This window comes from Lygodium microphyllum, chromosome 18 (genome assembly GCF_053477565.2).
Source record: "Lygodium microphyllum isolate KBCC chromosome 18, Lygodium_microphyllum_v1.1.10, whole genome shotgun sequence".
NCBI classification, from domain to species: Eukaryota; Viridiplantae; Streptophyta; class Polypodiopsida; order Schizaeales; family Lygodiaceae; genus Lygodium; species Lygodium microphyllum.
The window spans coordinates 124,103,159-124,175,247 of NC_141152.1; the positions used below are offsets into that span (position 1 = coordinate 124,103,159).

General features: G+C 40.2%; 1 protein-coding gene across 1 annotated transcript; it reads right to left on the reverse strand.

The window, feature by feature from the left end:
• Window positions 1-12,256: 12,256 nt before the first annotated feature.
• LOC148021338 (uncharacterized) lies at window positions 12,257-33,936 on the reverse strand. Its single transcript, XM_087699215.1, has 5 exons — window positions 33,694-33,936; window positions 33,498-33,547; window positions 33,304-33,409; window positions 32,999-33,057; window positions 12,257-12,531 (listed from the first exon to the last, which is right to left on the reverse strand). The coding sequence occupies exons 1-5, from the start codon at window positions 33,793-33,795 to the stop codon at window positions 12,483-12,485; spliced, it is 366 nt and encodes a 121-aa protein (XP_087555341.1). The 5' UTR covers window positions 33,796-33,936; the 3' UTR covers window positions 12,257-12,482.
• Between the last annotated feature and the right edge of the window lie 38,153 nt (window positions 33,937-72,089).

The following is a 72,089-nucleotide window of genomic DNA, read 5'->3' on the forward strand; positions in this document are numbered from 1 at the left end:
AAAGCTAGATAGGGCTCTCAATCTTTTTTTACTTATGCTAAGTTCTATACACTTATTTATTCTTGATTTTTTTTTTCCTTTTTTCTCCCAATTGTAATCACTCATATGGTGCCACACTTGGGGTAGCATTTGATCAAGAAAGTATCCAAGTAGTTTGTTACCCAAAGGGACTTGAAAGGAACAAAGGCTAGATGGGTCAAAATCCTTCAAGAGTTTGATTGCATGCTATGCTATCACATAGCTATGTACAATATTGTAGCTCATGCTCTATGTAAAATGTCTAGAATTTTCTCTCTCTCATTTCAAGTATTGCATAATGATTTAATCAAGTCTCTATGAGGTAAATGTGAACATGACCAATCTTATGTAAGGGTGTGGAATGTAGTTAAAAGAAGGGACCCCTTAGCAATTTATACACAATATGTAAATTCCACACACAAGGATACTCTCTAAGTGATGAGCTCAATTAATGGAAAAAAATTTACCATCAATAATGGGTACTTGCTTCACATGAGTTGGATATATGTACCCAAGAACTGGACACACAACACCAAAATTCTTAAAGAGTGTCATGATGTCCTAGTGTAGGTCATCCATGGATTATATTTAGAAGATGAGTCAAGTAACTCAAATTTGGAGAAAATTAGTGAGAAAAGGCATAAGAAGAAGAGGAAAAGAAAGTCAAGTAAAAGCAAGAAGAAGAAATGAAAGGATAAGGGGTACGAAGAAGTTGGAGGAGAACAAGCTTAATAAGAAAATTAAGCAAAAGTTAAAGGAATTAGGTTTTCCCAAAACACAATCGAGGGAAAAATATTGTGAAATATGTCAAAGAAATGGGCATGAAACAAGAGGTTACTGGTACAACCCTAATGTCAAAATGGGACAAACTACTAGTGATGCAATCTAGAGTGAGAATAGCACATGTAGCTGTAGTAAATTAGGTGATTCCTGACATGGTACCTCAAAGATCATTTAGGAAGGAGGATTCCGATAAGATAGCCATGGAACAATTTTCAAGGACAACAATAGAATGCACAAATAGGAGTATGCCATTACTGTGGAGGTCAAGGACACTTTGTAGGATCCAATTATGAACTATGGGCAAGGCATAGGAGTGAGAGAGGGATACCAATAGCAAGGACCCATAATGAGGGAAGGCCTACAGGAGCACCCCACCAACAACATCCACCTACCCCACTAGCAGCAATCCTAGTTACCTGACCAAAATGAAAAAAGGTAGCAACCTAGAGATGCAATAGTAAATGAGTTGACATGGATGTCTCCAATAGTGGTGCTGCCACAAGTTTTGTGTCGACTATAGGAAATTAAATGCAACAACAATTTCAAAACCTTTCCCAATATCACTTACTAATCCCCTTCTTGATGATGTAGAAAGACATGAGATGTACAATTTTTTAGATGGGTTCTCTAGTTATGATCAGATTAGGATGCATCCAGATGACGAAGAATAAAATTACATTTTGCACTAAATGGGGAGCTTATGTCACTACTATGATCAACTTTGGCTTGAAGAATGGACCTTCAGAGTTTTAGGGTGCTGCTCACAAGACCTTTGATCCCTACTTAACAACCTTTATTATGAGAGTGTTCATCTATAACTTCTATGTTTTTGGTAGTAGGAATGAGCACTTGAAGCATTTAAGGCTATGTTTTGAGAGGTGAAGGAAATTTGGCATATCTTTAAACCCATTCAAGTCACTCTTTGCAATTAAGAGGGGAGTATTGTTGGGTCATATTTTGTTAGAAGAGGGAATGTATATTGGCCCAAGGAAGATATATGATGTGCAAACTTTAGTTAGGTTTGATTTCTGCTAGCTTAGTTGTTTGCGTGACTATTTGTTTTGTCATTTCATAATTGGATTTGTTGTGTTTGTTTAGCTTAGGATTTGTTTCTGTTATTGTGTTTGATTTGTTGAGTGTGAAACTTGATAGCCTTGGTCGAGCTTGGTATTTTTTTGGACAGGTTGGAGCTAAAGATTGCCAGTAGCTATTGAACATTGTGGAATAGGTATATTTTCTTACCGAGATTCTCACACATCAAAGGGATTATGGGTTCACGAGCACTTCACATTGCGCTTGTTGATACACTGCACTCGAGGTCGTCTCCTGAATTGTTCAAATACTTCCATGCCATGGGTTGGAATTATGCACATTTTGCACCATTGTTGAGCACTTGTACGGCATAAGGCCTGCTGTAGCTATATGTAGTAAATCTTAATTGCACGCACACATGAGAGAGGACTTGTCATTGAGCATGCACATTTCTTGCACGCACAATATTTGGGATAAGTCAAGTGGCATAGTAGGTATTTGAGGTATTCATCTCATATTTGTTCCCCCTTCACTATACCCATTAAGAAAGGCATGGATCACAAAAAGGCTTTTAGGGTACTTAAAACGGATATCTTTGTTGATGCCTCTGATGTTGTTGTTGGAGTAGTCCTAATGAAGGAGAAAGTACATGACTTGTTTAACCAATATACTATGCTAGCAGATACTCAATATTGGCAAAAAAGAATTATTTTGTTATGAAAAGAGAGGCATTAGGAATGTTATATTCCTTGCAAAAGTTCAAGAATTACCTTTTGGGTAATCATGATGTTTTCCATGTTGATAATCAAGCCCTATTATTCTTGATTAGCCAACCCCAATTCATAGGAAGGCTTGCAAGGTGGATTTTATTGCTACAAGAATTTGGCTATAAGGTGATGCATATTCTTGACAAAGAGCATGCAATGGTAGATTATTTGAGTAGGTTAGAGAATGATTATCTTGAAGCTAGAGTTCCCAATAACTTGCTAGACACTGAGTTATTTTAGGTGTAGGTCATGGATCCTATGTTTTATTATGTTCATTTGCCTCATTTCCTGGTTGAAGGAGTGGTGCCTACATTCGACTGGTGATCGAAAGGGAAAATTAGCTTTGAAGAGTAGGTCTTATCAAGTCAACTTGAATACCTTATATCAAATAAGAACATTTTGGTTTGCACAAATTATTATACAAAATGAGTTGAGGCCAAGATCTAAGAGATAATATAGCAATCAATGTTGCTAAGTTCACGTATTCAAACATTATGACTTGATTTGGTTATCCAATAGAGATTGTTAGTGACAGGGGGGAGCATTTCCTAAATGAAGTTATTCAAGAACTGATTGCTAAGCACATGATTCTGCATAAAAAGTTGATCACATACCAACCGTAAGCTTAATAGGAAAGCTGAGAGTTTCAATAGGATTTTACTCATGATCCTCTCACAAAGATTATTGAAGAGAAATAGAAAGACTCAGATACAAAGTTGGATTCTACACTTTGGTCATTCGTGACAACTTTAAGGTTACCATAGGACTAACTCGCTTTAGGTTAGCATATGGTTTAGAAGCTATTGTGCCTATGGAGTTCGTAGTATCTAGCCTAAGAATTGTGGTTTAGCACAAGTTGGATCCTGAAAAGTCAGTACAACACCACTTGGAACAATCATTGAAACTTGAAGAAGATAGGATTTTGGTAGCCTATATTTCACAAGTAACTCAATCAAGAAGACAAGCTTGGGTTAATAAACATGCAAATAAATGCATTTTCAAAAGAGGTGATTGGGTTGTGGTGTATAACTTCAAGTTGGGAAAATTTCTTGGTAAATTTAAATTGAGATATGCATGTCCTTTTAAAGTTTTTAATGACTTAGGCCATGAAATGTTTTTGCTGGAAGTAAAAGGCAATGTCCTGAAGCCTATTGTTAATGGATTTCATTTAAAACGAATGGTCCAACCATATTATTCCCCAATCAATTTCATTTTTCCAAGTTGGGGGCATACCCTTAGAGGGAATTTTAGTTTGTGTGAAGAGTCAAATAGACATGATGAAGATGCGACCCCCAATTTATAGAGTTGGACTCTCATTTGAACTTCAGTCCAAAAGGAGACATGGAGTTGTTGACTTTACATACTCCCTCTTCTCCTTCTTCATTGCAAGTTCGGCCAATTCTCTACCTAACATGACGCACACAAGGAGGTCGTCGGCTAGGAAGCTGGCGATGGCAAAACGCAATAGGTTAGACACAGAGAGGAGGATGAGATGGTTGATCGTTTGGTCGAGGATTAGCCATCATAGCTACGTGAAGAAGAGGCGATGCCCAAGAATGCCAACATCATGCCTATCAATGATAATCTAACAAGTTGGAAGTGCTCGAATGAGCAAATGTATGAAAAGTTTGGGGATCCCTATGGCCATAGCAATGTTTATGTGATGAAGCAATTAGCAAGAAAATGGGAAGATTCATAATATTTATTAAAATCGATAGCATTGCAAGAGATACATATGGTATCATCTCATTTGCCAAGAATGCATGTACACCGAATTGGTTTGGATTGCTTTTGAACAGACTAATGGCAGAGGCACAAGTGGCAAATGCTCGGACATTGTTCAAAATTCTAGAGCATGATGTTTGCTAGCAGGTTTATATGATTATATGAGGTCCCTTCATCCAAAGCTAACCATGGTGTATCTCCCAAGATGCATGGCATCTTGCTACTACGAGAATGGCAACTATTATTTCTAGGTCATATGATGTTGTGCAAAGTTCTTTTATGTCACTTGCTCAAGAATATTTGTCATATGAAAAATAGATTTTTGCCAATCAAGTCGTGGAGTTTGAAGAGCAATGTCAATCATTGAATATGAAGTTATAGAGTGCTTTGGATGAGAAGAGACTTAATGACAAGTATGTAGTTCAATTGTTGCAGCAAAAGGAAGGAGTTAAAGATGCTAGGAAAGAATATGTTCTAAAAGAGATATTAAAGGATGTGCAAGATGAGGTTTGGGATGTGGATCAGTATGGAGCAGTGCAGTTGCAAATGGTTTCAATGCATTGCTGGGCCATTGTGCCTTACGTACATTTTTATCTTTTGTAGCTATTACAATTGGTCTGACTTTTTGTTTTCTAGCTTTTACAACATATGCAACTATGTCAAAGTGTTATAAGCATCCTAGAGGGGCTTTGATTATAATTGCTTAGCATGGCTTGTCTTGAGATACAAGGCCACTAGCAATGTATAATAGTGTTATTTTAGTTAAAGTTTCTTTTGGTTCATAGCAACATCTTGTGTGTTTGAGTCTTGACTCGCCCAATCACCCACCAAGTTGTGCCAAGTGTTAAGGACTGAATCACATACCATAGTTCATGACATTAGTATGTGTGCACTTATATGATCATACATGGAACAACCCTTTACTTTCAGTAGAAGGATAGCTGTCCCATGTTCAAGACGATGTAGTCTATAATGTTCACGATGAGGTGTTTCCTTTATTGTTTGAGATGTATCTTGAACTATATGGTCACATGTCTAAACATTATTTGCTAATGTCTATTGTTTCTTGATACAGAACCATAAGAGTTGTAGTCATGAATATTCAAGGTGGGTCTTTGGTTTGAGTGTTGTTCTTGCAAAGCTACAAAACTTTTGCTTAAGTGTGCATCTAGAGCATTGAAGCACCATCTTTTCTTAAAGAAGAATAACCATTAAATTAAGTTAATTTCATGATTTTGGCCCTTCCAAACACCATTTAGCATCATTAGATACCAAATTTTCCATATTAGGATCACAACTAGGTACATTAGGCTTCATGAAATTGATTGTACGCTTATTGCATTCCCTTGCATGTAGTTTGCATAAGTCGAAATAGGCGATCAAGAAGGGTTAAAAACTTGCAATCTTTTGATTTTTTGACATATCTCTACATGCATAAGCCATTTAAACCATTAAAGCTTGTTAATTGCATTGTTTGATCATTACTCATCATTGTGTATACTTGGAAGCATGTGTTCTTCATTAGAAACCATTTTGGGCTTGATTATAGATACAAAAACACTTGAAATTATAGCATATAAATTTTTTTAAGTAGTTTTTTATTGTCGATTATAATTACTTGCATTTCATGTTTAGAGCTCTCAAACTTGACTATGACCTAGGTGAAGATAAGGCATTCGTTGCTTTCTTGCCATTCAAGAGGCATCGAAGAATGTTTCATACCAACCCCACAAGGTATTGTAACCTAAAATATCTTGAGGCTAATCATACTTGGCAAAAAGCACTTTCGAACACCTCCAGCTTGAAGATTGACTAGCTTGTTGCATGCACTAGTTTGTGATTGCTATTAGAGAACATAACTAGCCATTCTACCTATCATAGAGACTACCATAAACATAAAAAACAACCCCTAAGGAAATCAATCCTTGAAATAATGTGAGGGTGTCAAATTCTTGCTCATTTATATTAGACCTTGTTAACTTGGCTCTAGTTCCTCTACAACACCTTGCCTAGCTTGGTTGGTACATCGACCATATGTCTTTGAAGTAATATTTGCATACCTTTACTTCAACCCACAAAAGCAACATCACAATCATGATTGCCTCATGCATCCATGTGAAAACCGTAGACATATGTTCTTACACTCTATATGACACAAGCTCATTCAAAGCACTATCATCTTTTGACAAGAATATGTACAAGGGCTATGTGCATATCTACCATCGGAACCTCTCAATCTACATGCAAAATCAAGTGCTAGAGACCGAGCAAAAGATGCCTATCAATAGGCTGAAAATGGAGAGAAATGCAAGTTGGCCTGCAAGAATATGGCCCTGGAGCAATGAGAGTGCACAATAGAAGAGAAACACGAACACAAATAGAAATAAGGAGAGAGCAAAAGATGAAGGAAGAATACTGCACTAACTGAAGAAGAATGATGATACAAAAGGGGATGGACTGATCAGTCCCTGCACACAACCCACATCGTCAATGAGGGCACTAGATCAAGCTGATGATGATGATGGCTATTAGCAACTCGAGGGTAGCTATTCTTGCCCCTATCATTGTATCCCTCCTCAAGGTGAAACCACTTCATTCTCACTTAACACACCTTGGCGGACTAGAGTGTCACCACTAGACCCTACTAAGAGCAAAAGACACTCATCTCTTGCCTCATATTAGACCCTAGTGATAGTGCATGAATAGCTCTAGGGTGTACCTCAACCTCAAGGAGCAACTTTACTTGAATCCTAACCAAGAGGAATACTTGGCCAATGATACACATTGACTGCATTGCCTATCTAGAGGCATCCCCACCAACCTATCCTTCTTAAAAAGCACGAACTTTTGTTCCTACATACCCTTTGAGGTATAAGTAAAGTCCTTGAGGGCTTAAGAGCTAATGCCCATTAACCCCATAAAGCTGCAAGAAGTGCCACATCCCCTAGGCTACTAATACCTTAAAATGCCTCCATTTAACCCCTTGAGATACGTTTTTCTTACACATGCATCCTCTAGAATCATAAGGATCAAACTCAAGTCATCACTAAGCACCAAGGACACCACCTAGGAAAACAATAATATTAAAACAAAATCTGAGTCCAAGACCGTGGCCATCAAAGGACCCTACCCATACCCTTGAGTTATTGGGGTGAAATCCATTAAGTCTGCATTGTGTGCTACTATCAGAATCATTCAAGCATAACCAAAGTGTTCCAAGACCCTATATTGCTCTATAGAAAAAGAGTTGACACTTCATATTGCCACCAAAGAGATGGAGTTCAATGACACCTTAACTATAGAGGTTTGAGTTCAATGACACCTCAACTATAGAGGTACCCCCTTTTGACAGAAATAGCTAAAATTTTATTATTGCATCCACAATTAGACATATGGACAAAGTTTTTGGCTAGAAGAGAAGACCAAGAAAGCCATTTCACACTGCCTAACTTAGCACCCTAGCCAAAAGGAAAAGGAGACCATATTCTCTTAAGGTAACACTCTCAAGTTATTGTTGGTTGAACAACTCGATGTTGAACTTTAGTAGGCTTTTGACCCTTGTGAAGCTCATTCAAGCTCATATATAAGATGCAACACTTGAAGCCTTGCAAGGAATGTGTGGTAGAGAAACCCCAACTCTTGTAATATATCCATCCATTATAAGTGTGGCAAAAGAAATACTTTATGGAAACTTTGGAGAGTACCTTGTTGAAATTGGGCTCATTTCTCATCCCTAAGCCTTGCCAAGTGCTTAATAGGAGCATATTTTAATTTCTAGACCTTCAAGGAACCAACTAGAGCTAGGTAAAATCAATTCATCTTCTCTACATAACTCAAGGAAACTTACACAAACTTAAAAACCCCTTTGATTTTGACTAAACATTCCAACCTAGTGCCCAAATGTACTAAAATGCTCTTACATCTCAAAGAGGTAGACTTCTCTTGAACACAAAAGCATCTTCTAAGCTTGGCAAGAGTGCCATTGAATGCCTTGTATGCATCCTTAATGCCTCATGCCAACTTGACCACACCTAAAGGCTACCAATAGTACTAGACATCAAAAGAGCCTTAAGAGACACTCACCAAGTGTCCAAATTCCAATGAATAATTGTTCTTGAAAGAGAGTCATCTAAGTTTGACCAATGGATGTGACCTAGGTCAAAAGGCCAAGAATCTCAAGGCGCAACAAATTGTCTTGACCTTAAGTAACAACCCACCTACAATTAACTTAGAGGAAGAGCCACAAAAATTAAGCTGATCTTGTAAGAAGAACCAAAAAGGCCTATTGAGTTATTAAAGGCTAAGAGGAACACTTTGTACCACTAAGAAGAAAACTCTAATTCTGATTCCTAAGTACATAGATCTTAAGGATGTCTTCATCACAAGAGTGCTTACTCGAAAAGGCTCCCATCTTGCTAATACTTAGTTTTATAGAATGACTTGCAAATTAGGAAGGCCACTACAGGAATATAAATGAAAATATTAACAAGATACCTGAGCATCTCTAAAGCTAACTTTCAGATAACATGAGATCCTCTAGAGTACAAATTGAGGGGGAGACTAGTAGACCAAATAGTGGCTAACATAGAATTCAAGAAAGACACTAGAAGGAGCCTTACAGAATGTGATATAATGGACTCTCCAACAACAAATGCACAAGAGTGAGCTAAACAAAGATATAGAGAGCATCAAGAAGTTGATGAGTAGTGTTGGACATGTACGAGCTCCTATTGAGCCTTTATCAAATTTCATACTAAGGAAGCTACTAGATACCTCAACAAAAACTCAAAGTAGTGCCATTCTTACAATCAATTTGGTGCATGTCCTAGGATTAGGACAATGAACTAAAAACAACAAGAGCCCAATAGTTTCCTAGTAGCTTGAGAAATACAAGATGCATGATGACCCTACACATCTATTGAGCATTTTGAGCAAGTTCTTTAAGCTAATAACCTCAAGTTAAGTGAAAGACAACACAAGCCTTTGGCCTATTCCTATGTGAGAAAGTATAAACTTAATTCACAAGTCTACATGCAAAAAAGATGATGCTTCTAATACACTCCAAGACTTATTCATAATGTGATTTACCACTTCTAACTTGTATAATCAAAACTTAATTTTAGCAAAAAAGATTGTGTATACTAATTGACTACATTTAATTTGAAGCTTTATCCCAACATATTATTTGTTGCTTAAAATACACAATTATCCTCAAGGATTGACCAAGGTACTTACATGTCGCCTAGTATCTAAAATAGATTCTATGAATACCGTGTTATCATCTTTGAAATTACTTTTGCCTACTATGATTAAATCATTCCTTCACCCTAAGCCAGCCTTTAATCTTGCTCTACTCGTATATCTGCAAGCTCTTCTCATAACATCAACTCATTTTTACTTTTTTCAAGAACATTATATAGAGCATGAGTCTCACACTTAGTAGTCTTTCACCTCCCCTTAACTCCAACATATCAAATCATAGCAACCTTACATCTATCTTTTTTCTTCACTTTCATCATCACCTCATCAATTGCGTGCAAATCAAGAGCCACTTTCATTGCTCAATCATTCTATCACATGTTCACTTCATGCATGACATCAAACTAGGAAGCATGAGCAACACAATCATTGCAAGAAATTGATGAGCCCATGTAGTCATCATAAACACAATGGTCTCCACCACATGTTTTGCTAATTGATGTCTTTGGGCGCACCATCTTCAAAGTTTAACATGCTAAATCTCCCACACCAATCAACTCCAACAATCCTACCCACCTACTCCACACCACTCTCCTTAAAACCCTTATCTTGTCATTTTAGTTTATGCATTTGCTAGATAAACATACAATCCCCTAAGTTTAGTTCGTCAAGTGCGAATCTTTATGCCAAGACACCACTTCCTTTTTTCTCCTCTATTTGTCATTTTTCTCGTCTCTTGAAACTGCAAAAATTGAGGACTTGAACTTCAAAGTTTTTTCAATTTATATTGAAAAATATGATCAAAGACCAATTTATACTCCACACCATACCATGAATGCCCTATAATGATATATTGTATTTAATTGTTTTCATTTTCACCTCATTGCACACTAGCTAATATTTAAATCTTTCTATGTAGGAAGGCTTGGGAATATATACACCCTCATAAGTAATACAAGTTAACATCTAATCTTGCTTACACAAATCTTTGAAAAAGTCTTACACGATATTAGCCAATTTGTAAAAACTATAAATTTTACATCTTAATAACATATTTACAAACTATACAACCATCCATCCTACATATTTACATATGGATGCATACATGTGATCATATGCAACTACATACATGTACACATGCATTAGTACATGATCAAATGTGATAATATATGAATTGTGTAAAGTCACACAAGGCATTCCACTGTACACATCCCTACAACCCGCATATACACCTTTTCACATCTAACTCATGGAGGAAATCTTCAATAACTTGACCAAACATAATTATGTTCTCTAATGGACCATATTCCAAGATCCCTAACATGTGTACTACCATTTAGCTCTTGAAAATAGACTTAACTGGCCAAAAAGCCTATGTGCTTAGAATACTTTCTTTTGTCAAATAATTAGTTGATGGGCACCAACTGTGTGCTTTTTTAGCTTATTTATTTTGAAAATAGGTCTAAATGTCTCACATATGGGTGCCCAATTAGGGATCGACTATAGATTTCTTAAGATACACTAGAGAGTTGAATATTCAATGGTACAATGGTTACACCATGTCTCACGTCAACCTCCATTGAGTAGACCAAGATACAAGAACCCACTTGTATACATGCATGCAATATCGTTTCTTGATAAGTGGCTAGCTTGCACAAAAAGTCGAGCATGCATAACAAAGGGTAGCAAGTTCAATCCCTCATTTGAGCAAGCTTCAAGACAAGTTTATCCCTCAAGGATGTCTAGAACTACTAAGTTATCGCAAGCTTACCTCACAAGCATTCAATCATAGTTGTAAAAGGCCTCACAATTTCTCAAAAGATAAACTAAATAGAGGAGACTATTGAAAACAAGTGTGCACTAGTATGGCTAGACATTGCCCTTTCATTTGTGCCTTCTAAATATTTTCCTTGAGAAGAAGAGAATGTCTAAGCAAAAAAATGATATTACATTCTTCTCAATAACATAAGAAATAATGTTTGGATGACGACTCATCACGCAACCATGTCATCGTAAAAAGATATGCCCTAACAAGCAATGCTAACAAATAAAATAGCATGCCATATTCAATTGCATATCAAAGGAGACTTGTATGATTGCTAACTTATGTAGTTAATATACAAACGTACTTGTACCCTTGATCGCTAACTAGTGAGTTCAACATATATATATAACAAGAAATTGGAGCCTCATCTTCAAATTAGTCACTTCAAGCTAATTGAAATGCTTAAAATGTCTAGCCATGTGTGTTCACATGCCCATGTTAGTTATTGTGGCCGTTTCACAAAACCACAATGATCTATAATCGAAAGCACATGCATTTACACTTATGATGTGAAAATCTAAATACTATATATAAATGTGCACAAGTACCCTCACTAATCACCATGGAATCATGTTAAAATAGTTCTAGTACATTAACAAGTATATTAACACTTTACCAAAAATCTACTTGAACATATTTTTTAAAAACTCAAATCCAGCACAATATTAGGTTTATGCAGATCAAATATAGTTGTAGTGAATGCAATAATTCACAGAATGAAAGTAAGGAAGAGGTTGAAAATCTCAAGTCACCATATGCAACTAATCAACACCATGTCTGAAGGGTCAGCAACACTAGAAAACTTTTTAAGTTAAGTTCATAGGGAGATACTTTCACTACTTGAAAACAACAAATGTGCTGCTCCATATGCAAACACAGACAGCATCTAAGATATTCCATCCTCACATACACCCAAATAGCCACATCATGTAAGAAAGAAATATCCATTTGAGGTTCTGTTCTATGCATGTATCTATTATAAAACATGTGGAAACCCAAATGGGACAAAATTAAGTTGAATAGTTTCAAGCAGAAGACATCAATTTGAACAATTATAGAGTACTAATGTTTACGAGATAAGCGCATGAGAGTTCCCTCCATCAGAGGTGGATTCTTTCCAAGCCAAACATCTATCACTCATCTATTAAGTAGTTGCCTGTGATGCTTTCTCCAGCTGACTCCCTGCAACCCACAAAATTCAATAGATTTTCTTAAATTATCCAACTTTGCTTCTACTTAACCAATGCAAAAGACCTGTGACATGCAAACCCCATTTGAGTGCTACATTAACTAAAAACCCATTTGAGTGACTTCTTAACTTGAGATCTTTGAGACCTTGCACTGTTAATCTTCAGCATATCTGTCAGCCATAATAATTCTCCAATTTAGCCCCAACCAGCCATCCACTTAGACTTGGAAAACCAACTAAGAAGTTGGAACTGCACCGCCTATAACTGCAAACAGAGATTTTAACCCTTGTGCTCCATTGATTTTCTTAAAAATGGCTGTGGAGATTTTGAAGAATCAGGGACAGAGTCAACTGAGAGAGAAAACCATGAGGCTGGAAATCCTTTCAGAAGGGAGATGAACCTCAAGAGGGAAGATTTGAGGAAGAGTAAACTTAAATTCAGGAATGGATACACAATGTGCAGGAATAGTTTTGAAATCGTGAAGTGAGAGATTCATACTTTGCATTCGAAAAAGACTGCAATATGAAGAAGATCTAGACTTTCTAAAATTTGGGCATATGCTCTCTATGAGATTGCTGTCACTAGAATAAGAAATTAACTTAATGATTTAATTAAACTTCATAAAGATTTTCAATAGAAATGAACTTTAATTCTTGTAGCTCTAGTTTTTGCCATAGTGATCATTGCATAGGTAGTGAAGGATTCAACACTAGGCATGCTTGGAAAAGTATACAAGCTACGTGGTACAAGACTCAAGAGCAAGGAAAAAGTAACAAGGTGCAATGTGAAACTTTTTGCACCTTAGAATTAAGTTACATTGAAAGTTTCACCTAATAAACAGTTCACTTAGTGCACTAGAGTTATAAAGCAGACCTTGGGTTTATGTTGGCCTCCAAACAACTATAGGGTGTTCAAAATGCGAATGAACACTTCGGCCTGTCAAACCTTGCAAATTGCAGCCAACATTTGAACCTAATTTTGCAGAGTATTCACCTAGACAACTATCCTGCATGGTTCCCATGTAATCCATGATATTCCTCTCACAAATAGAGGGATTTCTGGTGACGAAACTATGAGAATGTTGCTTTCTTCATGACAAAGTTGCCCAAAAAGTAGGCTTGAGATCTCAAAGGAGAAAAAAGGATCTCAGCCGTAGTGTTGTAGTATATTGTTTTTCTGATATTTAGTCCAAAAACAACAACACACCTTGCTATAAGCAGAGTTACAATGCTACCCAATGGATTCTCCATGCCAAGAGGAAAGGAGAAGATTGGCTATTGTCCACACTCCATCCATACTATCAGCTCATATTCCATGGTTGAAACCTACAATTTTTGTAGCAAAAAATAAAAGAATGGCTCTCTCTAAACTCAAACTACTCAAATGAGAGAGAAGCCCCAAATAACTAAGATAAGCTGCTCCTTAATTAGGTCTCGTTTTTAATGAAAGGGCTAATTAACAACTTGTCATTAATCATAAGTGAGCTGCTCATTGGTGATGTGCTGGATTTAACCATCCCTTTTCATTCTTCCCATGGGGCACAGTCGATTGAAAGGCTGCACCTCATATCTATTCCCCAAAACACAAAAAAAACAAAAGATTCAATGTGGTTCCATCCACCCTTTCAAGCCCTGGTAGGCCACTAGGCAACCAACAAGCACCCTTTGTCCAATGCCTTGGCCTCTTTGGGGTGATCGTTTGGACTCCCTTGGTAAGATAACTATCATCTTTATAGTCTTGCTAGGCCACTACGCAACCAACATGCACCCTTTGTTCGATGCCTTAGTTGCTTTGGGGTGGGACGCCTTCGGGTAAAAAAGGCTTGAGGTTCTCTTCTAGTCCCTTTCCGGATCCAAATTTGGGCCTGAGAGAGGATGTTGAGCTAAAAATTCATTCCATATTGTTTAGCTCTTTAAAAAAGCCCCAAAACATGTACAATACCAAAAGTTTCATTACACGGGAAGCAATTCTAGAGAGTTTCTAAGTCCCACATGCGAAATCCTAATTTGGGAGGATCCTTCTACATCTATAAATAGGCAAGTTGCCTACCATTCACCCCCATTTCTTGTGTGCATGTTGCTCACCCTACCGTACAATTTTCAGCCATCAACCACCTACCATCTGTCGTCCAACCCCTGAGATTGCAACACGACCCTCTCTAACACTAAGCACCATGACTCTAGCTGTCACCTTGTCACCTGGACCTTACCGTCAGCTGCATTTGCAATCCTATTGCCATCGCCAACTATTTTTGTCACTCCAACACCTTTCTAGCCTTCGCATTTACACCTCCTATTGCTAGCCAACTAGTTGGTACTCCTCTTCAACACCTATTGCAATGCGTTTTGATGTCCAATAGGCCGCCTTCATCAATACAGCCCTCCTCAAGCTATCACCCTACTATTTACAGCTTCTATCCGCAATTTTCAGCTTCCAATTGATGTACACTATTGCGTTTACCATATTTCAGCCTCCATACTTGTATTTTGGTGACCAGCCTATTGTTCTTCATTATTCAGTACTCTTTCAACTCTGACTAGTGGTTACAACACTCAAGATCCATCTCTAATGGATGTCATCATTCACTACTTTGCCTTGAGCATTCTATACACTCTTACATTCATTTACTCCATTGATTCATTCACATCAAAGTTCTCTTCTCTCTTTGTTTTGTTTGTGTTTTTTTGCATTTTGAGTTTCGAGTTTGCATTTTGCATTAAGGTCTATGTTTATTTCATTACTATTTGACTTATTGTGTTTTAGTCGTGTTTATACATTCTGTGTTTTCTCAGTGTGCTAGAATTGCTTGGAAGGAACTTGATAGGATGTTTGGTACCCAAGCAAAGAATTTAAAAGTAAAATTACTCATGCAGTTTTATAAACTAGATATCAAAGACAGTGCTTCTATAACCACATAAATTAACAAGTTCAAGAGCCTAAAAACCCAACTTGCAACTCTTAAGAAGAATATTGATGGAGATGAAGCAATAGCCGTACTGCTTGCAAGTGTAAATAAGAATCCATATGAAAACCTTGTATCCACCCTAAGTAATGTTCCCAGTCTCTCACTCAAAGACATTGAGTACTCATTGCTTGATGGAGAAAGCAAATTTAAAAGCAAAGATGTAAAAGAAACCAGCTCAAGGGAAAATTTCCTATACACCAAAGGAGCTACTAGACCCAAAGGAAGAGATCGAGGATTCAACACCGACAACAAAAATCGGATGGCATATCATTATTGTAGTAAGACTGGCCATATTACCAGTGAATGTTTTCACAAGAAAAGAGCACAGCAGATGCAAAATGACCACCACCAAAGTCAATTCATGAATGAAGAAGAAGAAGAAGATGCTTCCGTTACCATCAACAACTCTGACAGATTGTTCTAAGGAATGTGTTCCCATAATGGATTTGCTTTGTGAAAACCTTTGCCAAAGATGTAAAGTCTTAAGCTTTAACTTAACTAGGCTGCCTATGAGGAAGAGATCGAGGATTCAACACCGACAACAAAAGTCGGATGACATGTCATTATTGTAGTAAGACTGGCCATATTGCCAGTGAATGTTTTCACAAGAAAATAGCACAGCAGATGCAGAATGACCACCACCAAAGTCAATTCATGAATGAAGAAGAAGAAGATGCTTCCGTTACCATCAACAACTCTGATAGATTGTTCTAAGGAATGTGTTCCCATAATGGATTTGCTTTGTAAAAACCCTTGCCAAAGATGTAAAGTCTCAAGCTTTAACTTGACTAGGCTGCCTATGAGCTAGTCTCCCGTGCCATGTTATCATGTAGGGGGGACAAAAGCCAGCAAATGTAGGGACTCATCATTTGAGGGGGGGTGCTGAGAAATAGACAAATGATGTATGCTCCAAGAAGAGCTGTATTGAATCCCATATGCACAGTGAGGAAAGTGGAACAACTAAACTTTTATAAAGCATTGTACTTGACTATCACTTTCATATGAAATGAATACAACATCGTGATGCTTGGTACTTGCACTTAGTATCTCTATCATTGTCAGTGTCCTACACAAGATTGTGTTTATGAGTCCAAGTTAATCTATCTTGGAACCTAATTCACTTGTGTAACAGTTGCTCTACATTGTTGTGTCAACCTGAATCTAGCCTTTATCTTCCATCCTCCATAACTCCTGCCATGCTCTAGATCCGCGGCCTTTTGGATTTATTGCTTGAGTTCTTTGTGTATATCTGCTAGGTGTTGAGCTTTATCTCGTGAGCTTTATCTTGAGCGGCAGGGTTCTTTACTTGATTGAAGAGATACACATCCATCCTTGGATGCTGGCCATAGTTTGCAAAGAAAGGAGTTTGCTTGATAGATGCATGGATACTATTATTATAAGCAAACTTTGCAAAGAACAAGAACTCAAACCAATCACTCTGATGGTAGTTGATGGTGCAACAGAGATATTGTTCCAAGACTTGATTTACCCGTTCTATTTGACCATCAGCCTAGATGATTGGCTATGGATAACTTAACTTGGGCTCCAAAGAGGTTGCAAAGGCTTTTTCCAAAACTAGATATGAATTGGGAACCCTGATCGTTGATGATGTTGTCTGGGAGTCCACGTAATCTGAAAATGTATCTAAGGAAGAGTCTAGCAATAGCTGCGTCTATGATGGTCTTGGTGGTAGGGATAAAAAGTGCTATTTTTATGAACCTATCTACCACAACAAGAATAGAGAGATATTTGTCTAATTTAGAAAAATCTATTATGAAATCCATGGACAGAAAAGACAAGGGTCGCACTAGAATGGACAAGGATTGCAGGAGGCCATGTGGTTTGTGACAAGGTACCTTGGCCATGTTGCAGGTATCACATGATTTTATATATTCCTTAACTTCTTTCCACATCTGGGGCCACTAAAAATCTCTTGAAATAAGCTCTAAGGTTTTATTAGCTCCAAAGTGTCCTGTTGCTAGGGTGTCATGGCGTTGTTGGAGTACCTAGAGTCTGGACTTTCCTAGAGGGATGTAAAGTAGATCCTTATAGTATAACAATCCATTAGTTTCCTGAAACTCACAAACTTCATTTCCTTTTCCCTCTTGATTTTTTCTCTTGACATTGTTGGCCAAATCATTATGCGGCAAGGCTTCATGGATTAATTGGATCATCAAGGTAGGGTCGTCTTGGTGTGACAACTGGAGATGGCTGCTAGCTAGAGGTACTCTAGCTTGAGTAGTATTTCTCGTTGTTGATCAAAAGTTTATTCTCCCTTCAGGTGCCAAGTAGGATCTTATTGATAAAGCATCTGATTGGCATTGTTGGCGTCCAGGGAGATAGGTGATGACAAAGTCAAACCTAGATAAGAAGTTACTCCAACAGGATTGCCTTCGATTGAGGATGCGGGTTGTCATAAAGTATTCTAGATTTTTGTGATTTGTATAGACGATAACTTTATGGATTACACCCTCTAGATGATGACGCCAAGTATCAAAGGCATCTACAATGGCAAGGAGTTCTTTGTCATGGATCTCATAGTTTATCTTTGGAGGAGAGGAGAACTTCCTTGACTGGAATGCCACTAGATGCATATGACCATCATCTTCATGTTGGGACTAGATGGCTCCTAAGGCATAGTCTAATGCATCGATCTCCAAGAAAAATGGCATGGTAGAATCAAGGTGGACTAGGATTGGGTCAATAGTGAAAGCAGTCTTTAGGGTCTAGAAGGCCTTCTCGGCTTCTAGGGTCCATGAGAACTTTGAGTTTCCTATGAATCTGGCGAGTGATGTGACTATCTTTAGCAAAGCCAAGGAAACATTGGACATTGCAAACACATGTGGGTATCTGCTAGTCAAGAATAGTCTCGATCTTCTTGGGGTCCATGAAGATTCCTCTTTGAGAGACATTGTACCCCAAGAATTCCACTTTTTTCTCATGGAAAAAACACACCTCCAATTTTGCATATAGTCCTTTTTCTCTGAGCTTTTCCAAAACTAATTTTACATGGTGCTCATGCTTGTTTGGATCTTTTGAGAATATCAAGATATCATCCAAGTATATAACTACAAAATCATCTAGATGCTCTTGGAAGATATCGTTCATCATATGTTGAAACAATATAGGAGCATTGGTGAGACCAAATGATATACAACATACTCAAAGTGACCATACCTTGTGCGGAAGGCTGTCTTCCATTCGTCTCCTTCTCTGATCCCTATAAGATTGTAAGCCCCTCAATCAATCTTTGTGAAAATCTTGGCTTTTCCAAGGCCTTCCAAGGGCTCTAGTATCAACAGCAAAGGGTATCGATTCTTGACTGTTATCTTGTTGTGTCCTCGATAATCTACACACATTCCAAGTGACCTGCCTTTCTTCTTCACAAACAAAATTGGGGCTCCAGCAAGAGACTTTGAGTGTCCAATGAATCCCTTGGCTAAGTTTTCATCAATATTCTTGCATAGTTTAACTATGTCGTCAAGAGATAGCCTGTAGATGGGTCCAAAAGGTGGTTGAGTCCCCTCATGGAGTTTTATAGCACAATCATATAATTAGTGTTTAGGCAAGAGATCTACATTCTTTTTTTCAAAGACATCTTGGAATTCTTGATACTAGCTTGATAGCTTGACTTACTCATCCTTACTAGATTCTTGAGCTAGTAATGATATATCATGTAGGTTTGTATGTGCATAAAGGCTTTGGCTCCTAGATATACAAACTTTCCTTGATTTTCATGACGTGTAATCTTTTGCTTAACCCAATCAATTTCTGGATTGTGTTTCTTTAGCCAAAGCATCCCAAGGATGATCATATTTGTGGGACTAGATATAACATTAAAGCATACATGAGATTTGTGATCACCAAGAATTGCCATGAGTGATCGAGTTTCCTTGGTAGTATCTCCAAATGCTAGAGGTCTTCCATCCACGACTTCAACTAGTGCAAGATTGGCCTTTTGGAGTACTGGAATCTAGTATCTATTCACACAAAGCCATAATCAATGAAACATACGAAGGCCCCAAAGTCAACTAGGACTTTGAAGGAAAAGGTCTTTCTCCACCGAATCATATAGACTGTGACAAAGAAAGTTTCCATGGGTGTGACCGGGATCAAGAGACCCTTTCTTATATCAAGGTCCGGTTGTACAGTCTTGGCTACAACCGATCATCCTCGTTTTCTTGCTCGAGGATGGTTGCAATAACTCTTGGAATCCTTGCCCTCTTATTTGGGCAATTTAGGGCAATGTATCCAGGGTTTTCACAATATAGACATAGATGATATTATCTATTTGCATCAGTTCGAGCTTGGTTTCTTCTCTGATTGCATCTTTGATTAGGACTGGGTTCCATTGGCAAGGCCTTAATTTCTCACTTTTCTTGCTTCCTCTCGAACAATCTATTATCACATTGGATGGCTTGCATGATATAATCATTGAGTGTTTCTGCCTCAGGCATAGTGAACACGAGGTCCTTGATGTCATTTCAAAGACCCCATCTAAATTGGCTGATCGAATACTCCTCGTGCCAAGTGAAGTCACAAATTAATTGCCTAAACTCAAATGCATAAGCAAAGGCATGGCGGTTACCTTGTCGTAGCTTCCGAAGTCTTGTTTCTACTACTCGACCAGTGTTCGCATCTCCAAATGTAAAAGTGAGCTCGCAAAGAAACACCTCATAGTTATGAAGTACTAGCATATTCTTTTCCAAGAGTGGAGCAAACCATGATAAAGCTTAACCACAAAGCAAAGCCCCAATGAATCCCACCTTGGAAGCATCATTTGGATACCTATCCGATTGTATGCGGATATAGAGCTTGTTGCTTTACTTGTTGCAAAAATCCCTTGAACTTCGGACGGTCACCATTAAACTTCTTTGGCATGCTGATCTTGGGTTTTCTTGTTGGGGATTGACAAACACGCGGAATCATCTAATCACTTCCTCTATTGTTCTGTAAGTCTCGGGACCTAGTCTTGCATCTCTTGAAGTGCAGGGCCCAAACGCATAGGGTGTTCTATTTGAAGTTACGCTTGTCATTCATTCAAGTCTTGAATTTGTTGTTGGAGGTTTTAAAGGGAGGCCATGATTCTTTCAAGGGTCACCTCCATGGTGCTCAGTAGGGCTAGAAAGTAGTCTTGCCAAATTGTTATGGGAGCACTACATTGTCATCAAGAGACTACACTAGATGCAAGATTTGTGACAATAATTCTAATTTCAAGATAATTCCACGTAGGGGCACAAGGTACAACCATAACTTAACAAGATACGAAAAATCCCACAACCCAAGATTGTAGGTATAGACAACACGACTTGATAGGATATAAAGGATCCCACAACCCAAAATCATAGGTATGGATACAAGATATCAGAATTACAAGATTTCTCTCGACGGGGATGAATAAGATACTAGACAATACTAGACAAGATCTCGTACTACGAGATTACAAGGTGACAAGACAACAAGAGTATAATGGGAGACAAGACAAGACTAGATGACATGACTAGACAAGAACTAGAACTGGAACTCGAAGTTACTTACTTAGAGGTCTCCCAAGACTGGCATTGGCAAGACTAAGGAGCTTTATGGCAAGCCCCTCCTTTTATAGGTTTTGGAGGGTAGCTAAAGATCTTCTAGAATGTTCCATGGTGACATCGTCGATGATGCAAGTGATGACATGGCATATCTTCTCAAAATATCTACGATGACATGGCAAGGGTGGGTTCGCATGGTTGGCTTGAGAATGTCTTGTTAAGGGTATGTTCACATGGGGTGTGGATTCATATGGCATGAGCAAGATTTAATCTATACACTTGATCATGGCATGTCCATGACATCACCCACCTATCTCACACTAGCATCCCATTCATCCTCATCAACCAAGCATGCTTTTCAAACAAGACTCTTTTTAACGGGTCGAGAATTTTACCAATTGGTCCAATTTGATGAGGCATGTTTTGGATTCCCAAGGTTTGTGGAAACTTCTCCTCAAATAAGAACCCCAACCTAACCCCCATTGTTTTCCATATGAGATTTGTCGCTCCTGGAAGAGCCGAAATACCATAGCCATAGTCGAGTTGATGCAAGGTCTCCTTGAATTCCATTCTCAATTCCAATACTTTAACCTTGTCTCTCAGCATTGGGCCCATCCCGTTGACCACTATGCCGCATGGGATCAGACTCATCGCATCAACTTAGACCATGAGCTGCAAAACTTCACAATCCCTGATAAGGATGCCTTGAAAGTCAAGTTGGTTGAGTATCAACATCTCCTCACTAAGTTCTCAAACACTAGGGCCCCTAAGTCCCCTGACGATCAAGTTACATTATTCCTTAATAAGCTGCCAAGGAAATATTTCGATTTTATGCATCAGGTGATCTCACACCCTCGTATATCCATGTTCTATGAATTAGAGTGTCAGCTACTACGTTACACTCCGTTGTCCAATCAGTTTCATGAGATACCCTCCACAGAGGGGGCCTTTGTTGCATCTTCTCAAAAGGGGCAGCAAGGGAAGGACAAGGGATGTGTGAGTTGCAACTTAAGGTTGCAAAGTTTAGTGAAAAGAGGTGGGACACAACCCCTAATGCTTCAACCCGAGAGGAATTTATTCATTGTTGCATTTGGTGTGGCATGCCTCTACATGAGTGGAGAGACTATGATATGTATCGGGATGCTTTAGAAAGAAATTTGATTTTTTGTTTCTTTTTTAAATTGGTTTTGATTTGATAATGATTGTTTCAAAAACTAGAGGTGGTGGTAGATTAAGTAATATACAGGAGACCGGTAGCCATACCCAAAGGCTTTTTAAGATAACAGGTATGCTCTAATACCCTGTCAAGATATGCAAGATGAAAAGAGACAGTAGGGTTTGTGAGAAGAGAGACAGTGTGTACGACAAACATTGAGAGAGAAGAGAAACTCAGAAACACAAGAGAACACAATGATGATGCACCAAATCATGTTATGAGAAAAAAAATCCGATATAGTGGAACCGAAGCTCAGAAGATGACTACATTGTCCTATTTGAATCAAATGGCAGCACCTGTGGGAAAGTTGCACAATAAACGCAATCCTCTAGATAGTCGGCTATCAAAGTAATCGACTGGAAGGTGAAAGACACTTGTAGAGAAAGTAAAGCGCAATTCTTTGATGCTATCCAAGATGAAGAAGATGATCACCAACTACCGAGGGAGTAAAACGTAGTCCTCGAACACCAGAAACAAGACTAGGCCGTAAAAGGCAGCAGTAGAACACTATAGTAGAACGTGGTAGTAAAACACCGTAAAAAATGCGGCAATAGAATACTGCAATAGAACACGGTAGTAGAACACCATAGTAGAAAGTGGCAATAGAATGCCACAGTAGAACGTGGGAGTAGAACATGATAGTAGAATGCTATAGGGAAGGTAGCCACGAACCACAATGCCCTCCAGTAGGGGTGTGAGCAATAGTGGCAAGGAGAGAAGGATGTCAAAATGACAGAAGAAGAGTGGTGAATGAATGAGAAGAGAGGTGAGAGTATGAAATGAATGAAGAGGTGGCCTATTAATAGGCCTCAGCTATCAAGGACAGATACCACTGTGTGCATCCATTGATAAAAGTGCCCAAAATGAGGGCGCTAGCCCTTTTTAGGATTGTCAATGCGAAACCCTAATTAAAGTGGATACACAGAAGAAGTGGTTTCTCAACAAGGCTTTCATAACATAAGCAAGCTATCCTTACCACTACTAGGAATCGATGGCGAAGGAAGAGGCTAGTAGTATGTAAAGCAAATATAGTGGGCATGTGGAGAGACAAAAAAGATGTGCAAAAAGCAAGCTAGCAAGGCTAAGCAAGCAAGGGAGACTGCCTTGGAAACTACCTTGTGCAATGCTACGAATATGGTGGATGCAGAGTCAACCACTTAGAAAGACCGAAAAGGGATAAATGTGCATAGATGCATGTTTACAGAACAGAATGTCAATGCACTGGAGTTATACAAGAGGCAATACAAGTGTGATCGTGCTCATGCAAAATGCTATGCAACAATGCCACTTGGACAGTGTCTTCGCAAGAGAATTGTTCACCTGGCCAAGCACCCTTTTACAATTAGATCATCCTGATAGTGTAGATGAAGATACAAGTACAGTGTATGAATCAAAATCTGTAAGCATCATTAATGTCACTATCAAGAGAAGAAATCGCCCCCTCTTAAAATGGAAGGAAAAGTTATAGGCCACCCCCTCTCACCATCGGACAATGGAAGGAGAAGCACGCACCCCCTCTGTCCCTAAGATGTTGATGTAGAGCAGGGAAAGGAGTAGCACCCCAAGAAAAAGAGTGAGATACATGTCCAGCTGAAAACTTGTGAAATGAATAGCCTCCAAGGTGGCCTCCAAAGAGGCAATGACGAATCTTGGGAAAGAAGCGCTACCAAAAGATGCAACCATAAGGAGTGCAAGACGATCCAAGTCTTCACTTCAAGCTAGGTGGTAGATCTTGTAGAAGCAAATGTCAACCTGTAAAAGGAAGCAAAAACAACTACATAAGATCATAAAACATGCAGACCTCAACATCAATAGAAAGTGCAAGTGGGTGCTATGTACAAATGTGGAAAGACTCCCACTACAAAAAGGTAGACACACTAAGAATATAAGAAAGTAAAACAACTGTGTAGTGGAAAAGAGAATACAAACTAGAGCATGCCGTACAAGGATCAAGTGACAAGTGATGTGTAGGTGGAAAGTGGAAAGAGATCCCGATTAGTATCATGAAGATCTGAACCAAAGCACGACTTCCCAATCAGCTGGACCAAAGGGTCTCTAGAGAAAGTGGGCTCAAGTGCTTCTAGCTACATACTCAACATTGAGCAGAAAGGGACTCATCAATTCTATCCTCAAGAGAGACAACACATGCCCAAGGATAATTGAAATCTACAACAATAGGATGGGGAAACATTTTTGACAACTCCTCGGATAAAGGAGCAAAAGAATCAACTACCATGTGAGCAATGGGTCAACCCTGTTGTCTTGGTTATGCAAGGGTGGAGGGAGTACCCTCACCGAATGTGCTTGAGACATGAGTCTTGGGTGGACTATCCTTAGCCTTTAAACGACACTCGTTGTCAAAGTGACCAACCTTTTGATAATGTTGATAATATCGATTTTTCTTTGCTATATTTTGGAGTCCAGGTTTTGACTTTCGATTGGGAAGTTCCTTGTGACTCATTAGCTTGGGTTTGGTTTGGATTTTGATTGGAAGTTTGAGTTTGCTAAAAAAGTTCATTGTGGTTCCATCACCTTTGCAGGACTTGATAGGCCACTATGCAATTGACGTACACCCTTTGTCTGATGTGCTGGCCTCTCTGGGGTGACCATTTGGCCTCCCTTGATAAGATATCCATCGGCTTAATAGTCTTGGTAGGCCATTGGGCAACCACCATGTACCCTTTGTCAGATACCTTGGCTGCTTTGGGGTGAGGCACCAAAACTGGCACAAACAGGCAAAGAGGGCTCTACTTCGAATAACATTGGGATAGAGAGAAAGAGCTCATGCAAGAAAAGCGTGAGACAAGGAGAAAAAGCCCTCACAAGTGGGAAAGGAGGAGGCTACCTAGAGCATGCTTTTGGAGAGGGTGAGAGAGTTTTTGTATAGGCTAGAATGGACTGTTTTGAACAAACAAAATAGGGTTAAAGACAGCCACAACACTTCAGGGTTCAATTTTTAAGCACCGGAAGAGTTCTATCACTTGAATCTTGGTCCCACATTTTTAAATGGTGCGCAATACGAGGTTCAAACTTTCTATAAATAGGCATGCTACCCTCCATTCAGTCCAATCTCATTTTTGCGGGTTTCATGCCCTCTAGCTTTTGTTGCCCACACCCCATTCGCAAAGGCTCATCCGAAGCTGCCCATTGCTGTCTACATCAATTTGGTGCCTTTTTCCAACCTCCACCCTACTATTCTCTCACCTTCCAACCATCGCCTTGCTGATCCAACCACACAATTGTTGTTGTCGCTGTGAGGTCAGAGGATCGAAGTACAGCTGGGATTCAGTAGACAGTGTGAGAGTGAGAGACAGAGTTGAAGCACGACACCCAAGAGAATAGACTGAATGAGTGTAACCTGAAAGTACAAAGTACAACCCTTAAACCTTAGGGTTGTAGGGGGTGTTCACACCCGACACACACTAAGTGCCCAAATGTGTGTAACATAAGCACATAAGTACATACGGCAATAAGACCATAAGTCTAGGGGAAAAAACCTCTCCTACCGAGAGTAAAAAGTGCCCCAGTGTCCTACTGATCACCGACACTCCCATATGAGCGTAAGCGTAAGTAAGGCGTGAGTCAAATACCCAACAAAGAAACACAGAATCGAGGTACAGCTGGGATTCAGTAGACAGTGTGAGAGTGAGAGACAGAGTTGAAGCACGACACCCAAGAGAATAGACTGAATGAGTGTAACCTGAAAGTACAAAGTACAACCCTTAAACCTTAGGGTTGTAGGGGGTGTTCACACCCGACACACACTAAGTGCCCAAATGTGTGTAACATAAGCACATAAGTACATACGGCAATAAGACCATAAGTCTGGGGGAAAAAACCTCTCCTACCGAGAGTAAAAAGTGCCCCAGTGTCCTACTGATCACCGACACTCCCATGTGAGCGTAGGCGTAAGTAAGGCGTGAGTCAAATACCCAACAAACCCCCCTAGATCAAGAGTACAAGGATCATCCGGCACCAAAGGATATCAAATTTAAAGCATCTCGAAATGCTTCAAATTTGTCACGAGGAAGAGCTTTGGTGAAGATGTCTGCCACATTACTGGTGGTAGGACAATAGACAAGGCTGATATCACCTACATGTAGCCTCTCTCTGACAAAGTGATAGTGAATCTCAATGTGTTTCGTGCGAGCATGAAACACTGGGTTCCGTGCCACTGCAATGGCACTCTGACTGTCAGTGAACAAAGGAGTAGGCTCAATGATAGATACATCCAAATCAGCTAGCAAGCGTCTAAGCCATACGCATTCAACTATGGTTGTGAAAGCTGCCTTGTATTCAGCTTCACATGACGATGTGGCAACAGTGGATTGTTTCTTGCTAAGCCAAGAAATGCAAGAAGAGCCAAGAAAGAAACAATTGCCACTAGTGGAGTGACGTGTATCATAATCACCAGCCCAATCAGAATCACTGTAAGCATGTAACTGCAGTGGTCCCCCCTTGGCATAAAGCAACCCAAGAGAACGAGTACCTTGCAAGTAGCGAAAAACACGCTTGACAGCTTGCCAATGTGACATACGTGGCTGATGCATATACCTGCTCAAAGCTGAAACTGCAAACTGTATGTCCGGCCTAGTATTGCATAGATAGATGAGACATCCAACTGCAGGAGTATATGTATGTATATCAAACAAATCACTGTCATCATGTAATGGCAGTTTCAGTCCAGGTTCCATGGGAGTACAAACTGGCTTGCAATCCTGTAAGCCAAACTTCTCAAGAAGCTGCCCAATATACCTTGACTGTGATAACCCAATACCTCGAGCATTATGTATGAACTGGATGCCCAAGTAGAAATGCAAAACTCCCAAGTCAGACATGTCAAAAGTTTGTTGCAAATTTTGTTTGAATGCTGAAATCTGATCAGCATGTGTTCCAGTGAGCAAAAGGTCATCAACATAAAGACATAAAATCAGTATAGATCCCCCTTCTTTACATACGTAAAGGGTAGACTCAGATGAGCTGTTTAGAAACCCCTGACCAAGTAAGAAAGCATCTATCTTTTCATACCAAGCTCTAGGAGCTTGTTTCAAACCATATAGTGCCTTTTTGAGCTTGCATACCAAATGTTCTAAGCCTTCAACTGCAAAACCAATGGGCTGCTGTACATAAACTTCCTCCTGAAGTTCCCCATGTAAAAATGCAGTCTTGATATCTAGCTGATGTACTGTCCAACCATAATGTGCACCCAAAGCAATCATAGACCTGATGGTCGTCATACGGAAAGTAGGAGCAAATGTCTCCTCATAATCAATGCCCTTTTTCTGTGCGTAGCCTTTAGCTACCAGCCGTGCCTTGTATTTATCAATGGATCCATCTGCTTTTCTTTTCAATTTGTAGACCCATTTCTTTCCAATGGCTTTCTTCCCAAATGGCAAGGACACCAAATCCCAAGTTTGATTCTTAGTAATAGAATCTAATTCAGCTTGCATAGCTGCTATCCAATGCACACTGTGTTGTGCATCCTCATAACATTCAAGCTCTTCATTATCAAAAGTACTTGCTGCCATAATAAACTCCATGGTATGTGCTGAATCATGCAAACGAGTTTGCCTTCTAGTACGACCAGCCATGGGTGCATCCAAAGGACTATCTTGCATAGTCTGCAAATACCATCTAGGTAGCTGTCTAGCATCCTGGCTGTGTGCAAGCTCTTGCTGAATTTCAGTTTCAGCATGATGCTGAATATTTCGATCAGCCAATGGCTGAATTTCTGCACTTTCCATAGGAGCAGCTGGCTGAACATTAGGTTCATTTTCTGAACCTCCAGCTGAATCACCAAAAGTAATGGGCAGCAGCCCTTCAAAAACATCACGGGCAGCCTGATATGTGTCCAAACCAGCCAAGGATAATTCTGATTTTTCATCAAAAACAACATCCCTACTGACAAAACCCTTCTTTGTAATGGGATCATAGAGTCTGTAGCCTTTGCTCTCATTGCTATATCCCATAAAAATGCACTTAACAGCCTTGTTGTCCAATTTTCTTCTAAGTACCTGTGGAATATGGGCATAGGCAAGACACCCAAAGGTACGAAAGTGACCAACAGAAGGTTTACGGCTGTTCCAAGCCTCAAATGGTGTGATGGTCTTCAAGGCTTTGGTAGGGCATCTGTTCAAAATATGGCAAGCACACATGACTGCTTCCATCCAAAAACTACGAGGCAAGCTCTTTGCCTTCAGCATACATCTGGCCATCTCCATGAGTGACCGATTTTTCCTCTCTGCTACCCCATTCTGCTGTGGAGTATAAGCTGTAGTATACTGATGGACTATGCCCTTCTGCTGCAAAAAAGAATTCAGCATAGAGGACATGTATTCCCCCCCTCGGTCCGAACGGAGAGTCTTAATCTTGCATCTAGATTGATTTTCAACAAGTGCACTGAAAGCCAAAAATGTATCATACACTTCTGACTTCTTTTTCAAACAATAGACCCAGCAAAAACGTGTAAAGTCATCAATGAATGTCACAAAATAATAACAACCACCCAATGACATAGTCTGCATAGGGCCACAAACATCTGAATACACCAACTGCAATCTGGTTTTTGCTCTGAAAGCAACATCACGAGGAAATGAGAACTGATGCATTTTCCCCAAAAAGCATCCCTCGCATAAGTGCTCAGGAGGTCTCTCCAAGGGAGGTAAGCCATCCAGCATCTGAGTACGCTGCAAAAGCATCAAGCTGCCAAAATTTACATGCCCCAAACGAGCATGCCATAACTCCGCCTGTATCATAGCAGGAGTAAGAGTGGATGTCAAGTATGCTGACTGATCTACTGAAAGAGCATCCAACTCATATAAACCATGACACAAAGATCCTGTCAAGACCAAAGTCATGCATTCTTTTTCTCTGACCATGCAACGGTCATCATCAAAGGTGACCTGCATACCACAACGTGCCAAAGAAGAAATAGAAAGCAAATTCTTCTTGATTCCAGGCACAAACAAAGCATCCTGCAGGCGGAGAATAGAGCCATCAATGGCTGTGAGCTGAATCTCCCCTATACCACGAACACGGTATGATGCATTATTGGCACACTGTACCGATTTCCCAACAGGAGGTGCACTAACTGAAGCAAACAAATCTCTGCGAGATGTAATATGTCTTGAAGCACCACTGTCAAAGAACCAAGTGACAGCATCCTCTGTAGAGCTAAGTGCTCTATCGGCCCAAGAGATGTCATAACTGCAAGTGTAAAAACAATAGTCCCTGTCCACAACAAAGGACGCGGACTCACTAGCAGTGGAAGGAGTAGTAGAAACAGACATTCCTGACTCCTCCTTCTCTTTGGCAATGCGCTTCCTGCACTCAGTGATATAGTGGCCAGGCTTCTTACAATAATGACATTTTCCTTTCTTTGCTTGCGTCCCCCCTTGTGACTGATTCTGCGATGTGCCTGAAGTGCCAGAACTCTGTGGAGCATTTTTCACCTTGCTGTTCTTGCCTTTCTGTCTTGCCACAAAAGCCTGCTCAGAGACTGTAGCATCCACACCACTATTTTTCCGTGTTTGCTCCTCCTCTAGAAGCAAACTAACCAGCTGAATAAAAGTGAGTGGATGCTCAGCAATCCTCATGGTGAGGTTCAATGCAGTATGAAAAGACAAGTACAAAGGAGGTAAGGAATTCAAGGTGGTGGATATCAACTGTGCATCCGAAAAATACTCATCTACATTCATGAGCTGCTCCCTCAAGTCCTGAATCTTATTTAAGTGATCCTGCATAGAATCACCTTCATGCATCTTCAGAGTTTCCAACTCTTTCTTCAAGAAAGAGATCCGAGTCTCATTCTTTCTTGCAAACATATGCTCCAAAGTCAACCATGCATCTCGTGAAGAAGATGCCGAACGGATATGAGGTATGATGGACTGCTGAACTGCCAGAGCAATCAGCGACAAGGCCTGTGCATCACGAATATCCCAAGCTTTTTGAGCTGCAGTTCTTGGAGGAAGTGGCTGAGGTGGAGCGGGCTGAGGTCCCCGTTGTCCACATGCGCCATGGGGAGGAGGAGTAACGGGAGCTACAACTCTCGGTCGAGTTTCCTCTCCACTGACATAATCCCATAAATTCTTGGCCACTAATACATTCTTCATCATGAATGACCAAAGGGAATAGTTGTTTCCGTCCACTCTGTCTTCCTTGGATACATACGTAAAAACATCACCTCCCTGATTTGCCATGATGACAAATTTCCAAAGAAAAAATGAGCAATGTCAAAGCAGTATGAACTGGAAACCTGCAAATTTCCAGAAATTGCAGCAAACACGTTTCTGCAATTAATGTGCAAGGGCGTACTCTGTCAGAAAACTGTCTTTTAATGCACGCTTCCCAAGGTGCAAACAGTGCACTGCAACACTATTATCTCAAAATCCCCAAAATTTTTGCCAAAATTTCTGTCAAAACAGTCTTTCTGTGACTGTACCAGCAGTTCAAATGCAACTGTCCACAAAATACACAAAAGCCCCAAAATTTCTGATGATCCAGTCCAGAAATTTGCATGAAATTTATCCCCCACGTGTCCTGTGCTTGCCGCGTATGAATCTCCTCTTCCAGAACTGTGTTCTGGGCTGAAATTAAAAAAAATTTGTCTAAAATTTTACCTGACGTGGAGCAGACTGGCGAGCAGAGTGGCGTGTGCTGGTCAGACAGGCGGGCGAACAGTCGCGAGCAGAGCTGACGTGGAGGTTTCAAAACGGCGGGCAGGACTGGCTGACGTCTGACGGAGATGGCCAACGTCTGACGGGCGGGTGGACAGGTGGCACAGGACAGTCGAGTGGCAGGTCGTCTGGCGGGCGGACTGTCTGACGAGGAGCTGACCAACGTATGACGGGTGGACGACAGGCGGACAGTCCAACGAAGGCAGCAATGAGGAAAAGCGCGCTGGTGAACAGCGCGCCTGAGTGCTGACAAAACTGACTGCTGACGAGACTGACTGCTGACGTGGAGCTGGAGCTGGCGTCGCCCTTTAGACTGGTGGCGACTGGCGAACGTGCTGGAGACAGACGTACTGGAGCGCCCAGACAAGCTGGCGACCGCCCAGGCAGTTTAGGGAGAACCTGACGGGGACTGGCGAGCAGTGTCAGGCGGTGCTGGAGCAGAATTGGCGTGGACTGCAAACTGCAGGCAGAAGCTGAGTTCAAAGCTGTGCTCTGATACCAAATGTGAGGTCAGAGGATCGAAGTACAGCTGGGATTCAGTAGACAGTGTGAGAGTGAGAGACAGAGTTGAAGCACGACACCCAAGAGAATAGACTGAATGAGTGTAACCTGAAAGTACAAAGTACAATCCTTAAACCTTAGGGTTGTAGGGGGTGTTCACACCCGACACACACTAAGTGCCCAAATGTGTGTAACATAAGCACATAAGTACATACGGCAATAAGACCATAAGTCTGGGGGAAAAAACCTCTCCTACCGAGAGTAAAAAGTGCCCCAGTGTCCTACTGATCACTGACACTCCCATATGAGCGTAGGCGTAAGTAAGGCGTGAGTCAAATACCCAACAGTTGCCTCATGACCACTCTCCACAATTGGTGACTGCTTTTGAACCACTTCTTATTGCTAGCGACCATCCAAACACTGTCACCCTGCTATTTTTGTTGTCGCCTAGCTGGGAGGACCATATCAGCATTTGCATTTGCAATGAATCTATTGTCACCCAATTTGTCTCTCCCTTCAAGTACCTGTGTTTTGAGTCTCTCTCTCTCTCTCCTTACTGCCCATCTACATCAGTTCTAGCTTCCAGAGCTGCATTTGCTGGTGTTCGACCCTCGGAGCCTACCTTGCTACATTTTAGGATCCATGCAAAGTATGATGCCCTCTCCAACTCATTACCTCTGCCTTGATCCTTGAGACGATTTCAAGGTTCAGTATTCATTCACTACATAGTATGTTTGTTGTATGAGAACTGTATTTTCAGTTGACATTCACTTCACTATTCTCTGTGTCCGTTGTCTCTAAGTTACCCTAACCCTAATTGTATTCTATCAATTGGTGCTTTGTCGTATGATTGTATTTGTGTTTTCTGTGTGTAGAGCATTTTTTCACACATACATCATTTCTTGACACCTTGGACATCCAAATGGTCACTAATAGCATTGGTCACAATGGTCATAAAGTGACCTGGTATGAATGCACTATAGGCTCTTTAGGGTTAGGACAGCCAAATCCTATTTATAGGGGCTCAAGCCAATATTTTACACATCATTGTGTGATCACCATTCTTGGACTCTTGACCTTGCACATCAAGAGTCTTTCAGCAGCATACGTTTACATTTCTGTGTCAAGTACAGAAATGCTGTTGACAAACTTTGAGCAACTGATCACTACAATTTCAAAAGCAACATTAGTTCTCTAATCTCAACCTTCCACTAGATATAGAACAAGTTCAAGGGACTCTCCATGGCTTTGCTACTAAGCAGCCCAGTAGCCCATTTGCAGACAGATACAAAAGAAGGTCCTACGGCAAATATCTGACTGCATTCCAAAGCATCTACTCTTAAGAGTGTAGGCATGTAGCCTTTTGGCTGTTATTTCTCTCAAATGAAAAACTTTGTAGCATCACATAACATAGTAACTACTTCGATCTCTTTGGTGTCTTACCTACAACTGTGCCGTGTATTTCATATACTGAATGAACAAATTCTCTTTTTCCCATAAGTTAACTCCAAAAATAGAATAGATGGATTCTTGAAGTTTTTGAGGGCCGGTTTCTAGAGGTAAGGAAGTACCTGCGAATGCAGACTTGGAATTCTCGACCACGCCTGAAATCAACCTCACCCTCCTCCAACTACAAGAAAAGGAAATCAAAGACAATTTTCAGTGCAGTATCTTGTCCCATAGTCGCACAAGCTTGTAGCACATGCAGATTCTTGACAGCAGCAGCCCAATCATAGCAGTAAGATAATGATTCATCAGCTGGTTTTCTATCGAACATCACAAAATGACCTTTGACTTGGCCAGAAATATGTGAGTTGCTTTGATCTTGCGTTCAAGTAACAAACATATAACGTGGCAACGCAAAGGTATGGCTTACAGGGTCTTGTCCGTAGATCTTGTCGTAGCAGGCAGATGAAACACAACGGAGGGCGCAGTTCTCCCGGGCGATGGATGATGATCTACAATGCCATCCCCACAGGCCGCTGTGCAGTCACAAGGCCGACATTAAATCATTCCTTACAAAGTCCCTCTTGTACAAGGGGAAGAAAGCCAGTGAGTTTGTGTAACTACTTGTCAATATTCTCCAAGCACAGTGCCTTCTTCTTTCGCATCTCAGGTTCCTGGCACACAATGAAAAACAATACATAGCACAGACGCAGAAAACAAGATTTCTAATACAGACGCAGGGAAAGTAAGATTTCCATGACGATTATGGCGATCACGAAATCTTGTGGACGAGAAGTCAAGATTCTGAAGGAAGGCGTACCGACATGGAGTAGCGTCCGGTGGGGTGGATCGCAGAGGCGAATTGCAGGAGAAGCAGAAGGATCAGAACAGAGCAACCTGTCTTTGCCATTGTCGGCGCCATTGCCACAGGGCCTATGTCTGATGATTAACGAGGGTTCTATTCTAATTCTAATTTCTAATCATGTTTCTGAGATGTAATTCACAATTATTGTATCTGAGGCTGCTTACACACGGATTTCCCTAAAGAGTGGTCATGCACTTTTTCAAAGTGAGCACGTACATAGGCATAGCACCTTTACACACCGTCTTTGCAAAAAAAAGTGAAAAGTAATAGACTTATGAATTTTTTTATTAGTTGCAAATACCAAAAGTGCACCCTTAGCTGTCACTTTATAAAGTGGGTGGGGGAAACTTTTTGAGCGGGTGAGCTTTCCTATTCAATCATGTCCTTTCAGTGTGTAAAGGACTGCCGACATTGAAAATTACCAAAAAAATTGTTTCGTAGTTTCCAAAAACTTATAAGTGGACAATCGACCAACAGCTCGATTAGTAAGATAATTCTTGCTAACTGTATAGATGCAAAGATTAGGATGAAATATCACACATTCGTTTATACAATTCCCATGTGAATGGTTCTACATGACATGGCCGCTTTAGGGGCCACTCCCACATGCAAGCCTTCTTCATATTGTCCCATATGTTTCAACATTGGCTCTCGATGAATTTTGTATGGCATCTTACATTGACATCTCACACTATTTCAACCCAATGCTTGGCCTTTAGATTTTCTCTATCTAAAGAAATCCATTTGTCTTGAACAATAGTCAAGAAGAGTTGAGATTTGTATGCAGGATCAAAATATATTCATTTTTTTGGATATGGTGACAATCTCTACCACAATTCACAATGGAGGGACCTCTTGCAAGGATGGTGTGGTTTCTTACAAAGACATATGGCCAATAAATGAGCTTACAATGGATGTGAACAAGGATGGCGCTAGAGGCATACAGATTTGAAGGTGACAACAGGTTTGTCATATTGGAAGGCGGCATGGGGTTTAACACATTGAAATGTGGCAATGGATTTGATACATTGTAATGTCATAATGGATTTGAGACATTACAAGTTTGAGGTCATAATGGATTTGAGACATTACAAGTTTGAGGTCAAGAAAGAGATTAAGAATCCAATGCTGACCAAAGGTACTACTAGCATTATACATAGAATTCAAAGTTGATGGTCATATTTACAAATGGTCTTCCACTTGATATTGGGATTGGTGTCCTACAAAAAAATTTGGTGGTAATCTTGATGGAGAGAAACCTATTAGAGAAGTTATGAATGTAGCAGGGTGTAATTGTTGCCTCACTAATCAATGTTGCTCACCCACCTGTGCAATCGAAGGATGAGAAGAAAGTTGATTGGTGGGGCATATGTGTGGGCATCAAATTGTGATGAAGGCACTAACAAGATGATGAGGTGGGTTCATGACATCTATGATATTTTCAACACCTAATCACAATTACAACTAATACTTGTTTAAAGCATATTCAAACTTAGTTCAAATAGCCTTTGTGCTAAACTTAAACATTGATACTTAAATAACCTTAATGCACACTTAAATGTGATACTCAATAAACCTAATACTTTATAAATCCATACTTACTCAACCTAGCACTAATATGCCATAATACTTATAAATCTTAAACATTAATTCTAAAGCAACCTTGTCCCTAACCTTGTTGTGTGCTTAAATATTTTGATGGTAATACTAAAATAATCTTAATACATTAAAAACCCCAACGGTTACCAAATCTAATACTTAACAAACCATAATACTTATTTAAAAATCCTAAGCATTAATACTTTATAAACTGTAATAAACAATATGTAATAACCTCATAGTTAGTAAACATAATACTTGTTAAAAAATCCTACGTGTTAATACATTATAAACAATTGTAGATAATAGGTATTACCATTAGTAAACAATATGTAACAACATTAATAAACAAGTACTTATCTAGCAAGGACATATTGTAGATGGCCATAAAAGTTTGGAAAGACATTTCTACCAAGAGATTACACACCCTGAGAAGTGGTGGCATACTCACTACCTCTAGATATATGTGGCCTTGTGCCTTGTAAGCCTAAAATAGGTAAGGCCTTTAGCACCTTTTGTTCATTTCTCAACCTTTTTGGTTAATAAATAGCTTTTCTCTCACCTATCCTTGCGTGTGTTAAAGGTCCACTGCTTAGGATGAGTTCCAAGTTTAGTCCTTTGCATGGCATCCTCTTTAAGTCTCTTGGCAATCAGTACTAGAGCGTCGTCTTTGATCTTTTTGTTAGCCTAAGTTAGTTTAGAGGAAATTTTATTGACACTACTAGTTTGACCTTTCTTACTAGGGGGAATGGCCAAAACTAGTGATTATTGATAATAGTTTCATATTTTTAGGTTTCTTGCTAGAGATTTTCAAAAGTGAGACTTTTGGTGGAGCTTTCTTGTTTATCTACACACCAACAACACCATGTGCCTAGCTTGGTGCACTGGAGGGGAGCTTCTAAGCTCTACCCCGAGACCTATGGACCGCTTATTGATCAAGTGTTTCAAGCCGAGCGGCCATGGCTACCTCTCACATAGCCGATGCGTAATGCCTACCTTACGGGTGTAGTGAGCTTACCTTGATGCTCGATCGAGTTCCCTCCTCTCTCTTGCACTCCGCCGGTAGTTCTATGATCCTTGTGGCAAGCTCAAGCAACCTCAAGCCCTCTCCATCGAGCTCCATCCTCCATAGCCATGCAAGAGAAGAGAAGAGAAGAGAAGAAGAGAAGATGAAGAGAGAAGATGGGGAGCTTCTTCTCCACGTTCCCTCACTCTCACACTCTCACTCCCTCACTCTCTCACACTCTCTCAATCTCTCACTCAAGCACAAGCAAGAAGGCAAGAAACAAGAGAAGAAGAAGAAGAAGCTTTGGCCACACACAAGAATGAGCTTCTCATTCACTTTTGAACTTTATATACATGCCCTACTTTTTGGGCGGTCATCCCCACTTTTTACATGGCCAGCCATTAGCCTAGGCCCTCTTTTCCTATTTCCCACGGTTCTAACTTATCCCATTCCCAACTAATGCATACAATTTGCACAGGAGTGAGTCTGCCACTCTTTTACAAGGATTTGGTAACGCTTTCACAATTAATGGTGCGCTTTTACTCTTTTCTTTTCTCGAGGCGACATTAAGGCCTTCTGGAGAGGTCACCATTCAAATTTTTCAGGGCCTGACCTCCATCCAGGGCGCCTTTTCCTTCCTTTGTCCTATGCCCTTTCGGTTATCACCTTCTTCCATTGTCTCACTCCTTTGCTTCATTTTTCGATCCTCTGTGTTGCAATAAACATTACCCCCCTCCTAGCTGAGTGTCAATCCCATGGTACTGTGGTGGGGAGCAGTGGGGTAGTTGGGGTTGTCGCTAAGTGGAACTGGTGGGTAGATGACACATGGAGTTTGATTAATGATGACCGGGAGAGATTCCGACGTGCTATATTCTTCATAAAGATGCTTGGCATTTGTCACACAGTTGTAGCTCCCATTCTACAATGGCTATTAAACCTGGGGATCTCTAATCATTTGGAGACTATGAGGTTCCAAAATCTATGCCAATGGTGGGTCCATCACTGAGTTTTTCCTTCTGTTGATTTGGTTCAGTCATGGTAGCCATCAATAGGTAGATGGTCGGCTACATCAAGCATGTTGGTCCATTTAACCGTCGGAGTATGCAAAGGGGGGGGGGGGGGGGTGGGGCTAGGTGTAAACCCTAGGTGCAGTGAGCCCTCGTTCTTTTTTTTTTTTTTTTGGAGAATTGCATACAAGGAAGGTGTCCTGGCTAATGCCTATCACCTTCAGCCGGATTATGAGGTGGTCACAAGCATTGGGATAGGAATGCGCGACTTTGTAGATATTCTTTAATAGCGGCCCGAGCCTTCAGAGGTGTGGATGACAAGAAAGGATGATTGCACCTCGTGAAGCGGGTATCATTCATATCTTCTAAGATTTCTAAGCAAAAGGAGGGAAGCAGGGTTTCCCTCATCATTAATCTAGTCATGGCCCTACTATCTATCCCTAAGTTGATGTAAAAAAGAGTGGAGGAAGGGTGGCTTCCTCGGTTGTGGGTCTCTGCATTAATAGGAACTTGATAAGCCTAAGATAATTATAGGTGGTTAAGAAGGCTGGATCCGGGCAAGAAGAAAAATCCGCAAGGAAGCGGTTGATAGATGGGAGGAGATCCTCTAATCTAAAGACTAGGCATTCCTCGAGGCTGCGAGCATTAACGTTATATATCCTAGGAAAGTCAAAATCCCCATGAATGTTTTGATCATAGTCAACTCCATGCCTACGGGGGTAGGGCATGTAGATGGTCATTGCGTTCTTCAGGGAGCGAGCTGCAGAAGGCGGTCCAAGCATCAAAATTGGTATCCCAAATCCTCCTCCGCCACTTCGGCTGTGCCTTGTAGCCTTGGACAGTTTTGGGAACCCTGTTTACTTTGTCATGCCAGTAGTCTGCAGGCTCTTGCCTCCACCTGGTTATTATGAGGTTTATTTCCTCTATCCACCTGTTTGCAAGATCATTAGTCAGATCCTTGATCTTGGCTAGAATGCCTAGAGGCAATGCACGGTCCAGAGAGCGTGGATAAGCAAACGAAAGCTCAAATTGCCTCATTTGGAACTCCCGTTCACGCCATATGGCCAATTCCTGAGGCCAATCGATAGGATTGGGATCCCCTCGTAGTGGCACCGGCTCTTCAGGGAATTGTCTTGGCAGTGATTATGCTCTGCGTTGGGCTTCCTCTGCCAGTTCCTGCCTTCTTCTTCTGGCTACCACAATGCGCTCGGTCATGTGGGCATCTTCATGCTCTTCAAGCGGGAGGTCTGGTAAAGGCGGACTGGGCATTCTTTGTTGCTCTTCTTCAGCATCTTGCTCAAAGTTTGGACCCTTTTCGACATTCTGCTCGGCCACTGCTAGGGCCACTTGTGGTGGTTGTGTTGGCTGCTCATGTTCTTCGAACCCAAGTTCCTTAAGCTTAACAGTGGAGAGGCCGGCACGGTGTAGGTAGTGAAATTGCTTCTCCTTTGTGATTTCTGTGCCTGTTGGAAGCTCCCGTTCTTGAAGGCCATACCTTAGCGCTCGGGTAGTCAGTTCTAGCTTCCTTCTTACCTTCTCCACTGAATCATTGCCCTCCGCTTGGGTGACATGTAGTACTGTGCTGAGAAAGGCTTGCCTTTGTGTATTGGCGTATATATCGGCAGCTTCTGCCCTAGATTCAGCAAGCACTCTCTTGCACTCAGCCACACCGCCAAGCGTTTCGTTAATTGCCTAACCCTTTCAAAATTGTTCTTTTCCCACTCGTTGGCTCTCTCATCCATCTTCTTTCTTCCCTCTTCCAGCTCACTTGCCAAGGTGGTTACCACCTAGTGATGTTCATTTGTTAAGAACCAAAGTTGGTTCCTCTCCCTAGATTTTCGAGCCAGCTGTTCTTTAGCAATTTCTTTTGCTTGATTTGCAATGCTGAATCTCTGTTCTGCCTCAGCAATTAGTTCTGAATTTTCTTTCACCAGATGCTCGTGGCTTTGGATCTTTGCAAGGTGCAATCTTCTCTGTGTGAAGGCCATGGCCATGAGGGCCTTTGTGTCTCCCTTGGCAATCTCCAATGCACCTTGCAGTCGTTGTGCCTCATGTTGCAGCCTTTGTGCTTCTACTGCAGGGATTGCTGGCCTTTCCTATGCTAGGAACTCTATCTCTCTCTCCAGTCTATCTTGTTCCTCAAGTCCATACCATAGCTGAAAAGCTATGGTATCCTCTTGCCACTCGCTTGGCTCGCCTTCTTGAGTTGATATCTGTCCGTACATTTCTAGTTTGGCAGTTCTCTGTTCCAGATCAACATACTGCTGCACTAGTAACTTTAAGCTCCGCTGCTCTGCCCCCAGGTTTTGCTCTTCATCTTCCAGCCTTTATCTTAGACGGCTCTCATTGTCTTGGGCTTCCTTCTTTTTTGCTTCTAGTTGATCTTCTAGCACTTTCACCTCCCTTTTTCGGTTGGCTCCTTGCTTTGAAACTTCTAGCCTCAAGGCTGCCGAAGTTTCCTTTTCTTTCTCTAGCTCCACCAAGGCCACCTTCTTTTCTTCTTTTGCCTTGTCCAACTGTGCTAGGAGCTCATCCACATAAGCATCGTAGTCCGCACCAGGTGGCATGGGAGTAGGGGATGTAGTGGTTGACACCTCTAGCTTTTGCCGTTTTGGATCTTTCATGGATTCAGCAGCTGCGCGGCAGCGGGTCTTTTTGCTCCGGTTTTCGGTACGATCTCAGCCACTTTACTGACAAGCATCTGCATCATGCTCATCAGTTGGGCCATGCCTAGAGAGGGCATGGGTTGTGGGGCGGTTGTGGTGTCGATTGGCACCGGCACGAAGGAGGAAGACAGGGGGTGTAGCAAGGGCTTGCCCTTGCCTACAACCACTGGGGCCACTTCCACACTGCCACTTGCTTTAGCCTCATGGTGGGGACTCAAAGGGTTGATCTCTCCTCCCCCATGGGTTTCTTCAATAAATCTGCGAGTGGCCTTTGCCAACTCAGCTAGTTCTTTCATCCTTAGCTCGTCGGCTTCCTCCTCCGCCCTTCTTTGCCTCTCTTCTTCTGCCCTCTTTGATTCTTCTCTAACTCTTTCGAGTTCTTCCTCTTCCTTCTTCCTTTATTCCTCCTCCACCCTCCTTGACTCTCTTTGAGCCCTCTTCACCTCTGCTCGCTCTTCTTTGCTCAGTCTTTCTTCCTTCTTCTTCTGGCTCTTGTCAATCTTCTTTTGCTTTCGTGGTTTGGCCGCTTGAGTGGGTGGTATTTCCGGCTCCCCTTTGTCACTTACCGTCTTTTCACTTGAGCCTTCTTCCTCGCGGTGAGGTGAGCTTTGGTGCACAGCTTGCTCTTCATCTACGCCGGCATCCTTGATAACCTCATCGATGATTGCCATCAGGACACCTCCATATTTGATTGTAGAGGCTTTTGTGGACAGGCTTTTTTCTTGCGGATCGTGTAGTAGAGGCTTTTGTGGACAGGCTTTTTTCTTGCGGATCGTGTAGTACAGGCTTTTTTCTTGCGAACACCTCCATATTCCATCCACCATGTGCACATCCTCTTTTTTGACTCCCATCATGGCATACACATCTCTTTTTGGGCGCCTCTCCTTCTTGGACACAAGCCCCAGGGATTTCTCGACAATATCGGCATTAAGGGGCACTTGCACCCTCCTTTCCTCGTCACCAGTCCTTACCGTGACCATGCCACAGCTCCCCCCTTCATCAAAGCTCCTTAAGAAGTCAGCGCACATGCTGTAGTCTATAGCTTGTCTGACCTTTTCCACGTACTTTTGGAGGTTGCATTTGTCCACCAATTCCTTCACGGTCGGCTCTTCCAGGATGGCTTCATCTAAATTCATGGTATGCTTGAACGTGAACTAGCTAAATCCACGGGTCTCGATGCTGATTCCATACTTTGTCAGCTCCGCTTCAGTGAATGGGAGTTTACTCTGTCCTACCATGGTAGGTGCCTGTCATCACACCAAGCCAACATTAGCGTTATAAGTTGACTCATCACTAACAAAAACCCAAGAAAGAATGCGTGTGACAATTTGCCGTGCTGATTCAGAGGCATGAAACTTGGAAATAATTCACAAGCAACATCTATTTCCTCCTTGCATTCTTTCATCCTTACATCTTGTTACATCACTTGGCTCTCACTTTGCTCCCCCTCCCCCTCCTTTCCTTAAGTTTTAAGGGAATCCTTCCTAGGATTAGCAAGGGGAGAAAGAGGGCTTGCATGGATTGTGTGGGGCGAGTTACTTGGCCAACAGCCAAGTATAAAGATTAGGGTTATATTCAAGCTGGGCATGACGATCAAGTTTGCATGGTCGTATGGAAGCTTGGGAGATATAGGTCAAGACATCATGAAAGATGTCCCCAGAGTTGAGGCTACTAGCAATGTGCAACTCCTCTTTCGTGAGGAATTGGTCAATGTAAGGGTGGGCCAACACTTGGTCATCTAAGTGTATGTTGCGTGTAATGGCCAAAACCCTAAATGAAAGAGGTGCCACATAAGTAGGGTCGTGTTCAATTGTTTTGATTGCCCTTCTTTGCTCGATATTGGTCATGATACAACAGCTTTTTTTCTCCCATTAGAGTCGCAAGGCATACCACAGTTGTAAGAACGAAGAAGCGAAGCTAGCCAGCTGCGTGAGCTCCTCCAGTTCTTGTTCAGGTGTAGAGCAAGCAGGCTTGCGGTAAGAGGTGATTAGTCTTCTGAGAACAGCTTGCTTTGTGAGCCAATTGAGGGACCCGCCAAGGTCAAGGAAGTCAACTTGGCAGGGGAAGGCGAGAAGCCTCGACCTGTGTTCATTGCTGATGACTTGACTAAGGATGAGGAGGCTAAACTTGTTGCTCTACTACGAGAGTATGTCGATGTGTTTGCCTGGTCCTTGAAGGAACTTAAAGGAGTCGATCCTAGGATTGTGACCCATAATATCCCAATGGTTCCAGATGCGGTGCCAATAAAGCAACGACCTTACCCTATGAATCCAAACACACCCATCCAGTGAAGGAGGAAATCGATAAGCTCATGAAGGCGGGATTTATATATGGGATTGAGCACACGGATTGGGTATCACCCATAGTGATTGTTATAAAAAAGAATGGTAAAATTCGAGTGTGCGTGAATTACAAGAAAGTTAATGCCGCTACGAAGAGGGACAACTACCCCTTACCGTATACCGAGCACATGCTGGAGAGGGTGGCAGGCAAAGAAGCCTACAGCTTCCTGGATGGCTTCTCTGGCTATAATCAAGTGCAAGTGCACCCTGACGATAGGCACAAGACTGCCTTCGCCACGGAGTGGGGTGTATTCGCCTACATCGTTATGCCCTTTGGGCTAATGAATGCGCCTACAACCTTCCAACAATTAATGTGCACCATCTTCAAGGATATGCTTAGACGCGAGTTAGAGGTGTTCATAGACGACTTATGCATATACTCTAGTTGGGCCGAACACTTAGAAAAGTTGAGAGCTGTCTTTGAAAGGTGTCGGTTATACAACCTCTCGTTGAACCCCTTAAAGTGCCAGTTCTGGGTGAAGCACGGATGTATCCTAGGGCATGTAGTGTCAAGGAATGGCATTACCACTGACTTCTCAAAAGTCAGGGTCATTGTCGACCTACCACCACCCATTAACTACAAGGATGTTCAGTGTTGCTTAGGCCATACGGGATACTATCGACGCTTTGTACTGAATTACGCACTGATTGCTAGACCATTGTACAAGCTGCTGATCGTATTCGAGTGGACTGAGGAATGCCAGCATGCATATGAAGAGTTGAAGAAGGCTCTCACCACTACACCAATCTTACGAGCCCCAGACTGGAGCATAACATTCCATGTACACATAGATGCCTCTAAGTTTTCTATTGGAGCTGTTCTATGCCAGCCTGGTGAACATAACCTAGATTACCCATGAGTTTTGCCAGCAGGCAGCTCACCGAAACGGAGATGAACTAGTCCACTGCAGAAAGGGAAGGGTTAGCCATGGTATTTGCTGTGAAGAAATTTAGGCATTATCTGTTGGCCACACCCTTCGTCTTTTTCTTTGACCATCAAGCCTTGCTTTATCTTGTAAACAAGCCGTGCGGCACTACAGGTCGCATAGCGAGATGATTACTTCTCTTGTTGGAATTTAATTTTTCTGTGGTTGTACGTAAGGGAAAGTAGCACTACATGGCTGATCACATGTCTCGCGTACCCACAGGAGAAGCTGCTAGACAAGGCATACCTGACGACCTACCGGATGCTCATCTCTTTGGCTTGTCTAGCAAAAGAGACTTGTTTAGGGCTGATCTAATGCCATATTGGACCGATGATGTAGTTCAAGTACTAGAGAACGGTCTGCCTGAGAGAGACCTATCGAGAAAGCCAGGATAAGGATACTTATCTTTAAAATCCAGCCATACCAATTGATCGCTGGCCAACTCTATAGGTTAGGACAAGACAGTTTGTTGCATAGATGTGTGTGTGAGCACAATATGCACGATGTATTGAGAGAAGCGCATGGCGAGATAGCTGGAGGACACTTTAGTGGGGATACAACAGCCCGTAAGGTGCTACAATCCCAACTATGGTGGCCCACCCTATTCCGTGACGCTGCTAAGTTTGTCAAACACTGCGATGAGTGCCAAAGGACTAAGGTGCCCATGCATAAGTATAAGATGGAGTTGACCCCCGTAATAGCACGACAGCCCTTCGAAAAATGGGGCATTGACTTCATTGGAACTATCAGTCCTGCGGCACAGTACTCCTAGGCACGCTACACCATTGTGGCAACTGATTACCTGACAAAGTGGGCAGAGGCAAGAGCCACTAGGAAGAACGATGCTAGAACCACTGCGAAGTTCTTGTGGGAGCAGATCTTTTCACGTTTTGGTTGTCCAATTGAGCTAGTAAGTGATCAGGGCATGCACTTCATTAATGAAGTGATATCCCACCTGCTCTCGACCTTCCTAATCATTCATAGAAGGTCCTTGCCCTACTACCCTCAAGCAAATGGCCAAGCAGAATCCACGAATAAAATCCTAGTCAACGTGCTTACTAAAATAGTATCCACATCATGAAGTGACTAGGATAACAAATTGATGGCGGCCTTGTGGGCCTATCGTACAGCTTATAAGACGGTTGTAGGGTAGACACCCTCTAGGCTGACTTATGGAATGGAGGCCATTCTACCCTTAGAGTTCTTTGTCCCTAGCTTAAGGGTAGCAGCTTAGGAGCGTTGGGAGGAAAGAGAGGCTTGGACCAACCGCTTAGTGGAGTTAGAGTGTCTCACGGAGACTCGACTCTTATCCACCCACGCTCTAATTTGTGAGAAGGCACGACGAAAGATGTGGTTTGACAAGCATGTCAAACAGCGCAACTTTGATCAGGGGGACCTTGTTCTACTATACTCTGTGAAGGGTCACAAACAAAAAATGAAATTTCGAGGACTAGGACCTTTCCGAGTGCGTGCAATTAGTAGAACAGGCAATGTTGAGTTGGAGACGCTCAAAGGTGGAGGAATAGGCTTCTTCAATGGCACTCGCATGAAAAAGTACTATCCTCCTTCCCATTCGTTGCACGAGCCACCTATGCTTGAAGCCCCTGTCAACGTCTGCATGGCCACAATTACCGAACTAATAGATCAAGATGAAGAAGCAGTGGCACCTGCCTACCTACGAATCACGGTCACGGTAGAACTGACATATTCCTTTGATGCTTTGATTGACGAAGGTGCCGACTATAATATCTTAATGCATGACCATTGGACATGCATTGGTCAATCTAAATTACAGCCCAGGAATGCTAAACTCAGCCCATTTGGGAGCAACACTTACTCACTCATAGGAAAATGCAAAGTGGCTGTCTCCATTGAGTTTGAAAGCATCCCAGTCTCCTTTTATGTGTTGCCAAACACTAAAGGGGCCGGTAATAAGTCACTACTAGGTCACACTTTTAAAAAACAGACGAACTGCAATGTGGACTATAACCTAGATCGCATCTATCTTGCTATAGGCAATGTGCGCATAGTGACTACTTTCAGCAAGGGTTATCTTGAGTCTTCCACAATTGCAGAGCCATCAATAGAGACCCCTAAGGCCACGCCCATGACCAAGCCTAGGGAGAAGGGCAGTGATATCTCACCCCATGCTCAAACTGCTAGAACCAAGCCCACCAAGGCCATTCACAAGGCCAAAGAGTTCACGCTTATATGGGTGCCAAAACGATAAGGGTCACCTCCGTGTAAACCATAGAAACATGCTTCTAAACGCACAAACTATCAGTCACAGCCTAAGAGGCAGCTCAAATGCTATCGACATAGATGCACTACCATGCCGCGATGGATCCCCAAAGATCTCTTGCGAGCACAAGGATACTATGAGGGCAACCCTTGGATATGGGTGCCTAAGAGTGGACATTCAAGAGGCTCAACTTTGAGCAACCCCACTCTAGCTAGAGAGGCTGGCATATACAAAGCACAAACTGCAAAGAAAGCTGGACCAGCACCGGTTGTGATTAATGAATCCCAACACATTTATCATCCTAAGCTAGATGCCCCAGCATCATCCAAGTCAGAGGAGTTGCGCACCCCCATTCCAGCTCAGATAGAATGCAACACACCTCCAATGCTACTGGAGCCCCCTACAGCATCTCAAAGTGCTCCTGAGTGCAAAGACCCATCTGTGATGCCATCAATGGAGTCACCACTATCCAGCCCAATTGCACCACCACCACCAGCAGGTCTTAGGCCTTTGTATGAAAGACGATCTTTCCTTTCAATGGCCAAGGATCTTGTTGAGACCTCGGGAGATGACGTAGTGACATGCATCAAGGAGTTAGACAATACCTTCACCACATTCGCTAGGAGCTATGAGAGGCTTGACTTAGGACTTCTTGATGAACCCCTTGCTTCTGATGTTCGTGCGTTGCCATGCACTTGGGAAGACTACGAGTTTATGACCGTCAAATTTTCCAAAATTGCCACCGAATTAATCGTCGCTAAACCACTGCCATCGGAAAGTTCCTTTGGTAGAGCCTAATTTGTACACCCACCATTGTTGTCCTTGACTAAAACCTTAATTTACATGCCCACAATTGCCATTGGGACATTCCTTTGGTACAACCTTCTTTACATCTATTATATTGTCATGAACCTTGTGAAAGGGCATCTATGCAAATTTTTCTATTGCATCTTCTAAATCAAAAGTGATGAATCCAATGCCCCTTAGCTTTTGCATGTTATGACCATATAACACAACAACATTATTAAGGAACTACCAAGGATCAATGGTGGCAATGAGAAATAGGAGAGTAAGCATTCTTAACAAGATCCCATCTCCTCAAGCTCTCACCCTTGAGCAATGGCTCCCAAAAGGCACTTCCAATATTAGCAAAGCGTGTGCTTCAAGATTGTAAGGTTTTGGAGCCTCTACAAAGCTTCCATAGAGTTTATATGCAAGTAGAATAGAGTACTTGACTCTATCGGGTAAGCATGCATTGCTCTCAACATTAATGCTCCACATTTAGAAGAACTCTTAGTTTTGGATACAAACTTTACATCTATGGTAGATATAAATACTATCAAGAGTGATCTTCTCTTTCTCTTAGAATTCTTACTTGTACTAAGCTCTATGCACCCATTGTAATGGATGTGGGTGAACCTTCTCACCTTCGTCATAAGCCTTGTGGAGTTTATTTACTTTAGCCAACATTTTATTTCATCACACTAACCTTGTGAAGAGAGAATATGAATACACATGGGCATGGATCTCTAGTGAGGATTGGGACAATAGTGGGATGACCCCCTCCCCCTCCATTCATTGGATCCTAAAGGGGTGTAACAAATTGGTCATGGAGGAACACAAAGCCTATATAGGTGCCACAATGACACCATTTTATCCCTTGCATAGGTGCCATTTTACTATGTTATATCTTCCCCCATGGATTTGATTTGTCTCTCCAATGGCAAGAAGGATGTATGCAACAAGCTGATGTAATGATAGTATGCAAGCAATGCATCGTGGTCTTATGCTTAGCTTTGATATGTTGTGTGGAGGATTAATGTATTAATACAAACATACTTGACATGTATCAATATTAATGTGGACTATGGGGATGCTAGATATTGCAATCATGGATGCTAACATGGCCTATAGTTAGTGCATGATGCATGAGTTGGCGTATTTAGTTCAAGCAATTTCTGCACCATTTAATAAACCCAAACAACAAATATGGATTCCTTTTACATACCCAAAATTTCCAAATTATTGGAATATGGATGCATGAATTGACACAAATAATTTTCTTCTTTCCAATCCCCAAGCTATTTCCTAAGCAATTAAGAAAGTGCATTAATAAGGAAAATCAACTCTTATCAACTTAATCAAAGTATTGATGTTTGTGTGTGTGGTCATGGCAATGGTTCCTCCCTTTCTTGGGCACGGTTGTAGTTACCTTATCTATATGAGGTTTTTTGTGTAGATATGGATCGATTGAGCACATTGATGGATGATATAATGAAAGCAATTATCCTTGACTCTGATCCTATCTAAAAAGCTCTCCTATGATAGCTATATAGTTCAAGTTACATACATTTTTGTACCAATGGGGTTACTACTAGATTGCACTTTCCCCTTGCACCATGGGGAAAAAACCATGTTTCTCATATGGATAGGGATGGAATTTGTTGGACACACATTACTGTTGACACTTAAGTATAAGAATAATAAGATATTGATGCACTCGATGAGGATATTTCCTAATTTGGGATGGATGAAGTGCCTTCTCATGAAGTAGCTCATGCCCACTTTGAAAATGATTATAAGATCACATTGGAAACAATCAATGATCTCCTTGCAAGTCAAGTTAAGGCCCAAATGGATGTTCTCGAGGTATAATCAAAGAAGGCCCCCATGGTATTCAATCCTCCCTTGGTGGTATTCAAAACTCCTTTAGCAAGCTTAGTGTACTGAATGATGAAGTAATCCCTTACTAATGCCCCAAATGAATCGCAAGCTAGCAAGGAGAAGGAGAGGACCTAATTGCTCCCAATTGAATAAAGACAAGGCTCATGTTGAGATATATGCTACTTTTGATCATATAGAGCCCTACCATAGGCGTAGGCCTCAATTACAAAAGAAATCTAGAGAATATGATGACTCTTCCTTCAAGGATGAGAGCTAGGTAAGAAGGACTACATTTAACCCTTATGGAACTCACTCAGTTACATTGGCTTGTGAAGCACTTATGGCATACATTATGGCATACATTATGGCTTTCAAGGTTACTAATGGCACCTAGGACAATGGCACTTATGGCAATGGTATGAATGGCAATGGCATAAGAATTATGTACCTTGTGAGATATGAATAAGATCACTCTCTCGAGTTTCAATGGCTTGAATGCAACCCCAATGATATAAATGAATGCCTTACTAAGTTGGAGACCTATTTCAACCTCTTTAAAGAGAGCGATGAGGATAAAGTGCTCTTTACATCCCTTCACCTTAGCACACACTTGATGGAGGCATATATTTAAGAAAGGCCATGTATTTGAATCATGGGATGCCTTCAAATGTAGCATGTGCCAAATATCTATATCCACTATAGAAGAAGAAGAGCCAATAAGGAAGTGGTATGCATGTATTTGACTCATGGGATGCCTTTAAATGTAGCATGTGCTAAATGTCTGTATCCACTATAGAAGAAGAATAGCAAATAAGGAAGTGGTATGCATTCTTTCAACTTGGGTTCATTGTATGGGAATGTATAGATCAGTTCATGCACCTATCTATGTAGGTAGAAGGCATTGATGAGAGATTGAGCTCCAAAATTGCATACTTGGTTGATCAACACCTCTCGTTTGAAGTACCAACCACCAATCCTACCACTCTCCACAAAGACATTCAAGGGGTTTATCGACACCCATCATTTGAAGTACCAACCACCAATATTGCCACTCTCCACAAAGTCATTCAAGGAGTTGAGTGCCTCTCCATAAAATATGATCACGATAACTCTAACTTTAAGCAAATATAGCCTCTCTCTCAACCAAAGATTTAGGCCCAACAAACCAATGGGAATCACTCTTAGCCATATACACCTACCTCCATGAGCAAAGCGCATAGATATCCCAGTGTGTATGGGTCCAAATCAAGTGCTAGTTTTAAGAGTTATTACATGGGTATCCAAAAAACTCACCAAGCGAAGGGAACAACCACAGATTTCTATCAAATGATGTCTCCCATGAAAGAAAGGACAAGAACGTATGTTATAGGTGTGGGAAAATATGGATAGTTGACCAAAGAAGCAAATGCAAAAGCAAGAGAGAAAAAATTAGAATGACATTTTATCAAGACTCTAATGAGGAGTGTGGTATTATATGGAGAGTCCCTCTAGTGGAAGAAATAGATGCTTGTGATAAGCCAAGGGGTGAAGAGTTTTATGATCCCTTGTAAGCTTTTCCCTTTGACCCAAGCAAGTGCATATGCCTTGCAACGATGTAGCCCATGTTGGCACCTCATTGATACGTTCTATCTCCCTTGAGTCTCGATATGTTTGCAAGGATTTGCTAAGATTGAGGTTGAAAAGCTAAATAAATGGGAGAGTAATGCATATAGTTGTGGACATTAGTTCAATTGATACTTTCATCAATACTACATCTATGCATGCACTCAAATTTTGCCCCAAATAATTGGATGTGCTCATGAAAATTCATGTAGCAGATGGCTCCATGGATTTGAGCACTCAAGTGTGTAGGAGCATTCCATCACCTTGAGGCTTGAATGCACTATCTTGTGGCTGATTTTATATGCTTGGACATGGGTCTATAGATGCAAATTTGTGATGTGATTGGCTTCACGAAATTATAGAAATTCGTTGTGGACTTGGCTAATAACCTAGTAGGTCATGTATAGTGGAATCTGAGTCTTATTGGTGAGATTTGGGTAATAAAGTACATTTAATAATCTTCTTTGAGCAATTCCAACAAGAGTGAGCTTGCCTACTTCAACTTGTGCCAATTTAGATGAAGAATTAAAGAGAATGGTCAACCTACCATTTAGCAAATGACCCTCATCTAACACATCCCTGACATGATTTTAATGATATGCTTCAGCCACCCACTTATTTAGGCCTTGCATGAGAAGTGGATCACCCCATTCAATTAGAGTCTAATGCTAAAAAGGGCCCATACACATTATCATGCATGGAAAGGGATGAAGCAACAAGGAAAGTTCAAGAATTCTTAGAAAGTGGATTCATCATGTTAAGATGGCAAGTTCAACATGTGTGGCACATTGATGATGGACCATCTAGTTAGATTTTTTTGCATGTGTAGCACACGAGTGGTCATTGTGACTCTCACATAGTCAATGACTCACCATTATTATATTTAGTTGGTTATATCTACTTACAACTACCATAGTTCTAGTGCAAGAGATTACTATAGTCAGTTATGCATTGTTTGATTTTATAGGCCACTTGCTTCATGTTGTATCTTATCTACATTATATTGCATGAGAAAGAAGAAATAAAACCCTAATATAAAAGCATTTTGACTTACATGTCTCTTCTTGTGTTCTTGAGTGAGCTTCTCCTCGCATCTATTGTGTGTTTTTGATGTAGTGGTTCAAGCAAGTCCCCACGTCACAAGAGTTTTTTCATGATATCAAAAGTCTCACATTATTGGAGGTCTTTTTAGAGGTTGGAGTGAAGAAGAAGGAGTGAAGATTTGAGCAAGGAAGTAATAGGTAAGAAGCTTGCTCGATTTTTGGTTCTTAGCTTGGGATATTGTTTATGAAGGCATCGAAAGCAAGGTAGAGTAATAAGCTTAGATTATTGTGAGAATTAGTATGTAACAAGTATGATGTATGCCCACTAATAAGCTCATGAGGGCTTGTTGCTAGATTTTTGGTTATTTGAGGCCATTTGGAGCCCCATCTTAGCTCTGTAAAGTTAAAAACAACAACTTTGAGGTATATAACATTCCTGCCCATGTTCGCAATTCACAAGTGCACAATCTATAAAATTTAAACATGTAAGTTCTAAGGTATTTCTAAGCTAGCAAAGGCAAATTTATTTGTATATAGGTTGCAAATTATATGTATTAGTGAGCAGTGAGTGAAAAAGGATGCCTAGTTTGTGAGTGTGCTCTTCTTGTTAAGGTTGTAGAAGACTTGCTTGTTGCTTTAGTACTCAATTTTATCATGATATATGAGAACAATGGAAACCTCATCATTGAGAAGTTTGGACAAGAACAAGTACTCTTCTTGGAAATCCAGTGTGATGAATTGCCTCGTTGGAAAAGGCCTATATACAAGAGGGTTGCAAGTAAAGAAAAGGAGCTTGAACTAAGTGAGCACCTAATTGATTTATTGATAATGTACTAGCAATGATAATAGTATGATTGATTGTCCTACTATAGCATGGACTATCTTCAAATATATGTATTCTGTAAATACAAAGGCAAGCAAGATTTAGCTCAAGTAAGAGCTAGGGACTTCGAACAAAGGAAATAACTCTGTAAATGAGTATGTGTAAAAAGTGAGGAGCATTGTAGATGCCCTGGCAACCATTGATGTAATGCTTGATGATAATGACTTGTTTTATATACTTTGGGTGGCCTTAACAACAAAAAGGCTTGGAAAACCTTTGTTATGCATGTGTATGTATAGAAGTCGTTTCCTAATTTTGATGGATTGTGTAACGTATTTATCTAACAAACCTAGGTAGTATATTTTTTAGTAGCCCATCAAGAAATAATCAAGATCATTGCCATCTAGAATTCCTTAGAGCAACATAACATTCGTAAAATTTAACTTATCGAGACTATCTTACTACCTTAACCCCATAAGGATCGACTTATCAAATGGGGACCTAATATAAAATACTATAGTCTCCTATCACTCATCTAATATCAACTTTTGAGATGATTGCATTACTATCATTATTTAAGCCGAAGCAAAACTAGAACTACACTTGGTTCAAAGAGAGTGGAAAACAAGGGAAAGCAACGTGCATTGACCCCTCTATCCCTAAGGTATAGTTTCAACCCTAGCCCCCCTAAAATGGCACTAGTTGATGACACACTAGCACTCATTGTGTGGTCCCTTCTACCTTTGCCCGATGTAATGTTTGAGTTATGATGGAAGCCTCTCGGCTAACCAACTTGCCATTGGAAAGATTATTTGGGATTTAACCACCCACTTTCCTCAAAGTGTTTCTTTGGTTTTCTAATTCATAAAGCACAACTTAGTTAGACGTATAGAAATCTGCTTCATTAATTAGCCCTTTTAAATAATGTTCTTTTATGTAAATTAGGCATCGACACATATACAATTTCAAATAGTCTTTTGAAAACAATTACAAATAGATTATTTATCCACACCTTCTCCAAGGTGCAATGCCACACTGGCATTCTATCCCCTATACCAAAACCCATATGTTGGGGGTAAAGGCACCTATGCCTAGCTGCTAACATTTACTCACTGTGCATTGTACCTGCACACATGTACGCTATAGGTGGCGGATACCCAACACTATTACTTTATTCTTTATTCTTTTAGTGACTATTGAATAAGGGAGGCTGGTCACACATTGTGTTTGTAGGAGTTTCCACATACTCTCTCTCTCTCTCTCTCTCTCTCTCCATTTGCCATGGTTCTTGCTTCCACTTGTGTGCTTTCACTTGGGCTCTACCTTTCGGTTGGTAAGCTTGGACTCCATGAGCGTCACCAATCATTTGCTTTAGCCCATGAAGAAGCCTAAACTCAAGGTTTCATGGAAACCATTGTTTCTTCCTTTCATGGTATGCATTGAGTCTTCCCTTCTCTCGACTTGTTCCAACTTACTCCTAGCTTGTCGAGAAGCTTCACATGGCTTGATTGAGCCTTGTTGAGTACTTATTGAGTTGAGAATCAATAATTCAATCCATTTTGAGTGGATACAAAGCATGCTATAGAAGTTGTGGACAGCAATGATAACTTAATAGCACTTTCATATTTTGGCCATAACTTTTGTATACGATATTGGGTTCAAGTATTCTACAACTAGAAATGAAGAGTGCAATGAGAGCTATAGATTTTCGGCTACTCATAGAATTGATTTTGTGAAGTTTTTAGTTCTCTATTTTGCACAGAACAAAATATTTTTGGTCTACACAACAAACATTTGATTGGCTTATGCTCTATTGATGCTCCAAAAAGGCTTTTAGGTTGATTAGAGCTTCATGAACTCAATCATTGAAGTATTTATTGCTATAAAAATAGTTTAGGCAACAAGCATACAATAATAAGCTTCATGCTTTGGATGTGTATATGTGCCTACATGGTATTTTAGGTATGCCACATGGCTATAGTGATATCTAACATTGATGTATGAGCCCAAGTATGGTTATGAAATGCTTTTGCACTTGGATTTGAGCTACATTTGATATACTTGGGATTTGGTCAGTTTCTTTGAGCTTCCATGCATACTCACTTATGGGTATTGAAGCTTATACACTTATGCTCCCAAATGTATTTGTAATGTGCTTGGGCTTCCTGGATGATTTGATGTATATGTCTTGGAGTTTTGCTTGCTCACTTTGCATTTCAGATTAACTTCCAATGGGAGACACCTGTACTTATGTGGTAGAGCTTGGTTCTCTAAGATAATGGGACTCTTAGTTCATGTATATACTCTCTTGTATGCTATTGGGCGTAGTTACATTCCTTGTAGCTTGATTTGATTTCGTATGCTTTGGACATTGGCACTTATCTCTATTACTCTCTTATATGATGTTGAACGTAGTTACCCTTGCTTGTGGGTGGATTTGATTTCATATGCTTTGAACACTAGCACTTACCTCAGTTAGCAATTTGTCAGTGATGTGTATATGCATATGGGTTATGTACTAAGTGCCATTGCTCTTTGCTCAGTCACATCACTTGTGCATTTGATTGATCTTTGTAGCTGCCCTTGAGAACTTCTACATGCATGATGTATATGCTTTTGGGATGTATGGTTTACTAACACTTTGACTTCATGATAGTCTTTGGTACAGGTGGTCTATGCTCAGTCACTACTAGTTGCATTCTTTGTATCTTATACTACTATTTGGATATCCCTAGTAGTGGAGCTTGCTTTATTGGCTATTTGCCCACAGCTGGATTGACATATATTGATATCTTTATTTCAGCATTCCTATAATTATAGTTTTCAATATTCTTTTGAAGAATAAGTTTATTTTGGCACTCTTTTGCTTACAATTTGTGGATAGCTGTAGTTTCGTTTATTCTTGTCCTTTTGGATTAGTTTTGGGGTTATTTTGTTGAATTTATAGCAATCCATATTCTTTTCATTTGTTGACATTTGCAATCGTTATGGTAGGTTCATTAGTTGATAGCTATATTTTCAACATTGAAATGCTTGATGGCAATAACTTCCAATACCAGAAGTCACAAATATGGCAAGTCTTGGTGTAGAAGAGGCTGGTTAAACCATTGAAGTTAGTGGGAATAAAGCTTGAGCTTTATGATGCAAAGGATTGGATAGAACTTGATGAGCTATGCAAGTATGCCATTATCAAAGTATGTGTATTTTAATGTCATTGATACTAAGGGTGGTGCTTATGCATTATGAAAAATAAAGTCATGTATCTCAGTTGTGCTAGCCAAAGAAGCTTACAGACCTTTGCATGAAGGAGGGTACGACTATGTCTACTTATTTGAATGAGTTTTATTTCATTTTAAGCTAGCTTATATCACAGGGAATTCGGTTTGAAGACAATATTGTCTTTGTTCTTGCGTATTACACTATTGGAGTCATGAGACACCATTTGTAGTGCTGTGATTGCTCATCCCCTGAGGGTGGTTTTAAATGTAATGATGTAGAGAGTCCTCTATTGATAAAAGAGATAAACATTAAGAATATTGATGCATCTTGCACTTCTCATGCATTGACTATTAAAGGTAGAAATGGTGATAATGGCAATAATAGCCATGGTAGAGACTCTCGACCCAAGAGAGGTAAGTCTCAACCTTATGGGCAATGTCACAATAAGTCCCATAAACATAAGTCATCTTTGACAGGTCATTATTGGGCAGTAGATCATATTAGTCATAGTGCCATAAAATGTGCAATGATAGGCGCAATGAGAAAGCCAAGGGAAAAGCACAAGATAATGCAAAGTTTGATGATTGTAGCATTGTTCCTAGTTATTCCAACATTAAGATTGAAGAGATAAATGTAGTGCAATGATGACTATATTTTAGGTCCTTTGTCTCTTGATGCTACTTCGTTGACCAATGCTTTATCTAGTTAGTCTCATTGTTGGTTGCTTGATTTGGGGGACTTCTTTCCATGTTACCCTACATTGGGATTGGTTTCATATCTATCATAGCATTATAGGTTCTATGAGACTAGGAAATGACATTGCATTGAATATCATTGGCATTGGGGATGCTAGACTAAATTTTGCTTCAAGTAAGTCCTTTGTTCTACATAATATACATTATGCATTAGCTTTGACCAAAGGCCTACTCTTTGCTGGACAATTGGATGATGCATGATATCATGTCTCTTTTGGTGATTTTACATGGAAGATTATCTACAATTACCTTATTTTTACTTGAGGTGCTAAGGCTAGGAGCCTCTAACCTTTATTTGTATCTAGGTTTGTTACCTATATATTGGATGTGACCAATTTACCACATATGTCTTTATGGCATTGTCACCTTGGGCATATGTCTTTGAAAGGAATGAAACTACATACTCATTTGCACTATCTTGTGCCTCTTGATTACTCACATTTTGATTTATGTGATCATTGTCTTTATGGCAAGTAGACATGTAAAACTCATAAAAAGTTTGGCTCTATGTGTATGGGTGAGCCTCTAGCTCTTGTGCATTTTAATGTATGTGGCCCCATGCCTTGTCAGTCTCATTGGATGGCATAAAGTACTTTGTGACATTTATTGATGATTATATGCATAATGTCTTGGCTTATCCTAATAAGTAAAAATTAGATATTTTGGCTACAATTCAATTATTTGTTGCTCTTATTGAGAACCAATCTAGGTATAGGGTGAAGTACTTCAGGTTTGATAATGGGGATGAATATGTCTCTAAAGTATTTGAGTAATTTTGTGATGACCTAGGTATTAAGCATCAGTTGATTGCCCCATACACCCCAATCCAAAATGGTATTGTAGAGCATATGAACAAGACTATTTAAGAAATGGTCCATAGTATGCTTAGCCAAGCAAGCTTACTGTAACATTTCTGGGTTGAGGCAATTACTATTGCTATTCATCTCAATAATAGATCCCTATGCACTGGTCTTGGTTTTTATCGCATTATAGAGAATGTATGGTCTAGAAAACCTCCATCATATGCTCATTTGAGGATCTTTAGATGTGAGGCTGACTGCCATGTTCCCAAGGATAAGCGCAAGAAGTTGGATCAAATGCATCTTTCTTAGATATGTTGATATAGGTGAGATGGGCTATCACCTTTGGGATCCCTAGGCTTGAAAGATTATCTATAGCCATGATACTATCTTTCATGAAGAAAGGATGCATAAGTAGCATGAGCAAGTGATTGAGGTATGCATGGTGATCTTTTGGGAGGAGCCTCATACTACCATACAACCAGCCCCAGTGAGACAATCTACTGTAGTTGAGGATGTAGTGGCCTAGGATCTGCCTATTATGTAGGATCATGCTATTAGATAGAGAGTGCATATTGTATAGACCCCATAGGCAGCTTTGAGGCACTTTGCTAGAGCTTCACATCCTCTAATTTCTTTGAGTTCTCTATGGATTATATTATGGCAACAGACTCTGATGAGCCATTTACCTACAAGGAGGCTATGCACAAAGGTGTTTCTCATTCTTGGGAGAGAGGGCTATGTAGTCTGAGTCTAATTTATTATAGAAGAGCTATACATGGGACTTAGTTTTCTTACTTGATAGAAAATGTGCATTGCTATGCAAGTGGATACACAAGATAAAGAGTATCCCTAGTCACTCTAAGCCGACATATAAGGCTAGATTGGTTGGCAAAAGGTTTTAAAATAGGAGTATGGTGTTGCTTTGATGAAGTCTTTTCTCCTGTAGTCAAGATGACTACCCTATACTTGGTCTTAGCCTTGGTTGGTGGATTAGTTAGATTTGGATATTTTTCAAATGGACATGAAGATAGCTTTCCTACATGGGGATTTGCATGATAAGATTTTTTGTAGTAACCTAAGGGCTTTGTGGAGAAAGGCAAGAAACACCTAGTGTAAAAACTAAAGAAGAGTCTTTATGAACTTAAGCAAGTATCTAGGGAGTGGTACGGTAAGTTCGAATGCTTTTATGCATTCACATGGGTATTCCCACAGTGATATGACTCTGTGTTTATACACAAAAGAAGGCCTATAATGGTAGCCTTATTATCTTGGTGCTTTATGTTGATGATATGCTTATATTGTTGAGATGACAAGCTCAACACATGCAGACATTAATGATGGACCGCGTGGTTAGATGGGTCCACACGTCTACACTTAGCACGTCGGTGATCATTATGACTCTCACACAGCCACTGACTCATTACTTATTATATTCAGGTTGTTACATCTATTTACAGTTGGCATAGTTATAGCGCCAGTCGACTAGTATAGTCGGTTATGCATTGTTTGACTTAGTAGGCCACTTTCCTTTATGTTATATCTTATCTATACTTTATGTACATTATAAAGTGTGTGGAAGAAGAAGAAGAAACCAACAAGAAAACGTTTTGGCCTCTATCTTTCTTATTGTCTCTTGAGTGAGCTTCTCCTTGTGCATTATGTGTGTGTTCGGCGTAGCATCTTGAGCAAGTCCCCCCACCACGCAATTCTTGATATGGAATCAGAGCTGCACCATTGATTGAGGCTGGTTTTGAAGGCTAAAGCGAAGGAGAGGAGCCAAGGATTTGAGCAAGCAAGCAACGGGTAAGAAGCTCTTCCATTCTCTACTTCTTCTCTTGGACAGTGCCTGTGGAGGCACCGAAAGCAGGGCAAAGCAAAAATCTCAGATTGCAATGAGATTTGGTGTGTGCGAAGAGCATTATGTATTTTACAGACATGCCCTTTAGGGCTTACCCGTTGCTATTTTGGCCATCTGAGGTCATTTCAAGCCCTGTTTTAGACTCGCAAGATTGCAGAAAGCAGTTCGAGGTATCTTGCAATTTCAGTTGTGTCTGTTGTATACAAGTGGACAGGTTACAGATTTCAGATTCGTAAGTTCAAAGGTGTTTACCAGCAAATAAATACAAGGTTTATCAGCAAACTGGTTATTGCAGATTGCATGTATTGTTGAGCAGACAGTGAAAAAAGGCTGTCTGGTGTATTGCTGTGCACTACATGTCGAGGGTTGTAGAAGATTTGCTTGATGTTTGGTATTAGTTTTGTGATAATGGCAGAGAATAGTGGAAACCCCATCATTGAGAAGCTTGACAAGAACAACTACCCTTCATGGAAGTTCCGTGTCATGAACTTCCTTATTGGAAAAGGCCTCTACGAGTTTGTTTCAGGTGAAGAAAAGGAGCCGGAGGTGAGTGATCCTCCAACTGCAGAAGAGACAAAGGCACGGAAGGAATGGAATGCAAAAGACAAAAATGTCATGTATTGGCTGTCTGTAGTAATTGACAATAATATGCTGGGACATATTATAAATGCAGAGAATTCATATGCAGCTTGGACCATACTTGAAAGTATGTTTTCCGTAAATATAAAGGCACGAAAGATTCAACTCAAGCAAGAGTTGAATACATTGAAGAAAGGGAAGATGCCTATCAATGAGTATGCACTAAAGGTAAGGAGCATTGCAGATGCCTTGGCAACGATTGATGCAATGCCCGATGATGATGATTTGGTGTCGTCTACCTTGGGTGGACTTAACAATGAAAAGGCTTGGAAGTCTTTTGTAACTTCCGTATATGTCAGAAAGCCATTTCCAGATTTCGATGAGTTGGTCTCCCTTATGATCACTGAAGAGATCAACATGCAAAGTGAGACATCTGAAAAAAGTGGTGAATAGGTCCAAGCTTTCTACTCCAGTTTAGGAAGGAGATGTGGCAGGTCCTCTTCAAGAGGCTGTGATACAGGACGTGGTAGTGACAACTAGCAAAACAGATTGAATCAACAATTTGGCGATATGCAGGTTTCAGGAGATCTGGTAACTTTAGAGGCAGGGGGAGCTTTAGAGGAAGAGATGGATGGCAGAACAGAGGTTCTAACAACTTTGGTATTGTGTGTTACTATTGTGGCAAAACAGGTCATATTGTAGCCCAATGTTATGCTAAGAAAGATGATATTCGCAGTGGTAAGTTGCAGCAAGGAAACTATGCATCGTCTTCACGACAGAATGAAGATAAAAATGAACGTCTGTTTGTTATGTAGCATATGCTGAATGTTGTTACAGAAAAGGGAACACATGATGATGTTTGGTATGTTGATTCAGGTACACCCAATCATATGACCAGCCATGCAGAATGGTTTGGAGAGATGCAGGATTTGCAAAATACAAGTTATGTGCAGATGGGTAATGATTCATGCCACCCAATTTCACACATTGGAAAAGTTCCCTTGTCCTTGCATGATGGTAAGACAAAGAGTCTTTGAGATGTATTACATGTGCCATCTATTACAAAGAACTTGGTGTCAGTCGGTCAGATGGTAGAACAAGGGCTGCAAGTCAGGTTTAATGCAAAGGGCTGCTTTGTAGAAGACTTCAATGACAAGTGCAAGTTGGTTGCAAAGGGAAGTAGAGTTGGACGTATGTTTACTCTGGATGTTAGAATTCCTACTATGAATGCTGCTATGTATGCTAAAGGAAAAGATGTTGTTGCAGATATTGAAATTTGGCACAAACGCATTGGACATGAAAATGTACAAAGGTTGAAATTAATGCAGTCCAAAGGGTTGGTTATAGGTTTGCCTACATTTAGAGTTGCAGAATTTCATAAGGTATGCGAAGCATGTCAGTTTGGTAAGCAGGCAAGACAACCCTTTTCACATGACAGAGATGTAAGCAGAAATATCCTTGATGTTATGCATACAGATATTTGGGGGCTACACAAAATGTATCTCTTGGAGGCAGTTCATACTTTATCACATTCATTGATGATTGTTCTAGAAAGCTGTGGGTATGTTTTATGAAGGAAAAGAGTGAAGCGTTTGAGCACTTTAGAACTTTCAAGGCTGCAGTTGAAAGAGAAACATGCTTGAAAGTAAAGTGCTTGAGGTCAGATAGAGGGGGAGAGTACCTCTTGAATGAGTTCAGTGATTTTCTGAGGTCTCATGGGATAAAGAGACAGTTCACATGTAGGTATACCCCACAGCAAAATGGTGTTGCAAAAAGAGAAAACAGGCATATTGTAGAAGTTGCACGGGCATTAATGGTTGAAAAGAATATGCCTAAGCATTTTTGGTCTGAGGCTGTTCATATTATGAATAGAACTCCCATAGCTACAGTTCATGGGATGACTCCTGAAGAATGTTTGATGTATCACACTTGAAGGTATTTGGTTGTCTTGCATATGTTCATGTGCCAGATGAGCTACGGAAGAAGCTTGATCCAAAGGCAGAAAAATGTGTCTTTATTGGATACTCTTTAGAGCAGAAAGGGTATCATTGTTATAACCCTGTCACATGTAAGTTCAGAGTGAGTAGGGATGTCATCTTTGATGAAATGAGCATTTGGTATGCATCTAGTGGTGATGCATTGGATGATGATGATGATCATGACACTCATGTGCAGGCTGAAAAGCAAGAATCACGGACTCTTAGTGGACCAGAGACATCATCTGGTAGTCCTTGGTCTGGGAGACTAAAGAGTAGCTCTACATCTTCAGGTGCATCTAGTAGCACTACAGGTAAAGACAAAGGAAATAATAAAGTGTCAGATGGCATTGACGCAGTTCTTGATGGAGACTCCAGTGGCTCAGAGAGCTTGGATGATGAGCTTGGTATTCCTTCTGTCAGGACACCAGGTGTACAGAGAGTCATAGTAATGTAAAGGCTCCATTGAGTGATCCGGTGGTACACAGATCTAGCAGGGTCAGATACCTTGTTAAAAGATTTGCTTTTGAAGGTTATGCAGCTCACCATTATGCTTATATGGTGAAACTAGTTGAGGATGTTGAGAGCACTTGCTTTGAGGATGCTGTTGGTCATACTCATTGGGATGTAGCAATGGATGAGGAGATGGCTGCATTAGAGGCCAATAAGACTTGGGATCTAGTATCATTGCCAAAGGGCAAGAAAGCTATTGGATATAAGTGGGTTTATAAGATTAAGCACAATGCAAATGGTTCTATTAGTAGGTACAAAGCTAGGCTGGTTGCAAAAGGCTATGCCCAGACATATGGCATAGATTATGAAGAAACCTTTAGTCCAGTTGCTAGGATGGCAATTGTCAAATGTGTGATTGCTTTGGCAGCAGCCAAAGGTTGGAGGTTGCAGCAAATGGATGTGAAGAATGCCTTCTTGCATGGTGATTTGCAGGAAAAAGTGTATATGGATCAGCCAACAGGTTATGAAGATTTAGAGCATCCCACGTATGTGTGCAGGTTGAAGAAGGCTCTCTATGGGCTCAAACAAGCACCTAGAGCATTGTATGAAAAGATCAAAGAGTATCTTGTCAATATTGGCTTTTATGTTTCTGATGCTGATCACTTACTTTATGTGAGAAAGGGAGATGCAGGTTTGGTCATCATAGTCATCTATGTGGATGACTTGATTATTATAGGTGATAGTGATAGTGGGATTACTGAAGTCAAGGACTTTTTGAAGAAGAATTTTGAGATGAAGGATTTAGGTGAGCTAAGGTACTTCCTTGGCATTGAGGTGATCAGATGTGATGATGGTATATGGATGTCCCAAAGACAGTATGGCTTGGATATGTTGTCCAAGTATGGTATGACAGCATGCAAGCCACTTTCAGTCTCGTTGGAGCATAATGTAAAGTTGAGTGCTGATGTTAGGGATGAGATAGAAGGCCCTACTATGTTCAGGAGGATAGTGGGGAGTTTGATCTATATGACCATTACAAGGCCAGACTTGAGCTACACTGTTGGTTTTGTGAGTCAGTTTATGCAAGTACCTAGAAAGCCATATTTGGATGTAGTCAAACGCATATTGAGATATGTGAAGTCCACATTACATTATGGACTTTTCTATGAGGCAGGTATAGATGTACAGGTGTTTGGATACACAGATGCAGATTGGGATGGTAGTATGTCTGATAGAAGATCTACCAGTGGATACATGTTCTCTCTTGGTAGTGCAGCAGTTACTTGGAGCAGCAAAAAGCAATCTATAGTTGCTTTGTCGAGTATAGAGGCTGAGTATAGAGGTGCTGCTATTGCAGCATGTAAGGTAGTATGGCTGCAAAAGTTATTGGCTGATTTAGATGTGTAGGTGGAAGGTCCAATTGTCATTTATTGTGACAACATGAGCAGTATATAGTTGGCTAGGAACCGTGTGTTCCATGCTAGGACAAAACATATTGAGGTACACTACCACTTTGTGAGAGAGAAGGTACTAGCAGCAGGTGAGATTGATTTGGTGTATGTCAGCACACAGGATCAGGTAGCTGACATCTTCACGAAGGCATTGGGTACAGAGAAGCTTCAAAAGTTTCGAAGCTTACTTGGAGTTGCAGAGATGCAATTGAGCTTGAGGGGGAGTGTTGAGATGACAAGCTCAACACATGCGGGCATTAGTGATGGACCGCTTGGTTAGATGGGTCCACACATGTACACTTAGCATGTCGGTGATCATTATGACTCTCACACAGCCATTGACTCATTACTTATTATATTCAGGTTGTTACACCTATTTACAACTAGCATAGTTATAGCGCCAGTTGACTAGTATAGTCCGTTATGCATTGCTTGACTTAGTAGGCCCCTTTTTTTTATATTGTATCTTATCTATACTTTGTGTACATTGTAAAGTGTGTGGAAGAAGAAGAAGAAACCAACAAGAAAATGTTTTAGCCTTCATCTCTCTTCGTGTCTCTTGAGTGAGCTTCTCCTTGTGACTCAACTTAAGAAAAGCTTTGAGATGAAGGATATGGGATGGACTTCACACATGATTTATGTGCAAGCACTCTAAGGAACTTCTCTACTTGTCCTAGAAGGAGTACATACTTAAGCAATTGAATATGTAGGATGGTAAGCCTATTGGCTATCCTTTACCTTCTCATGTGAAGGTTAGTCAGGTTGATTGTTTGTAGTTAGATGATGAGAGGACCAAGATGGCCAAGGTTTCATATGCATCCATAATAGGCAATTTGATGCATGTCATGATAGCCACTCATCCTAACATAGCAGTTACAATGAAAGTTGTGGCATGTTATATGGCTACACATGTTAGCCAATATTGGACGTCGTAAAGGGTATCGTGAGATACTTTAAAGGCACAACAATATGTGTATTTACTATGATAGCTACTATATAGGAGTCGTGGGTTACATTGAGTCAAATTATGCAAGATATGTAAACTCTAGGTATGTCTTTACCTACGTTGGAGGTGCTATCTCTTGGATGTCTCAAGCACAAAAATGCACCGCCTTGTCTACTATTGAGGCTAAGTACATTGCAACCACTAAGGCTTGCAATGAGGCCCTATGGTTAATTCATCTAGTTGGTATGCTTATGACTCCTACACTAGATTCAGATTCTATGAGTGCTATTTTGTTGGCTAAGAATACGGTCTTTCATGTGAAGTCAAAGCACATTGAGGTGCACTATCACTTCATCAGGGAGGCAGTAGAGGACAAGTCCATTGAGATTTTCAAGATACCTACATATATGAATCCTATAGATTTGCTCACTAAAAGTCTCCTAGTGGAATGATATACATTCCTTAGGAGTTGATGGCATAGGATGAGATAATGTCTTTTATCATCCTATTTACTTTTTGTACATGTTGTACTTTTCTCTTTTTTCTTTTACTCCTCACACTAAGGCATATTCAGCTTTAGACGGGAGGTTGTTTGGGGTAAAGGTGTCTATTCCTAGTTGCTTACGTTTACTTAGTGTACACTATACTTACACACTTGTACTCTACATGTGGGGGGAGCCCATTAGTGTTACTTTTTTTTAAAAAAAAGTGACCATTGAATAAAGGAAGGCTAGTCACATACACATTGTGACTATTGGAGTTTCCCACATATGGTGTCTCTTTCTCTTGCTCTCTTGCTCCAATCGCCATAGCTCTTACTTTGCTCTTACTTCCACTTGTGTTCTTCCACTTGAGCTCTACATTTCACCAAATCAAAAGTAAGTAGATACCCGTATCCAATTAGCATGGACACAATCCATCAATTTGCCATTAGCTAGCATCGGAACCTTCTAGTCCTTTATCAAGCACATGATAGGAATTACAACCAGATCCCCCATTGTTTCCCATGTGCCTCAAGAGTAGAGTTGGCTACCATGGAGAGACCTTTATTATATCATGGGGTTAGTACCATGGAGCCTTTATTATACCATGGTACTAATTATTATATCTTGAGCCTTTAATAAAGAGTAGAGTTGGCTACCATGATAACATATCTTGAGCCTTTATTATATCATGGGGTTTTGATACAATACTTTATCATGCACTATCACTCCTTTATTATATTAAAACTTACTTTTAAACACAAAAAGAGCACCTAGACTTGAGTTGGAGAGCAATAGGAATATTGTTTGTGCGTATCACTTCTCATCTAGCTTCAACATTATTTCAATTGGGGGCCATCCTTCTTGTGTAAATTCTCCCAAGGTGTTATTTGTTATACATTCTTTCTCGATTCCTTATCAGCCCTCAAGCTCTTGTTTTCCCCTAAAACTATGACTTAGTAAAGTAGAGGGATTGAAGCTCTTTGATGGGTGGTTTGTAAGTTGGGTTAGAGAGAGGGGGTCTTTATGGCCTTCATGACCCTATTTTTCTTAAAGTGGAAACCATGATATTTCTTTTTTTTTTCTCAAAGTTGCCATCATTTAGCCATTAGCTATAATGTAATAACAAAGAATTAATCGATAACCATTGTAAGAATTGCAATTTTTCCTTGTACAAGGCAATTGATAGTTTTACTTTGGCTTTCAAACATATTTGATCGATGTGAAACCTTGTGATTTGTGAAATTCTAAAGCCATTTCTATAAGGTTTTATTTTTGCTCTTCTAAACTCTTATCAAATAATGCAAATAATAATTAATATACATATAAATTCACATTGTTTTGATGTTTTTGGTTATTGAAGTTTAAGAAATAGAAGGGGTGTCAACTCCTTTTCGAGTCGGCATTCATAAGTAATTTGTCCATGCTAGCAAAATAATGTAAACAATATCATCATTTTATTTCCTTCGAGTCGTCATTCATAGTTAGTATCTCTTCTATTTGACTAATAATAGTAGTTTTTACAAAATAGAAAAAAGACATTGCAAAAACCACTTATCCAATAGTAACATATGATGCCTCTACAGGTTAACATCCAATCCATCCCAAAAGTAAGTAATTGGCCAGAAACAACCAAAACATTCTCTAATAAATCAATTAGAAATCTATATTGTAGAAATGTTAATAGAAAACAAAACAAATGATAGCAAAAAAACTAATCATGTAGCAGCGGTGGCCACTCCTAATTTGTCAAGACTACCTCAAAAAAAGACATAAATTGGTTAAAAATACTGTTTTAGTATAACATGAGCTAGAACGAACATCGAATTTGTAGGGATATAATTATCAAAAGGTGCTAAAGCATTAAAGGAATAAAATAGGCAAATGGAGAAAAAGATGAAAAATGCTACCCAACCTACCAAATCTTTGACGTAGAAATAGAGGTAAGAAGCAATTCTATCTACAAATGAATTTAGACCCAATAGATTATTAGATCCATATTCGTAGAATGTAGCCAAATGAATAAGACTAGCACTCATAATTATAAAAAGTAATAGATGATAAGAATTGAAAAAACGATTCAAGGTAGCATTATCTATAGAAAACCCACCCCGTAGCCGAGTAATTATGGTACAAATATGGCACTTGCTAAACTAGTAATTATGGTAGCTCCCCAAAAACTCGTTCAACCCCAAGAAAATGCATAGTCTGTCAAAACAATAACGATCATTATAAAGTACAATCTCTACCAAATTGAGAACAACTTACTCTCTACAAAAGCTAATAGTATTAATTCTAAATTCCCCCTTGTTTTTGAATGCTTAGGGAGCAAATTTAGTCTTCAATAGTTGCATGCAAGTTACCCTTGTTGTTGTAGATGACTAATAAATCTCTTCAAATCTACTGTTAATCGTCAACTTTGTAGGAAAAATCCTTAATGCATGACTAAGATTTGCTCACTATGCATTCCAAGAAAGCCTTTGAGACCCTAATTTTGAAATTTATAATCTCAATGTTGAAATTGCTTTTGATTTACTAATAATGAGGCTTCAATTGACATAGGAAATGAAGAGATGGGTAGTAAGTAACAGAGAAATCAACTTTTTGAGGTTGTAAAAAGCATGAAATAGTAGTTAATACCTCTAAAAAGTGCCAAAAACCTAGTTGCATGTTGCTTAAAGTTTCTAAATCAAGTTACTTGCTACCTCATATGATTTTCCTAACTTCTATCAAAGTTAAGACCTATTGTCTTTTGTAGTGTACAACCTTAGACTACCCTAAAATGGCCTCTCCTAGCCTTGCATTGCATGTGTTCCTATTTCATCGCAAGTGGTAAACCTCTTCATGTAGAACTTAGCCTTTAGGATTCATTTCCAAGCAATTATTAATTGAGAAATTGAAAATTACTTGACTTTGCCCATGTATCCACTAGCTAGCCTCAATGTTAGATTCGTAAGCCCTCTAAACTCAAAAATGTTGAAACTTTTAGAAAACTTGTCCAAAAATTAAATATTTCATTTCTTTTATCAATGTCTCATGATTGTCCAATCTAGGGTTTGCTTGTCACAAAGACTCACATTGTAACTTGTCCTCACATGTGTATACAAATGTGCACAAATTCATTGTCCCATTGAAAAGTTAAAAGTTTGTGACTCCATGACAAGTAGTGGCAGAAGAATGGTAATGGGTGGTGTAATACAATGAAGAAATCAATCCATGGGGTTGTGGCACACTCACGAGGTGAGATGCATCTTATGTTGTCACATGATGCTTCAAGGACTAAAATGTCCATAGATTAGCTTGTAGCAGATGGACTAGTGCCATTGAGGTTATTGGGCCACATATTATGGTAGATTTTGTAGTTGATTGTGAGCCCACAAATAGGGAAATAGATGCCATTGTTCAAGTAGTCTACAAAGAACATTATATTTTCTTATTGCATGGCACATTTCTTGAGCAATCTATTGAAGGATATTGGTCACTTAGCATGGGTTGATCTACTAATTCGGGATGAAAATTATATGGTGATTTAATCACTAATACCTTTGCCATGAGTTCTCAAAAAGTTTTAAAAAGATGCTACTAAACTACTATGAACCTTGTTTTGCATACAATTTTTTGATGTTGGGTTAACTTAGAGAGTGCACTAGTATAATGAAGCAACTACATCTTGTTTATTAGTGATGATTTCACCACATCACTTTGGCAACCATTGCGATTGGTATATTATGCAAGGAAAATGTAAAGAGAATAGACTTTTTGGAGGATGTAAAGAGGATTGATGCAATGGTATAACCAATAGTATGCTTTTTGAGAATTCCTAATGCTATGTAGCCATGTATTAGCAAACTGTATGAGGCCATGGATGATATGATCCAAATATGGAAGAGTTATTGCTTGATGATGAGAACTTGGGGAGATCTCTAATCTTTATGTTAAGAGATGGGGCACTCTAACCTAGCCAATCAATCTAGATAGCTAGAGATAAGTTGTTAAGTATACTGACAAGCAAGTACAAAGCTTGCATGTCTTCTAAACCATGTATCAAAGTGTAATCTAAACCATATTTTAAATTAGAATTAATTTCAGCTTCGAAGACTTCACACGAGAGGCGTTTCTCCTACACCAAGCCAAGTCAATTCAAAATCACCATAAGGCATCATGGCTCTTGAAAGAGCCTATGGTGACAATTCTAATCACATTGAGATAAGAACTAGCATGATACTAAACCCAACTAATAAGGTAAACTACATGAAGTACTATGTAAGGTACCAAAGTATAAGGTCTTTATTAATATTAATAACATGTTGAGTATACTTAGTGTATTTAATCCCAATATGCCCAGAAAGGCAAATTGAAAGGTGTTGGGGACAAGACCACTGTTCTTTATCCACACATTGCAAACACAATTTCATCACCCTATTTTGGTGGCTTTTAAGATGTAGATGTTTGTTTTCCTTGTGCTCTACCCCAAGTTTCCCTTTCATGCAATCTACTCCCATCAGCTATATTTTCACTTCATCCATAACCCAAGGGGTTGAGCTTATGGAATATGTAAGATACGACGTGAGTTCAAAATAAAGAGTATGGTTTTTAAATTATAATTTGGAAAAAATGCATAAGTATAGTAAAGTAAAAGGGGTTATTTTTAAGGCCTTATAGCATGTAAAGAAAGGGTATTTCTTAATATCCTTTGAATGCATGTTATGTAGATGATTTCTTATAAGTGGACCCCTCGAGATCCATAATTAGATCTAGGATACATAGTTTGAATGGATAACCAATCTCAAAACCATTAAAATATCAAGCAATGAGGATTTGTAATGCCCATAGACAAATCATGACCAGTTGGATGCAATTATAATTACCAAGTCTTTTCTTGGCATTAGTTTGCAAAACAAAGGTATATACCGTTGAGTAGTATATATCGCTGAGTAATCTTACATAGATGAGTCTCTAAAAATTAGACAATAGGGTAAACTAAAGGCCATATATATCGAGAACCATCATGAGTTATCCTATGCAACACTCTAACATGTAATGGAAAACCTGTTAAGTCTAGAATGAGTATCACACTCAATTTGCTTCAGCTCCAAGCCCATCCACATTTGTTGCAACTCTGGCATGAACTGTTAGTACACGTTTCATCCATTCCATCATTGGTAAAGCTAGTGGGAATTACAAGCTCCATGTTAAAGATACTCTTCCAACTAAGAAATGGGACTCGTGAATTAAGGTAGGCGATAAATATACTAGTTATGTCAGAGATCTAGGCCATATTTGTGGCCAGGATTACTCTACAAAAATGTGTTCAACACTAGTTATTCTTAGCCTAGTCCTTTCATGCATAGCATGTGCGTGTGGTGCATGTGCACATGGGTTAATGTATAATGTATGACCTTGTATATCTAAGAGTCCCAGGCTAAGGGTTGCTAATACTTTAGCTTTAGTATATTAAGATTCCTATACTAGAAAACTAATAAACGTGTGTAGAGTATCTTAAGGTACCCAAAATCCTTAGGACAAATCCATTGCGAGGCCAAATTAGAGACATTGATTGTAGAGCAGGTGAAGGAAGAGAGAAGGAGAGACGAATGCACATATAATAAATCAAGATAATCACATATTTAAGGTACAAGAGCGCATCGGATTGCATCAATCCAATCCAAAAAAGGGTGTTACCACCACCTCGTGTGAGAAGTAGAATATGGTTGATAGTCATTTGCAAATTAGTGTTGATGAAGATCCATGTCTTGGTGAAATCCCATGTCAACAACACCCGCATTGGCTTGGTGTAAGGCATCTACATTCAGTTTGAGCAGCCTAAATAACTAACCATTGCCATGATAACCATCAATGGCTCAAAGCTGCCAATTAGTCATGGACTCAAACTAGGCATCTCGAAACTTAGGTGGGGCAAGTTCATACTATCATACTATCTATATTTATATTTCTGTACTATCTTTACTTTAAACTATATTATATAATTTGTAGATTTCCTAAACCTCGCATTGACCCTACATAGCAATTAGAGAATGCTCCCAAACCTCAAATTTCCTATTCCTATTCACTGGACAATTTTAAAAATTGAACATTTCTTTCAAAGCTTAAAAAAACAACCCAAACCTCAATTTTCCTATTCCTATTCAATGTCCAATTTTGAAAACTGAACATTTCTTTCAAAGCTTTAAAAAACAGCCCACTTGCATGTTTAAAAGAAACTCTTGATCTCAAAATAGTAAAATGCCGCTCACATGCTTATGCACTCATGCACACACACACACACACACACACACACACACACTCTCTCTCTCTCTCTCTCTCTCTCTCTCTCTCTCTCTCTCTCTTAAAGTATGACAATCATATTTAGGCTACTTCTTGACCATCACATGCATGCTAATTCAAACACACACACACACACACACACACACACACACACACACACACACACACACACTCTCTCTCTCTCTCTCTCTCTCTCTCTCTCTCTCTCTCTCTCTCTCTCTCTCTCTCTCTCTCTCTCTCTCTCTCTCTCTCTCTCTCTCTCTCTCTCTCTCTTAAAGTATGACAATCATATTTAGGCTACTTCTTGACCATCACATGCATGCTAATTCAAACACACACACACACACACACACACACACACACACACACACACACACACACTCTCTCTCTCTCTCTCTCTCTCTCTCTCTCTCTCTCTCTCTCTCTCTCTCTCTCTCTCTCTCTCTCTCTCTCTCTCTCTCTCTCTCTCTCTCTCTCTCTCTCTCTCTCTCTCATAAAGTCCCCAATGAGCCATGGCACCATTACATGTGAAGTCAAACAATCTTTTTCAAGGATAGAAGAAAAGATATGCACCCTACTTTGCCCTATTCTTGAACGTGCCTATCATTATACCAATTTTAGGCATTTTCCATTGTCAGTAAAATTGATTTTCCTCCCCTTTGCTTTTGGCTCCACCATGAAAGGTAATTTAATTAGAATATAATGAAGAAAGGGAGAAGAAAAAGAATGTTCTTTCTTATGGAGTGCCATCTCAATACAGAGCTTCACCTAATAATTACAAAGATTTGTGCATGTAGGGTTTTGTTAATCCTTACAACAACACAAATGCTCAAAGGCATTATCATGCAAGAACCTTCTTGTGGTCTACAAATCGAGGCTCTTATAAAGGTGTTGTACTATTTGCATCTAATAGTTGTACTAGAAATGTGGAAAATCAGAGTGAAAGTAAAGATTGAAGTGTGCACAAGAGGGAGAGAAGAGCTCACAAGTACAAGAACAAGTCTTGCTTATTCAGTTGCTCATGAAAGTACAACTTGGGTCACTCTCACTCACAAGTTGATGTAGACCCATGGGCTATTTATATAGCCCTAGTTGGCTAGGGTTAGGGTTTCCCCTTCCCCTCAGGACCATTCACACTTAGCTACCTTTATCCCCTCCAGTATAAGGAGAGTTCACATGCTTACATTCTCAACACCCCCCCTCAATGCTAGGTGGCATTGGATAAACCATGATAGGATGCCCCCCTTAATCCATAATGAGATGCCTTTATAAATCAGGCTACAAAAGATGGTTATAGGTAGAGAGTTTACAAGACTTAAAAGAGTCCATCTTCAGTGGATTGGGAGGCAAAGTTAGCTCCAATTCTTTAGGTTGATCTAGAACACTGTGACACTTACTAGTGATATGCCCAATCTTTTTGAATTTATTGCACTCCATTTTTTCGGGGCACTTCTTCTAGCAATTACTTACAATATGCCATTTTTTATGACAAAAGGAGCACATTGTAGAAACTGTATGGACTAACACTTGCTCACGGGAAGTAAATGCTGAAGTGCCTTCGTTATGGTTCCTCTTCTCTTCATCCAGACATGAATGGATAGTACTTGCCAAAGTTGGATTCGGG

Bases quoted from the DNA above. Each gene is read 5' to 3' on its own strand.
- LOC148021338 (XM_087699215.1), bottom strand. From the start codon at position 33,795: ATGGCGCCGACAATGGCAAAGACAGGTTGCTCTGTTCTGATCCTTCTG. The intron at 33,548-33,693 runs GTACGCCTTCCT...ATTGTGTGCCAG, and splicing joins CCGGACGCTACTCCATGTCG to GAACCTGAGATGCGAAAGAA. The intron at 33,410-33,497 runs GTAGTTACACAA...GTGACTGCACAG, and splicing joins TGCTTGGAGAATATTGACAA to CGGCCTGTGGGGATGGCATT.